A 53,390-nucleotide genomic window follows, 5' to 3' on the forward strand; every position below is an offset into this window, starting at 1 on the left:
TAACATGAATGTGAGGTAGTCAGAATAGAACTATCAAACAATAGTAATTAATCCTCTGCCAAATACAAATTTTAAATTATTTTATCTTTATCCAATTGCATGCAAGAAATGGAAATAAGGGCTGTTGACACTCAACAGCAGCATGCAAGCACCGTCACTTTGACTGCCAGAAGAGAGCAGCACACTACGCCCGTCACTTTGACTGCCAGAAGAGAAGAAGGACCTTCTTTGATACCATAACCTTCAAGAAGACGGAGAAACTATACGGCGGTCAGATTTCTTCACAGCATTCTAACAATCGGAAATGGCGAGGACTGATATGCAGCAGTACATGGACCAGCAGCACATCCCCCATAACATCAGAGCCACTAATTTGCGTTGGTTTTGATTGTTGCTTGTTTTTTACTATTATTAGCAATATTTCGTTTATTTATCGGAAGTGTTAAAATTTTTAGTAAAATGAAGATAAATCTGGAAGGTTGCTGAAAAATGTGAGTGTGTGTAGTTTAATCTTTGTTGAATCCTAATCAAATCATCATCCTGAATTTATTAATCTATCCCAACCTATATAACAACAGTTGTGAGTTGTGATACCGGGCCACCATAAGTGGTTTCACTACATCTCTTAGTATGTAAATTTTTATTGGTGGATTACTGATTATTCCACTTTTAGTCTATCTCTATGATCTAGGGTGTAAGGATACTATTTACACGAGATGATGATAGTATGTCATGGTGGTTAGGAAATATTGGTAGTCAGTAATGATAGTCAGCAAACAATGGTCACTTCCGAGACTAATTTTTTACAAATTAGATTGTGGAGATACTACTGATTGTAAGAATATTGATGAGAATCGCTTGCAGCAGCACATGGACTAGCGGCACATCTCCCAACCAATACAGCAAGCTCTGGATCACAACTCGATGGCTGTTATGGATGAAGATGAGCATGAGACACAAGAGACTATTTGAGATATTATACCTGCATATGTTTTTACCGTAAATGAATCTATTAGCTTTTTGTATATGTGTTTGTGTTTTCATTTTATGTACTAACAAATAGTAAATTTCTATTTGATAGCTTGATGCAATATTTGTCGCGATTGGATTTGGTTTGGATCTTTTAGGGTTCTTCATGGGTGGAGCATCAGTGCATCAGAAGTTTTACATCAATATTTACTAACAAATAGTCAATTTCTATTTGATAGCTTGATGCAATATTTGTCGCGATTGGATTTGGCTTGGATCTTTTAGGGTTCTTCATGGCTGGAGCATCAGTGCATCAGAAGTTTTACATCAATATTTTCGGCAATGATTTTAATATTTTTTTGGCACTTGAAACTGTGGCTTTTAGCTGCAGCGACACATGGTTGAAGGGAATTATATGGGCCCAACGTGGTAATTGTGCCTAGTTCTACCTGAAGCACAAGGCATACATACCAATTTCACCCTTAGTCGAGTGTGGTATCACTTTATTTGTTGCATTAGCATTTGCCGATTCAGCATTTAGTATGATGCATTTGAATCAGAATATGCTTATGGTTTGGCTTAAAGTGACACCGTTAATTTTTTCGTTAAAACTAAAAGTCAATAGTAAAAAGTCAAAGTCAAACTAATAAATTGACAAATTCACTCTATCGTTACTTTTTTTCTTTTTCTTTTTTCTTTTCTCTCTCTCTCTCTCTCTCTCTCTCTAGGAAGAGAAGAGATAATTTTGAAAACCTATACTTTAGTTTACAAAATCTTAATTTTCTCAAACTACAAAGAAGGTGGAAGGAAAATAAAAAATAAATAGATAAGAAACAAAAAAGATGGACTGGGAAATATAAAACAAATAAGTAAGAAACAAAAAATACCTAATCTTTTTTTACTTCAAATATCATTATAGGTTTTTAAACCAAGCCTATAATGGTATTTTCTTGATCTTATTTATCTATTTTTTATTTCAATTTATTCATTTTTATGTTCGGAGGAAAAAATAAAGAAATAATGAATGGATAAATTTATCAATTTATTAGTTTGATTTTGATTTTTTATTATTGACCGTTAGTTTTAACTAACAGTCACATATTAACCTAAAATATGAAAGGATTATGTTGTATATAGTTTTTTAAATCATGAGGGTTACGTGGTAAAACACAAAATTATATAGAGATTTTAGAAAGTCTAAGACTTTTTAAAGGCATTCGAATAAAATGCATGTTACAGTTCATCATCACATTCAACATCACAATGCACCGATCAGAATCTAGGAAAAGTAAGAAAAGCTACAAACTTAGCCATCTTGGTTTGCTTAGTTTCATAGGTTTTCTTCAATTTGCTTTCTAACAGTTAGAATCAGACGATGGCGACAGTTGATATATCCAGTCTGGAGATGAAGGTTAGTTCGGCAGCAAGAAATCTTGGCAATTCCATAACCTTTTTTTCTCCCTCAAACCTCCAGAACTTGTTGACTCTAAGGATGTGGCTTTGTTTGGTCATTGCTTTCATCAATCACCAAATTCATTTTGTGCAACTTCTAATTCCAAGTTTCTAATCCAAAGCAGGGGAGAGAAAAGGGGGGAAAGGTTGTGCGAGCACCATAGAAGGAAGAGGAGGACCAAATTCTAAGAGCTTCAAGTGTTTGACGCTAGATTTCTTGAATATGGAAGTTATCTCCTATTTTTGTCTTTTGTTTAGTACCTTGAGAAACCAAAAAGTTATATACCATTACATTATTGGTTTGGAGAGTGGGTGAAAGTTGCAGAATCCTCCAATCTAATTTTTGTTAATAAACACAGAATTTTGCTTTTATTTGCAGAATAAAGGAAATTTAAACAAAAAGTATAGTATTTTTTGGTTTAATTCCTCTACCAATATAATGTACTAAGAAGGTTTTAGGAGTACTACTTGTCATTTTTTATGTCAATAGGTTACTGACAGATATATAAAGGTTACATGTGACTTTAGAATAGTGGATATTGATCTGAGACTCAACAGTACCCTTATATTCATAATTCCAATGATTGATTATTTTTCAACTTTACCTCCATAATAACTTGCGATGGACAATTTATAAGTTACCACAGGATAATGTGTCGCTACATCTTATTCTTTTGGTACTTTAGCTATTACCTTTGTTTGGTTAGTTCGTTCTATTTATACTTTTGAGTACATCTCTACATGTTAATTCAATTTCAAACTGCCACAATTGAACTAGAGTAGGGCTTTATACATATGTTGGTTTGATTTGCAGAGTAAATAAAAAAAAAGAGTATAATTATTTTGTTTTTGCAGTACGTGTATTTTGATTTATTTGTAGAATCCTTCTTTCTGATTTCTTAGACTACGTTATTTTGTTTATATCATTTTTTTCATTTTTTCTTAAAGCGACATAAATGTGAATAACAGTGTCAAATGTAAAAGCTTTTTACATTTCCATGCTTAAAAGTTCAAAATCTTTTTTATCCAATTACAAATACTAAACAAAATTAACACCCATTGCAAAGAAACTTCCTTCGTACATATCAGATATTTAACATCGGCCAGTTAAAAGGCTTATAGCATGCCCCTTCTGCCACCCATAACATCAGAGCCACTAATTTGTGTTGGTTTTGATTGTTGCTTGTTTTTTACTATTATTAGCAATATTTCGTTTATTTATCGGAAGTGTTAAAATTTTTAGTAAAATGAAGATAAATCTGGAAGGTTGCTGAAAAATGTGAGTGTGTGTAGTTTAATCTTTGTTGAATCCTAATCAAATCATCATCCTGAATTTATTAATCTATCCCAACCTATATAACAACAGTTGTGAGTTGTTATACCGGACCACCATAAGTGGTTTCACTACATCTCTTAGTATGTAAATTTTTATTGGTGGATTACTGATTATTCCACTTTTAGTCTATCTCTATGATCTAGGGTGTAAGGATACTATTTACACGAGATGATGATAGTATGTCATGGTGGTCAGGAAATATTGGTAGTCAGTAATGATAGTCAGCAAACAATGGTCACTTCCGAGACTAATTTTTTATAAATTAGATTGTGGGGATACTACTGATTGTAAGAATATTGATAAGAATCGCTTGCAGCAGCACATGGACTAGCGGCACATCTCCCAACCAATACAGCAAGCTCTGGATCACAACTCGATGGCTGTTATGGATGAAGATGAGCATGAGACACAAGAGACTATTTGAGATATTATACCTGCATATGTTTTTACCGTAAATGAATCTATTAGCTTTTTGTATATGTGTTTGTGTTTTCATTTTATGTACTAACAAATAGTAAATTTCTATTTGATAGCTTGATGCAATATTTGTCGCGATTGGATTTGGTTTGGATCTTTTAGGGTTCTTCATGGGTGGAGCATCAGTGCATCAGAAGTTTTACATCAATATTTACTAACAAATAGTCAATTTCTATTTGATAGCTTGATGCAATATTTGTCGCGATTGGATTTGGCTTGGATCTTTTAGGGTTCTTCATGGCTGGAGCATCAGTGCATCAGAAGTTTTACATCAATATTTTCGGCAATGATTTTAATATTTTTTTGGCACTTGAAACTGTGGCTTTTAGCTGCAGCGACACATGGTTGAAGGGAATTATATGGGCCCAACGTGGTAATTGTGCCTAGTTCTACCTGAAGCACAAGGCATACATACCAATTTCACCCTTAGTCGAGTGTGGTATCACTTTATTTGTTGCATTAGCATTTGCCGATTCAGCATTTAGTATGATGCATTTGAATCAGAATATGCTTATGGTTTGGCTTAAAGTGACACCGTTAATTTTTTCGTTAAAACTAAAAGTCAATAGTAAAAAGTCAAAGTCAAACTAATAAATTGACAAATTCACTCTATCGTTACTTTTTTTCTTTTTCTTTTTTCTTTTCTCTCTCTCTCTCTCTCTCTCTCTCTCTCTCTCTCTCTCTGGGAAGAGAAGAGATAATTTTGAAAACCTATACTTTAGTTTACAAAATCTTAATTTTCTCAAACTACAAAGAAGATGGAAGGAAAATAAAAAATAAATAGATAAGAAACAAAAAAGATGGACTGGGAAATATAAAACAAATAAGTAAGAAACAAAAAATACCTAATCTTTTTTTACTTCAAATATCATTATAGGTTTTTAAACCAAGCCTATAATGGTATTTTCTTGATCTTATTTATCTATTTTTTATTTCAATTTATTCATTTTTATGTTCGGAGGAAAAAATAAACCCATTATACTTGCATTTGCCAAATGACATGCCATAAGTAAAAGAACAAAAAAGAAAAGAAAAGTAAAGTAGTATAAGAAATTATTCTTTTACCATAATAAACTGACAAGAAAGTTTATATTGTTTTACCACAACAAAAATCACATTATTCTTTTTATATTACATAGATATAATCATATAATAGAATCTATTTAACACTATTACAAGTTATTAAAGTAGAATAGCATAAAATATTTGTGCATAGATGGAATCAATTTAGGAAGTGTCAAAGCAAGACAAAATACACCTTTTTTTGGTAGCCAACATATTATATTTTGAAATAGGTTACATGGCATAACGCACAATATAATTGTTCCCTATCGAGATGAATAGAATTTTTTTTTTCATAGGAAAGATGTGGGATTTAAGATGTAGAGAAAGGAAAAGGGATTTGAACCAAAATTGATAAATCCTAAGGGTTCAACTTTAATCATTAGATTAACGTCTCCTCAGCTCGAGACGATAAGAATAATAAATTTCTAAACTTATAAGAAATTAGAAAGCAAGGGAATAATTTGTTATAACATATTTGGGGTCATGTACATATTTAATCCATTGATCATAGATTAAGAAATCATCATTTAACTGATCACTTTTTTGAATATAACAAATTTTACAATGACAGCTTTTATATCATTAATATGTTTTGGGTAAATTTTTATGCACCATCACATCATTAATTTCAAATTTGAAATTCAATTTTACATATATAGCATACATTTACAACTGTTAGTTTGAAAAAAAAAATTAATTTCAAATTTGAAATTTAATTTTTACATATATAGCATACATTTACAACTGTTAGTTTGAAAAAAAAAACTTTACACTGATAGCACATAAACATCTACAACTACTTGTTTAAAAAAGAAAAACTTTACAATGACAGTGTGTAAAAATTTAATCTACATATTTTGTGCCCAATATAAAATCACAATAATGTGGGATATATGGCAAGTGGTAAATTAGAGTATTTCTCTTACTCTTTCTTTCTTTCTTTCTTTTCTCTTAGAGAACCTCCAAACCTTACTAAAGAAATCGATAAAGACGTGGACTTGACCAGTTACCGCGACATACCCTGTTGTCCGACTAGTGGAATATCCCAAAAAATATTGGGGAGAAAACACCTTTAAACCAATAATTATCTTTCAAAAAATCGTCAATTATTCAACCAACTGGCTACGACTCACCCAAAAAAGCCCTTTTTAGCAAGCTTCACTATCAACATAAGCCCACTAGCCCAATCCCTATGCTGAACACCCCACCGGCCTCTGCAACACGACGACGTCTTCGCCACTGGCCTCTCCCTCCCCTGCCCTCCGCGCGATAACCTTCGCCTCTTTGCCGAAGGAAGCAATTCTTCTCAGTCTCTTTTCTCCCACCCAATTTGCTGTTGCTTTCTAGGGTTCCTGAGGAGACAGGTTTGGCCGAGAAACAGGTACGGAGATTGGTAATTTCTTGCTTTATCTTTTGGTGTATTTTTGTTACGTTGATTTGGTACAGTGGATTTTACTTGATTCATGTTCTTGTGGGATTTTCTTCGGGGGGGTTGTCATTGTATTTTTGTGAATTGTAGTAAAGCAGGAAAGCTTTTGTTTGATTTGGTCCTGTGCTGAAACCGGTCGACTCGGAGAATTCGGCGGCTTTTTTGGACTCTGTGACTCGACCCACCCTGAATTCTTCGAGTTTGGGGTATTTGCTACCGACTCCGAGTCGACGACCCCTACTGCGAAGAGTATTTGGACAATGGTTATTATTATTTTTTATGATGCTTTAATTAAAACTGTATTGTTCCCTTTTGAGCCCTAGGGGAAAAGGGGAAGATAAAAATTGGATTTTGGTATGTGGGTCGGTCACTAAGTTCATTGGGTGGATTGGGCTTAGGGTTTTTGTGTGCAACTGCTTGTAGTTGGTTTTGGTTAATTTGGGTTCCCAACATTTTTGGATGGAACTCGGTAATTCCTTTTGTTTATATTTAGTTTCTGTAATGTGGAATGCCGTAGAAATTTTGTATCAATGACTATAGCTTTGGTTTCTTGTGGATTTGTGTTGATGAACTTTTGCTATATTTTGAAGGATCGAGGCATTGTTTTCTGTGAATAGATAGAGAGAGACCGTTGTCTTTCTCTGTGTCCGGCTGAGAATAAAGAGGTAGTAATGGCTGGTTTGTTGCCTGGTGATCCTTCTCACCATGGGGTATATGAGGCTGGAATTTATAAAGGTTCACAGGACAAGCCAGAGGAAGGTGGTGGTAGGTGGTACTTTTCTAGGAAAGAAATTGAAGAAAATTCCCCATCAAGAAGAGATGGCATTGATTTGAAGAAAGAGACTTATTTACGCAAGTCATATTGTACATTCTTGCAGGATCTAGGCATGAGGCTTAAAGTGTAAGTCTTTGCTCTGAGGTTGGCCAATTTCCTATTTTTTACTTGTAGTCTGCCTGTAAAGTTTAGCAATTATCTGCATCTCCTCTTGACTATTTGGTAGTTGTCTGTTTATTTTCTTGAAGTATCAGATGTCAGAATTTTAATTTGATGATGTGACAGTCAACCGAAGTAGTATCTCTAGCAGTCATTATTTGACCATATGCTCTAAATTAATTAATCTTCTCAAGATATTGAAACCCTAAAATAACCATACTGGTGTGCTTTCTTATAGTTGGACTTGAATGCTTTTTTCTTTGGGAGCTTATGTTTTATTTTCACAATATCTAGTGGTCGAATCAGATGTAGATTCTCATTGCTTTACATGATTATTTCTTTTAGGTAAACATTATGACCATGTTAATTTGATGACCATATAAGAAATACATCGCTTTTGGTGCCTTATCTGAATAAGCTTGGCATGAATATGTAATGATAAATAGTAGGCTAAAGCATTATGAATAAAAATTCTTTTTAGTAATCAACTGCTGATTAAAGACTAACCACCTATTTGGTTGGGGGGTTTTGAGGGTAATCAATGGGTATGACCTTTAATGATAGTGATTGATAGTGTTTTGTACTCTACTATGGCAATGAATCTATCGTAATGGAAGACATAAAATTCTTCAATCACCATTTCCGAGTAAATTGGACACTTTGCCTCTCATTAACCACCCAACCAAAATAATAGGAAAGAAACACTCCAAGATTTGTCCCCGTCTCTCTATCTCTCTTTTTTCTACTCAGACTCCATCTCCATTACCCAACTCTCCTTGTTTTACCCACTAGCTTGCACTCTTGTCTTACTCATCTGCTCTCCCACCAAAGTGAATAAAGCAATGCGAGCTTGAGAGATGTTCTATTTATTTATTTATTTTTAGTTTGGTGGTTGTTGAGGGGATTCCGTAAGGGATTTTACAAAATTGGATTAAATTTGGAAAAGGTGTAGCTGGGATGTTGCATATCCATGGTGACTTGATATCTTGAGTGGCAGTTGGTGTTGATGGTGCTGGTTTTCATATTTACAGAACTTTGACCAATTTCAATTGAAAGTTTGGTTTTATTATGTTTGATGGAGGTGATTTGAAGAGTTTGAGAGAAATTCTTGAAGTTTGGGAAGTATGGGTATGTGATTTTACAGAATAGGTGGAGATTGGAGGTGATTTTGCAGGATCTCGATCTGGAAGCAAGGAAAAATTTGAAGGGAAAAAAAAAAGAAATGAATTTGTGGACTTAAAAAAATTAAAGAATACTTAGTTGATTCCCATTGCAATACAACTACCAAACAAGTGAAAAGGAATAGCCAAAACCTATTACCGTTGAGGACCTTTTGATATCCATTGCCATTGTCATTCTGGAGTATTTACCAAACAGGTGGTAAGTACCACCAATAGTGAATAGGTGGAACCTTTCCATGAAAGTTCTGCAGCATAGGCTAGTTTCTGAAGGAAAATTGTTTAGAAGCTTGTCTCGAGCATTAGTTGACCACAAGATTTCAAGAATCCTCCCTTCAGTAGTGATTTCCAGACCTTCTGAAGCTGACATGGAGAGGAATAGTTTCCCTTGTATATAAAACAAAGTGGAACAGTTTCCTTTAGTTGTATATAATACAAAGCTTGTACTTATAGGAAAGCATATGGTGGTGGTCAAACAAATTGGTTCATCATGTCAAGTTGGGTGACTTCTTTTTTCTTTTTATTTTTCCAATTACTAGTTTCTGTAATCAGGATGATCAGAAATTTGGTGTTTGATGAGTGATGCATCCTTGTGATACCTCAAAAACAAAGAAATTGTTGTTTTACTCCAATAATCTTCAATGTCTTGAGTGAAAGAAAGTTCTTAAGGTTGGATATGAAAACTTTAGAACGCTAATCCACTTTCATTAGGCAGAATATTGATGTATCTTGTTGCAGTAACTGTTATCATATTCCATCTCTGAATCAAAAGCGGTAAATGAGGGTGAAAATAGTAGCATCTTTAGTTAATATTTTGTTCCATGTGGTAATGCCATTATAGAGCACATTCTTGTATATGTACGATGTACATAAGGTTAAATAGTCTACACCACAAATGATTTGTAGTGTCAGTGGCATTTCTGACATTGTAGCGTAGAATTAATGTAACTTATATTGAAAATTTTTTTTGCCCTGAAGTGGATTGGACAGAAGTCCATATCTGATGTCAATTAGATGCATATACTGTATAAAAGTACAACAAGTTGAAGTTCAAGGATTGCATATTATGTTTTTGAATCCACTAATTGGTGCTACCATCATTCTTAACTTGCTTTGTCGCATGGGGAATAGGAATACACGTTTTTAAATTCTGTTTTATCTTCTCCAGTCATTTTGATTAATGGATGGTGTAGGTCTAGTTAAACAAGGACTTTTTAAGGAGTATTCAGACATGTATAGGGAAGACTATGAATCATGTGTGTGCTTTACCTACTAAAAGAAACTAGTGCTCTACCTACTTCTAGAAACTAGTGCGCATGGAAGTTTTATTGTTCCCCTTAGTATATATAGCAGTTGATTTTTGTATCTGGATTCCATGTTATATGCTTCAAGTTGTGAAATTCCACTGGCATTATGCATAGGTATGGCCCCTTACCAGAGAAATTTCTCGTCAAAATCAAAAAAGAAGAAAAATTGACGTGACCATAATCATGCTAGATACATATTCTTACTAATTTGTAGTCAACTCATGAAGAATTTTTATACATTATTATTTTTACTAAATTTTTTAACTTGTTTTGTTTTTGCCCATGTTTTTATATTTTGTTCTTGTTTTCTTCGCTATCTTTTGTAGTTAAAGATAGAATGATGAAAAGGTAAATAGGATAATTAATAGTTCTAAATTACTTAACCATGTCAGTTGCCGAAGTTAAAAAATATAAATCACGTCAACATCTTCAAGATCTTGCCTCTTGAAATCTGTTTTTGTAGAAGCATGATTAGCAACAGTTGCGTCAAGTCATCCTTAAGATGTTTATACTTGATGTAGCGATTGTCATGTAGCTTGCAAAGACATATCTTCTTTGGACACCTGAGACCAATAAGTTACTAGTTGACAAAATTTTTGTTTTAAAAAAAAGTGTTCTTGGCAGTCCTTTCTTGTTTTCTTCTATTTTTATTTTTATTTTTTTTAATGTTTGCTTTGTGATTTTGAGTTACATTGCTACGATAAATAGTAATTTTGTCAAATGCTGAAGTAGTTTGGACATTAGATGCTTGAATTCTTTCTATGCACAGTATGTTTACTTCTATAAATATCTTAAATTGAACGTTTACTTGCTTGTGTAATTTTGGTCCTCTTTTCCTTGACCTTTTGCTTGCTGTGTTGGATGTTTCTTTAGCTATTTAGTGTGTGTAATGCATAAGAGTTCTTAGCCTTCAAATCTACTTTTCTTTGCGTTTATTTGTCGTAGGATCATTATGGTGGTAGTTGGATTTACAAATTTGTTTTGAGTTGAATCAAGTTTGGAGAAGTAGTATATTCCTTCTTCCTTTTTTGCCATATTCTTCTATATTGATCAATGGGAGGAAAATATCACCATTTTTGTTCAATAAGATACCAAAGTGGATGGTTGACTCATTTTATACTAGAAATAATTGCAGGAAATCCTTTGATAACATGGATTCCTATTTCTCAATGATCTTCCGCGATCAAGACAATTGGCTGAATCCCATGAAACCATTTCATAGAAGTTCATTGATATCTTCTTTTTATAAAGCAAATCGACTTCGATTCTTGAATAATCCTCATCAATTCTGCTTTTATTGTAACACAAGATTCCCCCTTTCTGTGGAAAAGGCCTATATCAATAATTATGATTTTACGTATGGACAATTCCTCAATATTTTGTTCATTCGCAACAAAATATTTTCTTTGTGCATCGGTAAAAAAAAAAAATCCTTTTGGGGGGAGAGATACTATTTCACCAATTGAGTCACAGGTATCTATCATATTCATGAGCACAGTACGATGAAAGTTGTAAGCTGTCTTCGGGGGGGAGTTATTGTCTATCATTGGCCTCTATGGTAAAATCAGTCGGGAGGCCCGAGAGGCGGTGGACAGAGTGGAAGAAGGGAGGGGATTCTCGAACACAGAAAGGGGACCACCCCCTCTTTTTTATTTGATTCTGTTGGAATGTCAAGTGTTGCAGCTGAATATTGATACATTGCGATCTTTTGCATTGCAGGCCCCAAGTAACAATTGCTACTGCAATTATATTTTGCCATCGTTTCTTTCTCCGTCAATCGCATGCAAAGAATGACAGAAGGGTGAGTTGCTTTTTCTGCTCCAATCCTTTAGACTTCTATGCTTTATATTTTTTTTTAGAATTCAGCATCAAAACATTCCTTTGTGATTGTTGATTTTCTAGGTGATTTGGGAAATTACTAGATTGTACCTTGACATGCAACTTTTTGAGCTGTAATTAACTTATACTGGACCAATGAGTACTTGATTAATAATTCTAATTGTGCTCTAAGCTCAGCTGATAAGCATTTTTTGTTGCTATTCTGGGTTTTGTTTTAAAATGTTATTTGAAAATTGCATTTATATTTCTGTCAATACGTGCACAAATGTGATGCTTGTATGTTGGAGTTTTAACTATTTTAGCTGAAAACTGACTTGCTTAAGTTCGTACTTTCTTACGGCATGTTGTTTGATTTTCTTGTTATGATTTCTGATTAAAAAAGAATCGAAATTAGGTGAAGATAGTGCGGACTATGTGAATGTACATGTTGTAGAGACATAATTAGAGCATGGAATAGTTGCAATAGGGGCCATGTTGGACAATAACCCCAATGGGGAAAACGTTGTAGTTTCTTAATTATTAAATTCCTGTTGGACGTATAACTTTTCATCTTAATCTACAAGAAGATTTGAAATTTTGAAAAAAAAAATACAAAGAAAAATTAGAAAATTAAGAGAAGAGGATGGGTTTTTGTAAAATATTCTGTTTTCTTTGTTTTCCATTAAAAGAATCTGGTTGGACTTAAAGACCATATAAACCCTTGTATAAACTTACAGTTAATGTCTTCCCAATTCATCGTTGCGGAAGAACATATGCTTATCACAAATTTGCTGCTAATAGGTGCATGTTGTCGTATTAGTATATCTGTCATAGAAAGTGGTGATGGCTGCTTGAAATTTTCTGTTTTTATGCTGTTATTAGTATGTGTGCTAGTGGGGATTCAACTAACTGCTAGGATGTCTTGTAGGATTACTAACTTCTTTCTATGGGCTGGTTCTTGATGATGAAAATTTATTTTTCTTTTTGTCCAGATTCTCCCTCTCTATACTCTTTTATAATGCCTGAAGTTTTTTGTATGGGCTATATTGCCTGCAGTGTAGCTATTGTTGATTTCTGTATTGGTGCTGAAAGCAGATTCAACTATTTTAAAAGTACCAAAAGAATTTATCATCTGAATAATGCTTCCAATACATTAATCTGGAAGTTGATAAGAATTGTCTTCTACTTAAATTATTATCGTTTGCAAATAACTATTCAATCTAACTTACTACATGTACCTAATATATTGGGCCTCTATTAGACTGATTGGTTCTGGGTAGTAAGGGTAGGCGCAGTTTTCCATGAATATAAATATGTGATCAGTTGGGCATGCATGAATATGTGCACTGTTAAATCACTATCTTAGAGATTGTATTCTGATGCTGCCATCATGTTTGCATATATGTTCGAATTCCATATGAGCTTTTGGAAGTACAAACGATAATAGTTTAGTCAAAACAATGATTAATAGCTTGTTTGCTTGTTTTGGAGAGAGTAAATCAATGCTGAGAAGCGAAGTATGTATTGCACTGGTAAAAGCACTGCTTAGTTTTGTGGAAAAGGTCTCATGAAACGAAATATTTTTCTTTCTGTTCCTTAAACGTGTTTGATTAGATTCCATAAAATGGGGTATTCGAAATGGCTTGGTTTATTAGTTTCAAAATCCATCATATACAAATTATGGTTCCCAATTTTTCACTAATAAGAATCCTTTATTCATTTTACAAAAGTCTGCAAGAACATATGTAAAGTTTTGCTTGTAGCTGTCTTCAAAAGCCCATCCAGGTGCCTATTAATGTAGGCACAGACTTACTCAGAAAAAAGATACAAAACAATTTAGCATCATGTAAGGTGTAAAAAATTTGTTTCAATGTGACTGTCTATTCCTTTTGCATTTTGTTATGAATGGAGTTAAGCTCCTAAATGTTTAGTAGTATTATATAATTGTGCCTCTTAGGTCCCGCAGCTAAGCAGTCTCTTAATTTTTTCTCTGACTATAGCTCTTTTATATTAAAAAAATGATGTGCTAAGACATCTTCCAGCGTAGTGCTGTTTTTTAGCAGTCTAAAATCTGTGTCATATGGTTGTGCCTCTTAGATCCAGCAGCTAAGCAGGCTTTTAAGTTCTTTCTTCAATTATAACTTTTTTATCTTTAGAAAGAAGATACTGGCATCATCCTATTTTATTAGTCTAATGGCAGGTTTTTAGTTCCTGCACTACTGTTTTGCCCATAAAATACAGCTTGCATTATCCTTTTCTTATTTCTGAGACTTTTTTGCAAATTAGATGCCATCCTTGTTGCATAGCATGTGAACAATTTTAGTCTTAGAGTGAATTTCTTCCACAACTGCCCTATTGTTAATTTCTCAAAGGATTTTCAAGTGAACATTCCCTGTATGCCTTCTTTGCTTCCACTAGTGTTGGGACTGATACATTGGATCCAGCTATTGTGGGACAAATTTCTTGGTCTTATGATATTCCCATATGATAATCCCTTAACATTCTACAAGTGTCATGTTAAGTTCTTCCACAGCGTATCTTTCAGTATTTAGCATGTAGATGAGTATAATTCATGTAATATATGTCTAAACTACAGGTTAAAATCGCAAGTCCTTGTTAGTGAATCAGTATTGATCTAGATTAATTTGTTCATGTAGTAGTCGTGTCAGAACTGAGAAATATAAAATTGTTGCTGACTAAGTCAATCTTCATTATTATTTCTGTTTAAATTAAGACTCCATTTGAATGGAGGGAAAGTTGTTTGGGAAAGTAAAGTGTAAGAAAATGATGTAAAGGAAAATGAAAATTATTTTCCCATGCATGTTTGGCTATGAAGAAAAAATTTGAAAGAAAATGGGAAGTTAGTGGTAGTTGCTGGCAGTTATTAAAGTGTTCTGTGTTGAACTCTCCATTTTCCTTTCAAAATCCTACAAAATTTGCAGGAGATGGAATGCAGGAAGTGTAGGAAAGTGGAAGAAAATTTTTCAGCTTTCCTGCTAACCAAACATACATGAAGGAAAATATCACTTTTCGTCACTTTCCCACACTTTTCCTTGCAAACAAACACTACCTAAGTGGTTATAGTACAAATCTCCTGACTTTATCTAACCAAACAAATTACTTCCTTAAGTACTGATATGTTCGCCAAATTTTGTGAATCTATTTTATTTTCTTTTTTTTTTTTAAACAAATGCAAAAATATGATTGGTTCTGCTTTTAAAAGCTTTGACCTAAAGTGCTGTGAACTTTGGGGAATAGTAACTGGGTCCAATCTCTTACTCTAGTTTGAGAAATGTTGGAAAAAAGGGTAGGGCATGGCAGCTTCATGAGTTGCAAAATATAGGTTTGTAGCATGTGCTGTTCATGCATGTAGATAATTTATTCAGTTTTTGTGCAAACCTAGATGGGAATTTCAATTGTATAATGAGTTGGCAGAAGTTGTAAACCTGAAAAAAAGGGGAAAAATTTTGGGCTCTTGACAATTACCGGTTCATGCCAAAAAGAAAGCAGAAGCTGATAAATATAAATGGCTTATGAGAGTTTATATGATTCTAAATGAGTCATGACGTAGTGATAATGCAATTTGTGGCTAAGAATTGAGAGATACATCAAAGCATGACAGACATAACCACAACTAGGATTTAGACATGAAATGTATTTGACGCAATATGCCTTGATTACCGAACTCATAAGAAAAAGAACTAGCAGATAATAACTTTCAGTAGCAACTGAAGTGAGTTTTGTAGAGTGAAGAGAAGCAATGTGGCTTCAGCACTGTTTGTGGAATAAATGGAAAGTTTGATTAGTTATGTCTATTGAAGATGGTAAAATTTCCATTTGGGTGGTAATAGGTGGTCACTAGGAGAATTACCAGGCTTAAAGTTCTATAGATTGTTTATAGAGGGAGAAGCATAATGCAGAAGTTCTCCATTGAATTACGGTTTAGAATTTGTGCACTTTTTTGGCATCATGGAGCAACTTGTCTATTCTGCAAAGTTTTACCAATAGCTTGGGTTAAAAAAAAAACAATGGAATGATCAGAACTTTTTTAGGTGGAAGATCAGGGGTTATGTTATTTAACTGGTTTTGATTCGATATTCGATCCTGGTAAGTATAGTGCCGGCCAATTATTTGTTTGAGTAGCTGTTGGATTTATGAAAACCTTGGGATTTGGTATCTGTTGATGCGTTATTAGATCATAGTAATGAAATGAGATTCAACATAGAATAGGATTGGGTACTTGTTTGAAGGAATAAATATTGATACTTGACAGCGAAAAGATAATTCTCCTTAACCCTTTGTTGGATGCTAAGTGCAAAATTTACATTCACATTTGTCGGTCATCTATCTACTGGTCAAAGCTAAGAACTTTGGTGATTGCTTTAAAGATGAATGCCAAATTTATGGATGGAAATTAAGCCAACTGCCCAGAAAATTAGCTTGAATTTTGAATTTCCTAGAATCCTTTATTTTGTTTTTACTATTATTAGTTTTTTTTGCCTGATTTAGTGGGTTCCAAAGTGTTAAAATTTTTGGAAAAGTGAACCTAAATCTGGAAGGTTATTAAATGTGTGTGTGCAGTTTAGATGAAAAGTGTGTTTAAGGCATGGTTAGACAAATGTTTATTATTGTGGTTTTCCTTTGGGGAGATGAAAAGCTTTGTGCAGCAACAAGATTTTGAAGTTCATGGACATAAATCATTGTTTCTGGCTTGAATTTTCTTTTAATTTGCTATGTGATCTTTAAGATGCATAATTTTCTATTTATTAGCTTTACAAAGGAAAACGAAGGAAGGGGACAGAGCTTCCCTGGCCTACTCTTGTTTCATTGTTCTCTTTGTTCAAGCATATGACTGATTTAAGAAATAAGGGAACCAGTACCTTTGACAGTGTTAGCTTTTCATTCAATCATGAATATCATTTCTGAGTTATCCTGAATTCTTTTGTAGACTATAGCCACCGTTTGCATGTTTCTCGCGGGCAAGGTTGAGGAAACTCCACGGCCTTTGAAGGATGTTATACTTGTTTCTTATGAAATAATTCATAAAAAGGATCCTGCAGCCGTACAAAAGATAAAACAAAAGGTAATGTTGGTAGTGGTCTTTCATTGTAAGATTTTGCCTATCGATCTTTGAATGCTTGAAGTGTCAAGTCTCTCACGTCTTTTTTGCTAAAACATCCATCATGCAGGAGGTGTATGAACAACAGAAAGAACTAATTTTGCTGGGGGAAAGGGTGGTTCTTGCAACTCTTGGTTTTGATCTTAATGTGCTCCACCCTTATAAACCCCTTGTTGAGGCAATAAAGAAGTTCAAGGTTGCTCAAAATGCCCTAGCTCAAGTTGCATGGAATTTTGTGAATGATGGGTATGATGTATTTTATTTTTCATAATTTTCTGTGTAATGCCCCTCGGCCATTCTTCCTCCTTTTGACCCGGGAAAGCGGCATGCAGGCTTCGGACGTCTTTATGCTTGCAATTTAAGCCCCATCACATTGCAGCAGGTGCCATTTTCCTTGCTGCCAAGTTCCTAAAAGTAAAGCTCCCATCTGATGGTGAGAAGGTTTGGTGGCAGGAGTTTGATGTCACCCCACGCCAATTGGAGGGTCGGTGGCTTACCTTACTTTGAATAGAAGTGTTATAGGTCTGGTTTGTGATACTAAATAGTTAACCATCCTTGTTGTCAAGGATTAGCAAAACTGGTTAATAACCATCCTTGTTTTCAAGGATTAATTCACAACATCAAAACCCTGTAGATATTCCTAAGTTAAGCACCTTTCAAATTAAAATTAATATTCTGGTGGAGTTCAGAGTAATAAGGACGGGAAGCAGGATGGGGCAAAATAGAAAAAGAACAGGGTGGCATTACCTGACTGAGAAGAACACTATGCTTTTAACTTCTGTTTTATAATAAAACTGTCTTGTGATTATGGGAGCTTTGTTTATTGCAGAGGTTAGTAATCAAATGCTGGAACTCTATGAGCAAAATAGAGTGCCACCTTCTCAAGCTAGTGAAGCAGAAGGTAGTGGCGGAGGTACTCAAAGGCCTCCAGCAAAAGCTCCTGGTGCCAGTGAAGAGACTGTTGTGAACAACAGTCATTCTCAGGGTGGTGGTGCTACTTCAAAAGCAGGATCCTCAAAGTCAGCATCATCCAGGCTCATTGCTGATCAGTTGCATTCTGATAATCATGTTGGGCCTACAAGGTCTGCTCAGAATCGAAACAATGCTAATTCTGAAGCAAATTACCCTTCAGAACGAAAAGGAGATGGTGAGATCATTGACAATCAGCATCATGACAGAGAGTCGTTCCCTTACCCTGGGAATGCAGGAGAGTCGCACAATACAATGAGGTTTGGTTCTGAGGGACACAGTGACGAAGATCAAGATAGGAGCGAAGGAAGAACTGAAACTAGAGATGAAGGTGATTTGAAAGACAAATATCATGGTCGAATATCAGACTACAAGGATGGTGCAGTAGGCCAGTCACCTCAACAAGGCATAAAGTTAGACAAGAACAAGCTGAAAGCTGCACTGGAGAAACGGAGGAAGTCACGGCCAGAAGTATCTCGGAAAACCGATGTTATGGATGACGATGACCTGATAGAAAGAGAACTGGAAGATGGTATTGAATTAGCTGCTGAAAATGAGAAGAGCAAACAAAGTTGGTCCAAATCTTCGAGCAGGCTGGACCATGACAGCTCACATCAGTTTAAGCATCATGATGATGCTGGAGATGGACATTACCCAGTAATGAAAGGCCATGGAGATGATTTTGACAATGTGGAGGAAGGTGAGCTCGAACCATTTGATAATGCTGACCGTGGGTATCAGTCTCCAAAGGCAAGCAATCGGAAGAGGAAGGTTGGTAGTCCTGCTGACAAGCCAACAGAGGGTAAACAGCGGCATGATTACATGGGAACCCATAACCATAGTCACCACGACTTTCCAGAAGATAGAAGCAGGCTGGGGAGGCTCGGTTATTCGGAAAGGGACCACAAAAGGCATGTCCAAGAAAATCACGTTTAAATGCGTCATTGTGTGGATGAAATGCATTCTTGCGGTTATGGTATTTTCTTCTCTTCCTGGTTGAATTCCTTGGAGAATCTTGTGATGACTGGAGAACCTGCCAGCTTTTCTTCAAGATTAATCATGGTACTTGCACTGAGTTTGGGATGGTTTTGGATCAAGTCCTGTATGTCTTCTGTTTTCTCCAGTCATTTTGAGGAAAAAAAATTGTACAAGGATGGATCTAAGATGATAATTTAAGTATGGAGGGACTTGCATAAGGTCCATTTTTCTCCTTTTTACCTCCAATCCTAGTGGGAATTTTCGATCTATTCATAGATGAGGCGAAGATGACAATAAACAAGTGCAGAACACTGCAACTGAGGTGGCAAATGCTTAATTCATTCACTGAGTCTGGTGCTCTTATTGAAGATTGGCATCATGTTAGACTAATTTTTATGAGAACTTTGTATGATATTATCCCATCTGCTTCCATAATTTATAGTCTGAAGGCTAAACTATGCTGTATTATGTTTCGTTACAATCTCTGCAATGATGAATTTCGCATTTATACATTTATTTAGTTTTTGTACAATTCTGTGATGGCATAAGAGGCACATCATATGACTGATGATTTCGTTCTTCCGACCATTTAGTGCAAGTGGGAACTTTAAAAGGACCATTAGAAAAGAGGCACATCATATGACTGATGATTTCTTTCTTCTTACCATATAGTTTAAGTGAGAACTTAAAATGGCCATTCACCACGCCGGGGGCAAACGAACAAAAAACTCACCAACACGTTGTTGATCGAGTCTTGGAAGGTGCTGAGGCTTCTAAATATGTCCCTAAAAAGATAGTGTTTATGGCAACGATATTTGAGGAGAACTCAGTCGGAATGAGTTGGTAATCAAATACATTATTGTTGTTAGCCGGCCATTACTGTTTAATTATATTCTACCAGTCTTAATTGAATGTTCAGAAATAGAATTTCTCTGCCTCTATTTGAATATTTGAAACTTAATGGGGATCATTCGATGTTTTCATAATTTCATAATGTTATCTTTCAAAATAAATTCAAATTTATGTTTGTAAACTTGGTGATCAAAACCAGCTACAATGCTAAGTTACTCGTGTCTTGTGTTTTTAGCTCATTTTGATAAGATAAATGCAATGCTAACAAAAAAGACCCATTTATTTATTTACAAAAAGGACATAAATGGTATGAAATGATCATTTCCATTGTTCATTCTATCATAAGTTTTTTTATTGCTAATCCAAATTTTAAAAAAAAAATTATAGAAAAAAGTGTAGGAATACCTATCTTTTTACCTGAAGGACAACATGCCTCCCATCTTTTTACCAGAACCTTGCAAAAATCTCAGGACTAATGCAGACGAGCAAAGCATGAAAAATATGTGAATTTGAATATTATAAAACACACATAACTAGAAAATGTGCATTAAAATATTTTATTACTTCACACATTGTGATCACTAGGATATAGCCTTTTTTTTTTTTGGAAGCACTATGATATAAAACAAAAAAGACTAAAGCTAGCAGGTAATCAAAACTGCTGCTATACATATAGAATATTACTACTATTTAACTTGGACTGGGTTGGCTGGTTGGTTGAATCGGGGAACCAAGCAAGCATTTGATCCGAATTTATTTGAAAACACAGATGATAGCAACCTAATCAAAATCGGTTAAAAGTTGAAATCAATCTAGAATCCTTGTGATAATTAAACGAACAGAATAACGAATTAGAATTCTAAAGGAGTAGTTCAAGAAAGCCGACTACAAGCTCCTCCTTTTTTTTCCGTTTTCTTTGTCAGCCAATTGTGCTGCAAAACTGAAAACATAATAAAAGGTATTGACTTTATATAAAAACGGTTTATATCCAAAGAAAAAAAAAAGGAGAGAAAAGAAAACTGTTTAGAGATCCTTTGGCTGGTGAAGATTTTATACACCTATCATTCCCTTGCTTGCATTTCTCTTCTTAAGTTCTGCTACGTTTGCAGGAAAGTAAATGTAACGCACATACCTGTCTCTCTTGTCTTGCAGCGAAGGACAACATGCTTCCACTTTGTAGTGAATATCAAATTCTCTCCCACAGATTCAGCCATCTTTTTTACCAAAAAAAGAAAATCAAGTAAAGCAAACTTGAAGCTGATCAATTGAGATCACCAAAATCTTGCAAGAATCTTCAAAGTTGTAAAATATGTGAAATAAAATATCAGAAAACACACACACACAAGTAAATGTGTATAAAAGCAACCTCATTAGTCATTATCTCCTCCCTGCACTATGATCAGAAGGAAACAGCATTGGTACTACTAACAATAAACAAACAATGCTAAAGCTAGTAGGTAAAATTACAGCCGTTGATGCATAAATAGAAGATCAGTGTTACTTAATTAGGCCAGATTTGGTAATGAAAAGAAGAAAAAACAAATCTCCTTTTATTATTTAAGATGCTAATTTTGACACGAAGGAGGTAGGTGGAAAATTGGAGATATTGAACGTTTTCTAACTAAATCACGCCTTTTATGCTCCGACGCTAGAACTCTCGGCGTTTGGCAGCATTGAATATCACGCCTTAAAGTAGTGCCCCCCACAAAAAAAAGCATAAATTTGAACAACGGCATAGTAACACCTTCAACCACGAAGTGAACTTCTGTACACGAAGATGATCACCAAACAAAGATGCCATGCGCAAAAGTTTTCTGCACAGAAGATAAAATTACTGTCCTTTGGAATTTCAAACCAAAATTTCCCAAAACATAAGCTCCAATTCAAGATTTTCCTGGTTTTGTTGAAATTAATGGGAGAATGGATAGAGTAAATACCATTGGAAGCATAAAGTTTATGCTTGCTGTTGCTTAGGAGCGATTCACAGTTGACACATTGGTTTCATAAGTTAATAATATGCAGCTTCCATTTTGCCAACAAGAAGATTCAGCAAAATGTGCTCTCAGAAGAGGCTATAGATCAGCATTTTGCATTGTTCTGAATTTCTTCTTCTTTTTTCTTCAAGGCTGCTTCCATCTAAGACTGGAAATCCATGCAAATAGCGGATTCGTAATTCGTGTAATTTTTATCTTAAAATTAATATGCTGTGTCAAAATACCATTTATCCATGTCACCACACAGCAGTTCCTAAATTTCCTTGTGTACTCTCATGCTTTGTAGGTCCAAAAAAGACCACCACAGCTCCAGGTACATTTAGCTGTTGCATCAGGATCATGAAACAACTGTGCGCGTTAGAAATACCTCAAAAAGAAAACTGTGGACCAGATGCAGGAAGACTACACATGGAAAATTATAGAGGCCTTCCCACACGGTATATTTCAAGTTGGATTTTGTCAAAATCAAGTTCAGAAAAAGTTTGTATATGCTGTGACTGAAATATAAGTTGTTGGAATATCAGACCCAGGAAGATGACTCGTATCAAAATCTGTAACAGATGAGACGGTATCAGCTGCCTGTGCAATCATTTGTGCACAAAAAATCAACAGACATCTTGTTCCATGAATTTGTTCTGCAAAGAGCACTTTCTCATCTATAAACAAGCATTTTATCTGTATCTATAGTACAAAAGTACATGCTGCCACTTGTTCAAGTGGAGATTAGTTCAGTTATACTAAACATCTGATCACTTTTTTGGTCGTCAAGAAACTAGAACTAGCCTTACGGAACATTTGTCGCACTTGCTTCATGTACTCTTTTACATACTACATAAACCTCATTATCAGTTTTTTTTTTTAATCTTTTCTTCTGTCCTATATCTTCGTTAAATGTGAAAAAAAAACCATACTTATGACACATTTCCACGTGGCCGCTTACGGTAATCCTCCCTTGAAGTTCTTGCATCATACGCTGTTGATCCTGATATGATGGGAAGTTGTGATGAAGGCCGTTGGCATACATTCATGCCTGCTGAAGTAAATCCAGATTGTTGATGATGGTTTGACAGGTTATTGCAATTTCTCAACACTGAACACCCATGAATGCCAACTTGCTGAGAATTTGTAGCAGCATTGTGACTTCTGGCCGGGGAAATGAGCGATCTAAGAAAGCTGCTGGAGTTTTGACCTACCCTTTTCTTTCTCCCAGGATCCGACTGACCAATCACAGTGGTATCAACCAGAGACGCAAGCATGTCAACAGCTTCCAATGGCAATGAAATCCCAGACATACCATCATATGAAAGAATGCAGGCAATTGCATATATGGAGGCCCCAAGCATTTCTGGAAGGACTTTCCCAGGATTTGTCACCTATGCAATAAAGCCAAAAGATTAGACCAAGATCCCAATTCTACTAAAAGGCTAGTTTGGACATAGTTTGACATCCTAACATAGTTCTCTTATAGAAGACACGCAAGTTATTTATCCCCATCAGTTCATGTCAGAAAGAAATCAAGAGACAACCACACTTAGAGAGAGAGAGAGAGAGAGAGAGAGAGATTACCATGAATAAAATTGCAGCAGATAATCTCTCTCGTAAGCAGTAAATTTGAGCAACATCAAGAGCCTTGGACTCAAACGGAAGCCACCGGTCAACAATAACCTTGACTGTATTATCAGGAGAGGACATTATTCTCTCTCCTTGGTGAACATCTGACACACCATGATTTTCCGTCTCATCTTCATCAGCGTCATCATCCATATCTTCATAGTCACTTTCATCATTGTCATCCTCCTCATCTGCATTCTCATTTCCAGGTGCAACTACTATTTCTGTAGCTAACAATAACAATGGCAATGGCCCAACAATGCTGCAATTTCGTATGTGCAAGCCTAAATCTCCTCGAGTTATCTCGTCATAGGCTATTAGAGGCTGACTATTGAATTTCTTGAATGACAGCTTGAAGTTAGTCGAATGAGGGTGTAGGCGTACTTTATCACCACCTGCAGTTTCTATGGCAGATCTCTTTCCACATTTTGGAGGTGAAAGCAATCTCCCAACCATTGGATATAAACCAGCTACAAGAACAGCATGGAGTATTCCTGGGTCATGAGCATTTAAACTTAAACAAGAATCGTCTCCAGGTAGAAAACCATTTCGAAGTAATTCAGATTGAAGTTGCTTGCGCGTTCCTGATATCATATTCATGATGCTTGAAGAGACAAAATACTGAGAACAAAATCTTGATTCTTGACCTCTTTCTTTTGCACTCTTCCAGCAATCAAATGCAGCCACAACAGCTAATTGATCACTAAACCCACCATATAGTGAAGCAAGCTCAGATTTAGCAGCTGCAGCTCTCTTCTTATCATTAGGTAGCATTGGTAAAGTAAATGGTTCTCTATATTCAGAAACACAAGCTAGAGTCAATGCTGGATCAAGACAGTTCAATAATATGGCAACAAAAAGCATCTTGCTTGTCAGAGGATGAACAGGTATAGACCCCAGCTTCTTTCCAAGTTCTGTGAGTTGCTCATCAAGAGACAAGGCACCAATATCTTGGAGAACAATAATTGCATTTCTTATGGTCTCATAAATGGGCGGGTCCAGCATCTTTCGCAGAAAATCTTCTATTTTACAATTTGGATCTATAAGCTTCACCTGCCAGTAAGGACAACATTGAAGTTATTACAATCTCTACTATTAACATTGATCTGATGGTAATATCAGCTTAAATGCTATTCAGTTAAACATCTTTTGGTGGGAAAGCAGTTTTCTCCCATTAATTTACCAATATCAATCTGAGTACTGCTATAAAAAATGATGGTTCCACAGATTCTATGATGCATAGATTGGCTAATAATAGCACAATACATGAAACATAAGCAACTGGTTGGGATTGATCAAGATGAATGGGAACTCAGGCAATATAGCAATATATCCCAATGGATAACCATTTCCGATAATCACTTCAATCTCAGTTCAGGCATCATTGAATATGCCCATTAACTTTCTGCTTTCTTTTGCTTTTGTGAAAAAGTAAGTAAAACATATTCCTTCACCTTCTAGAAATTATTTCACCACAGCTTCATCCATCAAAGCCTTAATCTGGATTATTATTCTATCGGAGCAGCACAAGTACTCATATTATTCTTCATTTCCATTTAATTGCATGTTGAACTATAACAAAAAAAGCAAATGTAGGAACTATGAGCACAGCCATCAACTTAAGCTTCAGAGAAGTGAGTCATGATGCCTGTACAAATTAAGTTAGCCTTCAATGATTGTTACATCCCTCTATTTATGATTTGAAGCAAATATAGTACAACTGAGATTAAAATCATCCCTTCCTATAACCCTCTTTGTGTGATCTCCAGTTTAAGAGATATTGTAGAACATTTAAAGTAAGATATTGATTCTTTGGGCCAAATTAGCATACAATTTCAAATTCAACCATGCATGCTGACTCAATGATAGGATATTTCTTGGTTACATCCCTCTGCTTGTGATTTGAAATAAATATAGTACAACTGAGACTAAAATCATCTCTTCCTATAACCCTCTTTGTGTAATCTCCAATTTAAGAGATATTGTAGTACATTTAAAATAAGATACTATTCTTTGGGCCAAAAATTAACATACAATTTCAAATTCAACCATGCATGGTGACCCAATGATAGGATATTTCTTTGTGAGGAGCTCAATTTTGACTGATGAGAAATGACATTAACAATTTGAATCAAAATGGATAAACAAGAATTTAAAAATGGAGGGGAATCTATGTCTAAAAAAGTGAGTATTGTTATGATTTTTAAATGAACATATATTCAGTTTGGACTCAATCAAAAAATACAGCTGGCTCGAACTCAGGTAAAAATCAGGTTAGGGCGGCCATACTGCAAGCACAAGGCTTTAAAGGGTTCTTGGCAGCCTTGTCGACATGGCTACACATCAGGGGAAATATTGTTTCCCCGTGTTGGACCAATTATCTCCGAACTAATAGATGAACAAGTTTACAACTAACTAACATAACCCTTTGCAGTTCCTATGCTATATGAGTTTTACAATTTATACTGCCTTTGTCCCATTTATATAGCCACTTGCTAGTTTGGGCTGTCCCAGAGGTCAATAGTTTTAATATGATAATTCAATCACACCCTAAGTGAACACTTCAACAACAACTATTTGTCATGCTTTATTTTAGTCAATGATGGGGGACAACTTAACAGTACAAATTATAAGATTGGATTTCCTGAAAAAGTGTGTTCACTCCACGGTAAAAAATAAGAGTGAGTGGACTGATGGAGGGAGTATTTTATTTCACTATTTTCTTCAAATGAGTAAAAATTTTTTGAAAAACTTTTGGCATTTGACACAATTTATATTTGTATACTGAGTGCATTAATATACACACCTGCAAGCATAGTTCTTCAATTGGCATTCTCTTGATCTCAGGAACCTGGAAATCTGGCAAGGAGACTCCTCGAAGCTTGGAATAAAGATGATAACAGATCCCTGGTTGACAACGACCTGCACGTCCTTCTCGCTGTTTGGCACTAGCTTTTGATATCCAAGAAGACTGTAGAGTTGATACATTGTTATAAGGGTCATAACTCTTTTCTTTCATCCTTCCACTGTCTATAACATAAACAACATCATCAATGGTAAGAGCTGTCTCAGCTATGTTGGTTGACAGAACAATTTTTCGGCAACCTGGAGGGGGCCGTCTAAATACCTTCTTTTGCTCCACAGATGGAACCATGGAATGCAGAGGTATAATTACAAACTTAGAAGAGTCTCTAAAATAGGGACCAGAAAGTAATCTTTCACGTGTTCTATTTATATCATCCCATCCAGGAAGAAAAATAAGAATTGCTCCATCCTGTGAGTCATGACATATTCTTTTCAGAAGCTGCTCAATAAGGACATCATCAATCAGTTCAGGGTCAACACTGGACAAATATTTATCAAGTAAAAGTTGCTCCTCCTCAGAGTTAGAAAAGGATTTATCCATATGCTGCCTTATTATTTCAGAAGTTTCTCCCTGATTCTCACGTTCAGCCCAATCAAGAGCAGTCATTCCATCATTGGCCCGTAAGTGACAGTCAGCACCCAGAGAGAGAAGCATACAAATGTCACCTATACAGCCCTTCCCAGCAAAAACCATTAATGGTGTTACTCCAGAGGAAGACTGCTGGTAGTTGAAAATTTTCTGGCAACCTTCAGAAGAAATTAGATCTCGGAGGGTGTCTAACTCATCATTTGACAGAGCCAAAGTAATGGCATCGTCAAGTGCAATCCTGTATTCCTCTGCTAATGCAGATTCCCCAATTGTATTACTTTCTGAAGGAGTATTGAGGTGGTTATTCTCATTTGCCTTCACAATAGAAAGTACATCCTCCAGATAAAAAATTTTCACCTGAAACAAAAGTCTTAAAAAGTCACAGACAGCGCAAGACAATCTTCAGTAGCCAACAATCTAAAATACTAATCAAAGTATTTTACAGGATATGTAAACCCTGGAACTCGGATAATCGGACAGCCACCGAAATATTTTGAAAAACGGTCAGCATCAATTGTAGCACTCATCAGTACCTGTAAATGAGTGACTAAGCAATTTAGAGAGCTTGTGCAGCAGAAAGGTGGTAAAAGAATGAATTAAATTCAAGAAAAAGTGACACTAAGATGTGTACTGACCAGTCGTAGATTAGGGTGCAGAGGAAGCATATCTCTGCAGGTAAAAACAATTCAATTAATACAAATAATATTTCTAAGAAAAAATGATGATAACAAAACAAGAAAGAAAGATTTCTGCGCAGTTGGCAAAATAGCTGAGGAATTGGATCAGCCAATTGTCAAGCATTTTACGAAGAAATTCCCCTCAATCAGTATATAATATAACTCTGACTTGACCAAAACTAGTGCAAATAAAAAATCTTAGCTTCAATAAGGCACCTGAGAATTGCCAGCATGAAATCAGAATACCGATCCCTTTCATGAATCTCATCCTACAATGTTAAATCAACAATGTTACTGGGGCAGATTTTTAAGAGTGATAAAATAAAAAGAGCAATTCAAAAACACAAATAAACACATATCCTATAGATGCACTTTTTATAGATGCATCCTCCACTGATGCAACTATATCCTAGCGTAACGGTCCACTTTCTGATGTTCAATAAGTAAGAATAATTAATAAGAATCCCAACTATATTAACAATAAAGCGAATGGAAATCCTACTTTTGGCTGATGGAAGTAAATCTAATGGAATAGCTCCAGAGGTATATATTACTACCTGTCAGTCAACCGTCAATATAGATAGAGACCACACCAAGGAAATAACCATTAGAATCATAAACATAAATTAACATCAGTCATATGATTGTGCTTGCTGACCATACATGTTTACCATAACCCCACTAAAACCATTCCCTAACATTTGGTTTCAAACTTTGAGCCGACAAGCAGTTCACACAATAAAGTCCCAATGACAATGACTTGAAGGAACTAAGACGGAAGAAACCTAACAAACTCCTCCGCTTTAGCAGTTGGTAAAAATGGTATGTGATTTAAATCTTTTTCGACATTTATAGCGAACAGGATACACACCAGTCTAATTTACAAAAATTTTTGTGTACAACAACTATCCAAACAACATTAGTATGTAATCTGTAGCCAACAGCCCCTGGATTACAAATAATCTAATACAACATATAAAGATATGAAAGCAAACTTACAAATCCAACAGACTAAAAGGAACAGACAAAAATTGATATTCTTGCATGTGTTTACTTTAAAACTAGAAAGATTAACAATCAGCATAATGCAGAGGCTTCTTATACTAATTAAGTTTAAAACACAAGTAGTTACTTGTTAAACTGTCAAGTAACCTTAGCATTACAAAATAACCAACAACTTCCAATGTTAAATGGAGTAAAAAATATCATATAACTACCTCCAATGTGAACCAAAAAGCAAAGAATATTCCATTGTATCTGATGTAAAATCAATAGATGCATTGAGAAGGCAACATCCAACATTGCACTATATGTAAAGACAACAGAGCTAATCTCTGGGCCTAGGCCATAGTGCACTTTCAAATGTCCAGCCCCATTTAATGAGCAAATTTAGTTGAACATTAAATTCTATTTAATGAATCAATGCATGGCACTGGCGTGCAAAATTACTTCTTGCTACAAATGAATAAAGCTAGTTCAGATTCTGCCCACAGGCAAGGGCTTAGAAGTGTAACCAGTTAACTTGATTAACACCTTCTTGCTATAATGCCAGAGGTTCAACATCGTTTGTAACTTCATCAGAAACTATTGTCATATGCATATTTGTCCAAAGTTTTCATAGAAACAGATACACATTCAAAATAGATAGCAATTTCACATTTAGTGCTTCAAACATTAGCAGAATCATAATAGAAATCTATCTTTTCAATGATCAGTATGTACTCTTCACATTCTTTGTGGAAGCACTGCAAGTTTAGCACCATACAGTCGGAGCATGTGCTGATATAATTTCCTCAGGTTGTGCTTTGACGCATGTAGTCATTAACTTTTTGAAGTTAGTCAATTCATCATTGGAAAATTTTCAATTAAATTTCAACAGATCAAAGCACTCAATAATCACTAGATTTTTAAGTGCCCACTGGAGGAAAGAAATCTTAAAAAACTATGTAACCAATCCTCCTGAATTGGCAAACTTTTAAAAGATAAGAAACTATTAGTCACATTCCAACTTGAAAGACTAAATCGGGACACTTCGCTGGAGACTGTAGCTGAAAGGTAATTTCCAGTATGTTACACTGCAGAGGATTTACAAAATATTGAATGGCTAGCAAAGCCCAATTTGTTAGTTGCCCATAGTGCATTATAGTGCCCATTGGGTTTAATGTGCAAGATCTGTATTATTTCTACAGAGAAATTCTGCAACAAAAAGCAATATATTCTTGTCTAAAAATATAGAGTAATCAATGTTCTAGATCATAAAAGCAGACAAAAAATAAGACAGACACACAAATAAATACCACACAAGTCAAATAAATATAGAATCCCTTGAGTTTTTTTTTTGGAGATATAGAGTCAATTCAAAGAAATTAAGATATGCACCCAGCATCTTATAATAGAGTACTAGTCACCTAATCCATCTTGTGTAAAGTCATCTTCAACTTTATCATAACTGGAATTATAACAATTAACTTCTTCATCTTCATTCTCTTCCGCTGCATCCTCATAAATGCAAATTATTCTTATTTGTCCATGAGGAGAACATTTGGTTTGAAGAAGAAAAGGAGAGACACAGCATGTGCCTAAGTTGAGGTTTGGGGAAAGAATTACGAGGGATGCTGGGAGAAAAGATTTGACAGATGCACTCTTTTATTCTTCAATTTGCTGCAGTGAATATCTTCTTTTTGTCTATATGGTAATTGTTCTAGGTCAATATAATGCAACATAATAGGTGATGTACAACCAGTTTATTACCCATTGGACTAAAAACTCGAAATAATTGAATGCGTAGATGAAACATCTCCAAAATTACAGAGTGCACCACTTTAGTGCTATGTGCTATGAATAGCTGACATGGTGCATGGAATGCAAAAGTATCTAAGCTATGCAGTGATTTTTAATAATAATTAAAAAAAACCTTCTTATGGGGCTATAGCAAACAAAACAACAATCATGACCAAAGCATCAAAAATAAGTTGCATAGCATCCAGCAAAAGTTTCAAACAAGATTTCCTCTAACATAGTTAGGAAATTGTACTCAATGTACTTTTCTATTGCACTTGATGATCAAAAACAAAAGAAAAGTTCACCAAGGCAAAATTTTCAAATTTGACAAGCTCTGGTGATAGCAGCTAAATGTAGATGATGCAACTATTAAGAAGACTGGTATACAGTTGACCATGACAAGAATGAAGGCATAAAAAGCTTTTGATATTTTCTTAGATTTCTCCAAACAGGTGTAAAAAAATTCTATTCTGATAAGTGACTTCAAGCAGCGCAGTGTAGCATGTAGTCTGGAAATAAGTTTGGAAAAGGACAAACCACGATTATGTGAGTTATATCAGATGCTTCATCCTTTGCAACTTTTTTGGAATCATTTTTGCTCATCCTATTGCTTCCTTCGGAAACTAAAACCCTCAATAATATGCCATTGGTGCAAAACAAAACTGATGAATGCCTTCCACCTTTGCTTTCCAGCCGTATCTAGCATTTTCCAGAAATGTACTTGATGTTAAAAGATGTACAGGGGACAAAAACATATAAAGTTGAAACAAGCGGAACATCTAAGTAACTATTAACATGCATTAAATATGCTGAGAAAAGCTGAACATCATCATTGCAGAAGTTAGTGTTAGCTTTTTATTTATACAATGAGTCTGATGACTAATTCAGTTGAACGATTTTTCTTTTTTAGGCCATTTATTCTGTGACTGAACAAAAGAAGGTTGAAAATGAATGAGAGCTGTTGCCCAAGTAGTCATCTTCAGCATGATATCCAGCATCATAAAACACAAGTTGCTATCAGAACATTAATCAACCTTTGTAAACCAAGCAACAGAGAAGCGAATGTTTCTTCAAACTTCATCTAGCCCTTTTTCAGTTCATAAACTGTGAGTAACTTGTCTCAAGTGACCTGGATTTAGCCTTTTGTCGGCTTGCTAGATTCAGCTTGTCCAATCTGCTGCTACCTGATTTAACAAGTTCAATTTTCAATTCGCCATTCTCCCAGGATATCTTCCTATATAAAAAGCATAAGGGGTGATTTTGGTGTTAAATTTTTCTCAGTTTTCGTTATTCCATCTTTACGCTTATATAGGTAAGGATTAGCGCTATATAACCACAACAAACAATAATTTTAGTAACTTCTAATAACTTCTATTATTTTGACGTACAATAACTTATTTTCAAAAAGAAAACCTAAAACTTCCAATAACTTCTGCTTTTTCTTTCCCCCTGTTGACCCATTAACTTCTACCATTTTTGTATTATATTATACAAAACTTCTAAGTTTTTATTACTTTGCATACCCAGTGTGCTTTTCCCACTACTTTACTTACAAGACCACTACACTAGCAGAACATCCAAGAGATATTAGCAAGGACATGAGCAACTCAAAAGTATGAAATGCAGGATTAATGTCAATAATTTTCATATTTTAGTTAGCCTGAATACAAAAAGAAAGTCAATTTCTCTGAATTTACTTCCACAGAACATGAATACAAGAAGTTTCCGTGATCACAACGGAAGATTATTGGATTATTCTAGTGTTCGTTCAAAAACCAAAAAAAGAATGGTAAAGAAATCTTCGGTAAATGATCTATGTTTTAATAAAAGTTCAAATTAAGAACTAAAATATTGTGGAAAAAGAAAAGAAGCAAGCAGAAGATATTTTTGGGCTTCTCTTGAGTAAGGGAGCTTGAAAATAACACCCTTTACATATTTATTTGGCAAGAAAAATAATAGAAGAAATGAGTTACTGGTCATCACCACGTGTTTGTATATCACCAACTTTTTCATAAGAACACAATGAAAGTAACTGTTCCTCATCAACCTCCATTTTCCTGTAAACTATACACTACCAATGGAAAGATTAAAAACTATAATCCTCTAAGCATATCAAGCCCTCACATCAAGTGTAGACAAAAGCAGCAGAGCAACTAGATTTTGACCCTATATTTTGGGATCAGTAAATAACTAGAGCTGGACCTTCATATGTGAGAATCCATATTGCCTTAAATCACTTGATAAAACTCTAAAGTGGTTTGGACTTCAAAAGGTTAATGTAATTGTTACAAGTTTGTCTCAAGTTTTGTCTCAAGTTTATTACCTGAGTTGTCTAGTCCACCAGATTCCATAGCTCGATTATCTCGTCCTCATCTTCAAGTTTACTCTCGTCGTTCCATGGTTGAGAAAGTTCCTGATATGCCACGCACTTCACCAATTAACTCTCAATCTTCAAATCCAGGTATGACGCCCTCCTCTGAGTTAGATCTTCCTATTGCTTTACGCAAAGGTAAGAGACATTGTACTTCCCATCCTATTTCTAATTTTGTTTCTTATTCTCAGGTATCTTAAAAATGCTCCTGGAAAAGGGTTGCTGTATCAAAATCATGGACACAATGATATTGAAGGATATAGTGATGCAGATTGGGCTGGTTCTGCCTCAGATCGAAGATCGACTACAGGATATTGTGTGTTTGTTGGTGGTAATTTAGTGTCGTGGAAGAGTAAGAAGCAAACAGTTGTATCCAGATCAAGTGCAGAATCTGAATACCGCGCTATGGCTCACACTGTGTGTGAGTTGGTTTGGGTGAAGAGCATGTTACTGGAACTTGGGTTTGAACATAAACAGCCTATGAATTTAGTGTGTGATAATCAGGCGGCTGTTCATATTGCGTCTAATCCAGTGTTTCATGAAAGGACAAAACATATTGAAGTTGATTGTCATTTCATTCGAGAGAAATTGCTTGACGGGGTCATCAAGACATCTCATGTACCGTCTGTAGATCAATTGGCTGATGTATTTACTAAGAGTTTAGGGGGCTCTAGGGTGAAATATATTTGTAACAAGTTGGGTGCTTATGATATATATGCTCCAACTTGAGGGGGAGTGTTAGGAGAATATTAGTATTCTTATAGATAATAAATTAGTAAGGGTATTCTTGTAAATAGTCTGTTAGGTTTGTACTCCTATAAATACTAGTTGGTCACTCATAATAGTGTGACTAGATGTTTTCCTCCCAAGATACCTGTTGACAGTAATTTACAATGGCTGCACAAGCACCTTTTGGCTGTGCATCAAATTTAAAGAAGGTAGAAAGCCACTCTTGCAATTTGTTTCCACCCATACAAATTTCCATCCAAATTCTCAATTATAAAAATGATATCCTGAAAAAATAAGCCCCAGCGAGAGGATGATTGCTTTTTTAAACAAAATCAACTTGAATAGAGTAGATTTTGATTGAAATAAAAAAATCAAAATCTTTCAACACAATGAACTTCATCTATTTAATATGGAAATCATCAAAGAGTAGCAAAATAACAACACACTGAAGAAATTGTGGTAACACTCAGAAAGAATAGAGCTCATGAGGTTTGGCTATTATATACCACTGGAAACAACAAAGAGTTCTTGAATTCTGGCCAATATTGTTAAGTTTTAATCCCGTCATCATTACTAGACATGCAACAGATTTTCAATCAGTAGGGCAAAGCATCATTTCAGGTTTTGGCATTAAATTCTAAGCACACCTAGTTTTGAGCATCCCATCCAGATTTCTCCAGTAGTTATAGTTTGTTTTATTTGCGGTGGAGTATTTTCCTGTACTCTTGAAACTTCTATGTGGTGTGTTCACCTTAGATGTCACCCACGAGGCATACTAACATTTTTTTTTTCAATACAAAAGATAAAAGAGAGAGACAAATGCAGAAGCAGTGACGTGAAAGGGAATTGATAATGTGAAATAGTGTCTTCAGTCACATTCTTTCAAATTCCAAGGAAAGAGGTGAGAATAGAACCATGAAACTAGGATTCCCCAGCATGTAACACCACTTTCCTAGTTTAGGGAAATAAAATCCATTTCCTGAATCAAAATACCCTCACAGTGGAATATACAAATCAGAAATCATCTCTGACTCTCAAGGTCAGAACCCTTGCAGACCAGATGAGGCCATCGAGAAAAACTATATGAAGTTATAGTTGATTAAGCATAAGAATGTATACAATAGTTGGGGCATTCAAAAGCTTAAAAGTAAAGTTTATTGCTTTAGTGGATAAAATTACAAGGAAAACTTAGAAGTAGTCAATTGGAAAAACAATCAAAATCATATAGTTTAGATTGCAGGTGTTAAGAGTGTGCATAAATTCTTTTTCCTCTCTTTAGAGATCAGAACACAAGATTTAGTAACATCAAATCCTAGCCAGCCTGAAATAATACTAATAAAAACATTGTCGCAATATGACACTAAGACTTCTTTTGAGAAATTAAAGAACCTTATGTTCTATCAAATTTTCTAAGACATCAGTCCTAAAGCTTTCCTCTACAATTCAAAGTGCCCCCACCACCTTCCACGAAAAGGGAAAGTCCATTAACCCTTTACAATAGCTCACCACTTCTTTCATCCTAATACCACTGTAGAATAAGCTAAACTTGTGAAGAAAACAATCAAAAGCCACAGAATTTCGGCTTACACAAAATTATCCAATTTAGATATATGTGTGGAGAATTATTAGCTTTTTCAAATAATTTAAGCACTAGGAACAAAACTAAACAATCTATATCTTCCATTATACAAGCAAGGATCAGAGTACTTAATTCAAAGTGGAAATTATACAAAAAATAGGAGTCATTTGGTCCTAAAACAGTGTACTTTAGTACTAACCTTATACATATATGCCTTATTACAAAAGGATGCATCTCATATTTTATTGTATTACTTATACCTTGTCGTATTTGTATACATTTGCACTCCTACATATGTAGGTAGAATAGGCATATAAGCAATCCATAAGATTTTAACCTTAAAGTTGTTTGATCAGAACAAGATATCAATTTAGTCAAATAAAATCCAACTTGTATTGAAATCAGGACAGTCATAAATTTCGCACCAAAGTGCATCAGATACTTCTGTTTGGATCATTCTCGATTACAAGTTTCCATGGTACAGATGAAAACAATTTTTCTATATTTCAGGACATCAGTTCTGAACTAAATTCTGTGGAATCACATTCTGCAGAGAATGAACTGGCCATCAATCAACATTAGCTCATTCAGATTGCAAGGAGCAAGGAATACAAGTAGTACCTTGTAGCCAACAGTATCTCCAACATTTTCACCTCTTTCAGCAGAAATTCTCTCAGCAACTACATACAAAAAATGCACTCATTCATGTCCAGTGGAGAAAGAATGAACTTCAAAATAGTTTGTTCAGTACAAGTTACCATATGCAAAAAAAAAAAAACACATCTCTTACCTGATGTAGCAGAAATTCGTCGTGGCTGTGTACAGACTATTTTACATGTCTCCCCTTTACTCCACGTATGATCCAAAAGAAACTGGGGGACCTATACCATATTTGGGAAAGCAAAGAATGAGATTCTACATCAGGCAAATCATCTGAATCATAATATGACGAGAAGTGATCCACCAAAAGCATGTCCCAGTAAAACTGACATAAAAGTGGTACTGCAAGCATATAATACCATATACCAGACTATGGAAGCTACTCAGCTTCATCAGATCTAGTGACTTGGGAACTCTGGATGAGAATGCTTAATTTAGATTTATGCTACAAATTATTTTCTGTCATCAAAAATCAGGAAGAGAAAATGAGGAATGCAACAAGTTATCATCTAAAATATACTCAACAATCCTTATTGTTCTCACATGTAACAAGAAAAGACATATGGTGACTGGTGAAGTCTAATTCTGGTACATCAAAAGATGTTGTTTCCCTAAAAGTCACTGTTGTGTGCTAAAATAAATATGTTTACATTTAGAGGCCCTAATAGATCTTCGTGTATTGTTTTTCCCTGCTCCTGCATTCCAACCTCCAAATCCAACCAAGAGACGAAAAGAAAGACATCTGACAAACCAATGCACATAAAGAAAGATAAAGGCCCATGCTGTACTCTTGAATTATGTTCAAGTCAGTGAGGATAGCCTTCAGTCTGCTTAATAGAGAACAATATGCTTTAGAAAAGATGAAAGATCATTCTCCAACCCTTGTGTTTCCATGAGGCATAATTTTTTTGAGAAGAAAGGTTGTGAGTAAAGAACTTGAACACATTGATGCTGAAAACAGTGTGCACACAGAAAATATAGAATCACACATGAAGATTTTCATCCCATTCTGCCTTGGGAAAGAATGCAGGCAGTAAATACAGACAGGAACATTCAGTAACCTGAGTAGTTTTTCCACATCCAGTTTCACCAGAGATAAGAACCACCTGCTTTTGAAACATGCAAAAAAGACTCCTTAGAAAGAGATGTAGACATAATACTGCACTTACTGAATCACAAAATAACAGCATCTGAATCATATATATACATATATATAATACATATATATATATATATAAACGTGTGTGTATTGTATGTACACGTGTGTGTGTGTGTGTATATATATATGTATATATATTGATAATTGCACATTGGACAGAAGAAAACCTGATGAGATTCTACAGTGGATTTAATGATATCTGCAAATGATGCAATTGGAAGCTTGGCCCTTCCTTCAGTTATCTGAGAGCATTCATCAGAATAAAGCATAAGATGTAGAAGTTTTATCAGGACCAAACCTTGCAAGTTCATTTGTATTACAATCAAGATAACAAGTATGTAAGGGAATCATAAACAAATAATCAAGAACCTGTCTTAGGTTTTGGTTCTTTTCTGCCCGGGAATTAAGTGCTTCAACCCTTTTGGCAATCTCCGACTTGCTTAGCAAAGGTTTACTAAAAATGTCATCTTTTTTCCCTCGTACCTTATCAGCTTTCTCATTATGCATTCCAGAAATATATTGGCTCATCTCATCATCATCTGGAGGATAACGCACAAACATATCCTGTAATATATCTTTAGCCTCTTCTGAAAATGTGAAAGAGGTAAGGTTTTCGTTTGTGCTATCCACTTTCTTCTTAGTCTTATAAACAGAAACTCGCCTCTGATCCCCACGCCTGCACTATGTAAGTTCATTGATGTAAAAACCTTTCAATCAGGAAGAGTTAACTGAACCAATAAGCAAAATATTCAATGGAAGTGTGAATTATCAACTATTGTAGTCTACAATAATAAGAGATCAGCAAAATCATAACTAGGAGTAAATGACTAATACTGACCCAGAACTTTTGGACTTCACACCCATTTTCCTACATAATGTATGCACTGCAGCACGCTCACGGTTTGTCAGGTTGGCATCAAATGTGTACACTGCACAATTCAAACATAGAAAATGGAATTTCATTTCATATGTGAATATTCAGATCAACAAGGTGCACATAGCTTTGAGCTTAACTTAACTTAAAACAACTAGGAAAAAAAAAGGGGGAATGGAAGCCACTGCCCCAAGTTTCCACTCCTAATGAACTCAAAATTTACAACTCTACTTTTTACTCAATCAACTTCATACCCAGACCTGACAATCAAATGAAAAATCATTGCTGATGTTAAAAGATTATTATATATCAAAGCAATGTTTTTTGAGTTCAGACACAGCCTGACAAACCAAGTATATTTAGACTATCACAAGGTCATGCACAGACTACTCATAAATTGATAGATGTTTTCCTTGCTTCCTTCTCTATGATTGGTACAAAGTTATCTGCTCCTTTCGCTCCAGAGTCAGAAACAGCATATTTAAAAAATAAAAAAGCTAAAAAAATAACAAATAAAAAAATATTTAAAAAATAAAGGAAGATAGACTTTCTCATTTAATCTAGGATTGACAGCGACACCATTTTCTAGCAGTAGGAAAATGTTGAGTAAATTATAAATCTCGAAATTTAGTGAAATTTAGTTCCTCAATCTGCAAAGGACAAACCAGCTATAGTGGATAGAAAGGTGTCCAGTTCACAGTGGGGCTTTATACTAACAGACAAGAAGGTTTGAGATATTCATAACTAGAAAGGTGTCCAGTTCACAGTTTACAATAACACACTAGTGGGGCGCCCATTTCTTGCTTTAAAGAACATGCTCATCCTTGATGCAGTGCCTAGATTTGACCTAGCACATTCTGGTTGTGATCATTGGCATGCAAAACAGTCAATTCACTTTTATTTACTGATTACAGGAGCATGAGATGCTCATCCCTTGGCCAATGAATCATTATTTTGTGTAATACGTGCACGCACGTGCGTGTGTGTGACATTTACTTTCAAGTAGCAATATGTTATCAAAATACCGCATAGCTTAGCTTACATACATAAAGTAACTGCATTAATTGTCTTAGCATTTTGACATCATCCTAGAACTTGGTAATTTTTCCTAAAACAACTTAGTTGAACTCTCAATTCGTGGCATATATTTATGTGATCTTCTGGATCCTTTAGTAAAGCATCTATGAGACAACAGTTTTAAGTATTCAATATGCTTGGTGCTCTTGTTTTCCCCGCACTTGACTAAACAACTAATGGATCATCAAATTATTTCTCTGAATGGCACTACACAAAATGGGAACATGGGAAGCATATGCAAATGGCAGAGACATATGTCTAGTCATCTACCATTTATGATGAAACTGTTCACAAGCAAATATTCTTTCCACAATATGTTCTTCAAATCTGTTTTTACTTTTGAAACATAAAATCAAGTGCTTCCTTAAAAATCATCAATTACATAGAGAAAAAGCTATGCATCTATCATCTGAGAACTTAAATGAGTAAATCTTTCTCCACGCATATGCAGTACAAACCTAGCTTAACTCAAATGTAGTTGATGCTAGATCTTCAGTTCTCCTATTTGACAGAGTAACTGAAAACATTGCACAGTGGTAAGCTTTATCCTGCTATAGGTGCTTATTCTTACTGACAACAAACAAATATACCAAGTGAAAACCATACATTACATTTTGATGCAGTAGCTCAAGGATCATAAAGTAACTCTCAATATTATTATGCACCACATTCCTCAAGTTCAAATTGTTGAAACATAAGATGGAACAATAAAATCTTGCTCTAATCTAGGAAAAATTAGTGAAAGGGCACAATCTACTACAACATGCGTGCACAAAAATAGTGTACATGCCATACATAAATCAGAGCAGATGCTCTTTAAAATACATGTAACATTTGTGCCCTTTTTATTTAAAAAAAAAAAAAGACACAAGTATGCCATTTATAGGATTTCCTTTTATTCTAATTAGCAAATACCACGTGATTAGAAATTAAAAAACAGATAGAAGTGAGTCAACATGATTAGCCCTTGATTTACATCAATGGAGAGGGCACAATCTACTATATGTTTGTGAAAAAAAAAAAGTACATTGCGTACACAAGTCAGTACACATGGCCCTTAAAATATAAACCCAGAAATTGTGCCCCATTTGTTACAAAAAATAAAATAAAATAAAAGACCAAGTGTGCCGTTTCCATAATTTTCCCTTCAATCTAGTTAGGAAATAGTTGGTAATTAACAAACTAAAAAAAAAGGTCAACTGACCATGATTAGGCCTTGATTTACATCAATGTGCACTTCACGACTTTATTAATTGAGAGGACACAAAAAACTACTGCATGTGCGCCAAAAACGAAAAAAAAAAAAAGAAACTCGGCATTTCGTACACAAATCAGTAAAAATGCCTTTTAAAATAGGGAAAATCATTCAAAACGTCCCTCACATTTTACAAGATGACTTTTTTCATCCCTCACTTTTAAAAGTGTAATTTTACGTCCCTTATAAATTCACATTGACCAAATTTGGTCCCTACCTAGGTTTTTGACTAGATTTTTGCCGGAATCCACCATGTGATTTGCATGTGATCATTTTTTAAGGGGCAAAATTGTCAAATCAAATTTTTACATAATCTGATTCATAGTCTCTCACATTTCATAAAATGAATTTTTTCGTCCCTAACATTTTACAAAATGAATTATTTTGTTCCTTATATTTCAAAAAAAATGAATTTTTTCATCCTTCACATTTTTCAAAATGAATTTTGTCATCCCTCATTGATCATGTGTATGAATATCTTTTTTTCTATAAACCCACGTATATGTCTATTTGATTTTATCTGAACAGTACAAATAACATGTACTTTATCTCTATTAAATTTCATCTAAACATGCTAATCGTAGTTATACACATGTTATTCAATAAATATATATAGGGGTTTAAAACTAATAATTTTGTTTGAAACCCATGTATATATTTATATGATTTCACCATTTGAACCTATTCAATATTTGTGACATATCTCTTTTGGTAATAATTTATTTATTGAATTATATAATAAGATCATCTAATTAATAGGTCCTAACTTGAATTCTATAATTGTGTTAACAAATTTCAGTTTAAATATGAAATTTCTACTCAACACTTTTAAGACCAACAGTTAAAATTACTTGCCTTGTGATTGTCTTAAAATTTGAAAATGTTAATCACTTATTTCTTTTTGTCATACTTTTCTTTTGTTTATTTTTTCTGTCCAAATTTAATTGGATATAAACACTCGATAATATTTAGGATTAAATGTCTTCTTTATTTTCAAATTTTGAGTAAAAGAAAATGAATATAAATGAAAAACTAACAATTTTTTTAAATCCATGTATATATCTATTTGATTTCACTTGAGCAGTACGAATAGGATGTAATATATCTCTATTTGATTTCCCATACTATTCGTACTATTCAGGTGAAATCAAATAAATATATAAATGGATTTAAAAAAAATTATTCACACACATGATCAATAAAAAATGAAAAAATTCATTTTGAAAAATGTGAAGGATGAAAAAATTCATTTTGTGAAATGTAAGGGACGAAAACATTTATTTTATAAAATATGAAGGATTATGAATCGAATTATATAAAATTTGATTTGATAATTTTGCCTTTAAAATATGATCACGTGCAAGGCACGTGGTGAATCCGACCAAATACTAGTCGGAAATCTAAGTAGAGACCAAATTTGATCAATGTGAATTTGTAAGGGACGTAAAATTACATTTTAAAAGTGAGGGATGAAAAAAGTTATTTTGCAAAATGTAAGTGACGTTTTGAACGATTTTCTCTTTAAAATATATACTCGAAAATTGTACCCTTTTGATTAAATACAACTCCAAGAACACAATTGTACAATTTTCCAGTTAATCTAGCAAATACTACGTAATAAGAGCTTCAAAGGAAAAATAACATGATTAGGCCTTGATTCACATCAATGTGCTAAATTTTCAGGCTATTTGTTACAAAAGAGCAGTTGTTCTAATTTCTGTTTCTGGTACCGAAGATACTAAACAGTCTAGAATTTCACCCTTTTTATAAATTAGGGCTCCAACTGCACCTTTCTCACTAATTTTCCATCGTATAATCAACTCAAACCATTCAAAAACACCCATTTTCATACGATATTTCCTCCTACAGGAAGACCTTACTCCATTTCAATTGGGTTAATCATCAAGCAGAAGCAAAAGCAAAGAAGTCATAAGGTCTTAACAATACTAATCCACCAAAACCTAGGAAGTTGCAAAAAATTAAAAAGCCAATCCTTTTCATCTTACCTAGCTCGTTGGAAGAGCGAAACTGTTCGAGAATTTGCGAGATGTTAATCCGACTAGCTTCGGAGACATTTATGTTCTCTTGTGGCTGTCGGCCTTTCCGCTGTTTTTTCTTGCCGGAAAATGTCGCCGGCGTAGCTGCCCCGCTCGTTGCCATGAATTTCAAATTTGTCTGTTTCTTTGCCTTTCTTTTTCTTTTTTTTTCTTGGGTTTAAGTTTAAGATTTAATTGGGGGAGAAAAGTAAATGGGCTAGAAATACAAATGGGCTGCAGCTGGCCTTCGACATTTTAGAAATGGGACCTGTTCGATAGTAGTACCCTACATGGAAATTTTAGGGAAGTTTGGGTAATTTTTTTTTCTTTTTTTTTTCCGGGAAACGTTAGGAGAGGGAAGTTTGGGTATTGGTAATAGGAAAAATTGGTATTCATAGGAAGGGCACAAGTTTGAAGAAATTTGAGATTGGGGAATGGAGTATTGTTCAACCCCTTAAAATATTAGTATTCTCTACCTTATGGAATTACCCAAACACACATAACTATTAATCAGGCTTAAATTACTTCCTATTTGTAAGAAAATTACTTCTAATTGCAAGAAAAGTACTTTACAATTGTCAAAGATTTACGACAAAACGGGGTAAAGATAATTGGAAATTGTATTAAATTTTAGATAATCAACCTTAAATTGATTGACAATCATAAAAATATTACTCCAAAATTGTATAAAGTCCACTACTAAATATAAAAAAAGTTCACAAAATTGTATGAGATTCTAGTCAAAGATTGAGCCACACCGACATCTCTTATCCACTCCATCACCTCGATTTTCATCCCCCCCCCCCTCCCCCCCAATATTTCACATTTTGTGGAGTATGAGATTGTATGGATGTCAATTTGGTGCGCAGTTGAGAGTTGGCTAGTGTAGTTACTAGCAAAAAATGGTATGTCAGTAGTCTGGATTAGCTGTTTTGGAGGTGTTTTTGAAAAATTTTACCCTCTTCAACAACCGCAAATAACATACACACCCAGCCCATAAGCAAAACCCATAAGCGAAAAATTTTACTGTAGCAGAGTTTTTATAGTATATTTTTCAAAATATTTTGGAATATTTAAGAGTATAAGAGTTTTCAGAATATATTTTGGGATAAAATATTAGACTACTTTTTTGAGTACTTTTTGATGTAGTACTTTTTAAAAATAATATTTGAAAAACTAGTTTTTGAAAAACTCTTGAGTCCAAATAAAGTAGGTGTTACTAAAGAAAAACAAGACCACCAACACAAATGAAGGTTTTTCCTTTTCTGTTGAATCGGTGGAGCAATTGGTCATTTTGTCTACAAAATATTTTTCTCCAGGTTGATGAATAGTTACATATGCCCTACTTACAAATCTTCACTATACTAAAAGTGCGAGTTGGAGTTGCTACAGTGCTCATGGACCGGTTATCCGGTAATTTTGAGCAACTTCGGTGGCATTTTCATAGACAGATAGACTGGTTAAGCTGTAAATTTCGACAATTCCAGTGGCATTTCATAGACATTTGTTTGGGCTTGCCCTCTTGCTCCAGAGTTCAGACACTAGAATTCTTTCCCCTCTCCCTTCGGTGGCAATTTTTAGGAAGCAAATATGTGCCATACATAAAGCTCGATGCCCTTTACGGTGTTGCATTGTTAGTTCTTTCTTCTTCTTTTTAATTTTTGTTTGCCTTTATTACAAAGGATAAAATGGATTTATTCTGTAACAAAATAATAAAACAACAATTTTACTATAAATTCGAATCTTCCCGTATTTTTACGTTTAATTTCTCCATGTTTATCTACTATATTTGACACACATTTCTTCAATTTTTTTTAATTAACATCACCCAAATTAAGCCCATGCACTTGTCTCGCCTATAATACTTCACTTTTATTATTACAAATATTTTTATTCTAATTAGTTATATACACATCTGAGTGTGCCTTAATCACTATTATGTATAACAAGAAAAGATTTATTGAACATGTTTGAACTAATTCTTGATAAGAAATTTCAAAAAAGTAATGTACTACCTAACCTTTAGCTTTAGATACTTTTATTCGTATTTTCTTCATTCAGAGTTTTAGCTCTCTTGCCTATGTAATCTTGAGAGAAAGCCATCTGAAAAGCAACATATTGGATGTGTTTCTTTCTCCAATTGAAGACCTGGATTTGGCGGTTTTACAAGGTGAAGTTTTTATACTCTCACCTAGCTTATTTTGTTTAAACTTATTTCATTCTTGATTAGATACAAATAGTGTGTGCATAATTTTAAAAGTAATCAGCGTCACCATATCTATGATATTTGTATTTACTTGTACGTTTTAAATGAATGCATCATTTATTTATAGTATCAAGAATTCACAAAGATCTTAAGCCAAAGACTGACTATCTAAGAGAAAATTACAAATCAAATGAGTAAATGAGTAACAGCAATATTAAATTTACCTAAAGTCAAATTCTCCACATTTATTAACACCTATCATGTATTAAATATATAACCATTTTACATTAATCCACTTGCTTTCATTTGATCTTGATTAACATAGACCAACTAAAAGGGATAAAATAAAACATTGAGGGAAAAAGGCAATTTGATAGAAAGAAAGGACAACACCAGTAAAGAAACATTAACAGTTTTCATTTGAAGGAAATACAAATTCACATTAAAACAAGATATCAATCCTTTCGGTAAATACACCAAAAGAGGAAGAAGACTCAATTTACTCAAATAATACAAGAACTACTGCAAGGGAAAAATAAAAATCTAATTAATAATAAAGATCCCTCTTGATTAATCTTGAACATGGGATTAATCTTCATGGGGATAAACCAAAAAGAAGGGGTGCACGAAACAGGAAAATTCCCCTGCAGCTACAATGGTTCAATTCTATGTTGCCCAAATAATAAATCAAAATCCAGCCATAAGAGGAATGGAAAAGTCTGAATTTCCAGCATCGCCACTCAGGAAATCTCCAAACTGCAAAAGTTCTGCCATGGGATCATCCATTTCAATGTCTGTTTCCAAAGGAATTTGTGGAAATTCATACCCTGTACGGAGGGGGTTTTCATAACTGGAACCAATTGGATCGCTGTTCTGCAATTGGGGCAGCATATCAAAATCAGAGTCAATTGGGAATTGGCGCCTCACCTCAAAATCAGTAGAAACTTCAGCCCCTTCACCAGAATCACCGGAAAATTTCTCCCAATCAGTGCAGAGTTGGTCCCAATCACTAAAATCAGTGGAAGACTCCTCCCAATCAGAAAACCCACTTCCAAGAAATCTTCTTTTCTGCGAAATTTCCTCCTGATGAGGCGACTGAATCAAAGTAGAAGTTTTTTCATCCTGATCAGGGTCAAGATCAACAAAATCCAGAACCTTTCCAGGGTTTTCAGTTTCTTCGTGATCGAGAAAATCAATAGCATCAAGATACTCTGCAGTAGAAGTTTTTTCATCCTGATCAGGGTCAAGATCAACAAAATCAAGAACCTTTCCAGGGTTTTCAGTTTCTTCTTGATCGAGAAAATCAATCGCATCAAGATACTCTGCAGCATTGTCAACTTCATACTGATCAAAGTCGAAAAGATCAACAGCATTATCCATCTTATCAATTTCAGCAACATTTATTGCCGCTGCACCATCCTTAACCATCCTTTCCTCAATCTTGTTCTTGATTGCTTCAATTTTACTGTCCAATATCTTAACCAACTCGACAGGATCAATTTCTCCATCTGTTGACTTCTCCAGAGGGTGCTCTCTGTTCTCGGCTGACAGTGATCGAGCTTGTTCTTTTTCAGAATACTTGTCAATAACAGATTGAACATCATTGTGGTTCTCAGGCCAGGTTTGGATTTTGCCACTAGGCTCAATGATCACCACACAAACTGGTATATCACACAGCAATGCGAGCTCCATTGCCTTCTTCTTGATTCCAGCAACCCTGTTCTTGCAGACTTTGAAGGATACCTTAGAATTCAGGGATTGCTTAGACTTCGAACTCTTCAGTGCCTTCTTCTCCATGGTTGCATACGAGAATTGAAGCAGGCGTGAGTTTTACGGAGAAGAATTGAAGCAACGGCCAGTTGAGTTTAAGTACGACAATTCGGAAAGAATAAGAATTTGGAAAGTAGGAATTAGAAAGCGGTATGTTATGTAAAATATTGTCCCAAGACTGTTTGTAAACTAATATTTGTTTATTTATTTATTTATTTCTTCCCTATGGGAGAATTGGCAATGAACTTATTTAAAATAGTTTGAACTTATTTTAAGCATTTTTTTTAGTTAAGAAATTTTAACTTAAAAAATCTTGATGATTTTACCTTTGTAATTTTATTTGGTTGGTGGTTTTGCAAATTCCATAATTTTATACATAAAAGTTTACTTTTCTTTAATGTAACGAAATTAAATTGTCTAAACAATAGATATGATGATAAAGTACGAATGCAAGAGATAAAGGTATAAACAACCAAGGGATGGAACTCAATAAATCACACAACGCAAAATAAATAGAAAATCTCTTACAAAATGACAATGCATATATTCTATCATGGTTATAAAAAATATCTTACTTGCTGCTATAGGTTAGATTGAGTGTGGGTTTTTAAAATATGCAACAAAGTTAAAATGGATTGAGTTTAAGAAAAATTAAGCTTAACCCAATGTAAGCCCCCGTGCGCGCACACACACTTATATATAATCTTTTTCCAATAATTGAGGAATACTCAAAAGGTTTTGATCAATTTCTGGAACACATAAAACATCAAAAATTAATTTCAAACCTGTGTACCCTTCAATTGCCGGTGTTCCTATGCCTTTTATAGCAAGATAAGCCCCATTTCCAATCCGGACTCTAGTAATAGCAGTTTTATCAAGCTTTTTGAAAAGCTCTTGATCATAAGTCATGTGTTTTGTAGAACCACTATCTATAAGCCAGCTTTCCACAGAGCTATTAGTGGCGAAACATGAACCTGCAAGCAATTGCTCCTCCTGCGGTTAATTCTCTGCAGCCTTGGCTTCTCCTTGTTGCTGTTGAGACTTGCATATCTTTTTCACATGCCCTAACTGACCACATTTGTGACATCTTACATCTAGGTTCCACCAACACCTTTTTTGTGGATGATTGGTTTTTTTACAATAAGGGCAAAGTGGAAATACTTGAGATTTGTTGTTTCCAGGCACTTTTTTGTTGTTCTTCATGTTCTTGCCCCTGTTGTTGTTTGTGATATGGCTTGAAAGGCACCTTCCACTGATTCTTCTTGCCTCATCAGCCTTCTTTGTTCTTGTGCCTGTAGTGCATTTAACAATTCTGCCAAGGTGATACATGACAGATCTTTTGAGTTTTCCAAGGCCATGGTTGTAGGCTCAAACTTTTCAGGAATTGTAACTAGAATTTTTTGAACTATTCTAGAATCAGAAAAATTAGTACCAAGAAGTCTTACTTTATTGACTATGTCAAGGAGTCTATTAGAATAGTCCTTGATAATTTCTGATCCTTTCATCTTCTGCATCTCAAATTCTCGAATCAAGTTCAACACTTGCATCCCTTTGCTTTTTTCATCTCCTTCATATTCATTCTTCAAGAAATTCCAGATCTCATGCGCCGTTTTCAATGTCACGATTCTTGAAAAGATTGTGAATGTGACAATTGCATATAGACTTGCTTTGACTTTCAATCTCCTTTGTCTCCTCTCATTATGGTGTTTCATTTGAGCAATTGTTGGATTGTTTAGAAGAGGAAGTACTTCATAATCATCTTCTATAGGCTCCCACAAATCATTTCTACCAAGACAGGCTTCCATTCTAACAGCCTACATTTGATAATTTGTTCCATCGAATATGGGAGGTCCAAGTTGATGAGTAGAGGAAACCTCTGGATTCATTGTAATAAGGGTAAATGTTTTAAAGAAGGTGTTTAAACTCTCAATCCTCATAAATCCCTCAAGATGAAAGCTCTGGTGCCACTCTGTTAGATTATTAGAGTAGAGAAAGTAGAACAAGAATGAAACCCTTTGTATTGCAGAAGTCACATTTTATTGAGTTATAAGCCATGCTTTTATATAGCATAAAGAAAACAAAATTAGAGAAAAACTCTAGAAAAAGATCTGCTAGGGATAAGATCGTAGAATCATAATCATAACAAATATTTTTACTTATCTATTGCTTAAAAAATAGCAAAGTGAATAACTAATTATTGCAATCTGTTAGCAGTTCCACAAATCATGCTATTCAACAGTTTTTCTTAAACATTTTGCAATCTATTCATTGATTCTGATTGAATTGCTCATGCTTGCAATTTACATCTATGTTTTAAAATTCAAACTAGACCGGCTAGTCCGACTAGGAACCGGCTAGGCATCTAGTTTTATTAAAGTTACATCCACATCTTGAATTTCACATGTTCCGGTTTACATTTCACAAGTTTTTTTTTCAATATTTTATCAATCTATATATTTTGCTTTTTTCTCTCTGTTTCTCTCTCTTTTCTTTTCATGGTTTTGTTTAGTTAAGTTGCTATATAACATTATTGAGATTTAATCTAGTTTTATTAATTCTTTAATGGAATACCCTCCTCTTATTATTAACTGACACGTAAAATCTTTTCTTTACTTTACTTTAATTTTAACGAATAGACATGAATCCCTTTTTTATAAATATTGGATAATATTTTAATGGTTTGTCTCCTTTTATTATCCAAAAAAAAAAAAAAGGAATAGCCATGGATAGTGAGGAGTTGTCATTTGATTATTTTACTTTACTTTAGATTTTGAAATTAAGCAAATATATTTGTTAATGTTCTTAGTTACTTTTGCATATGTCTAGGTTTTCAATAACTGAAAGATAAGAAAATACAAAATATACCTAGAGTGACTTTGGTAGATTTTCATTAATCAACATTTTGAAGAATCTACACTAATTAAGAACAATCCCATTACTTTGTATTATGTTAAATCTAATTTTGGATAGTAGATTAACCATGATACTATGATTGTTGTTAACTTCATGTTCTAATTTAATTGAAGCAAAATAATCTTTTTATACATTATCCGGATTCGTCGAAAGAAAAAACATGAAAAAGAATGAGAATGTTAGATATTTTTCAGGATCACAAAAATTAAGAATTTTTGCAATTCATAATTCATGATCACAAATTTTTTTTTTTTAAAAAAAAAACCTTTTCGCAATTTATAGGAAGAAAGCAAATGTTTATCATGTGTATTGAACTTGGGTTATAAAATGAAAACATGTTGAAGTTGGTTACAAACTTGTAAACACGTCAACTTTGCATGCAAAAACGCTATGAGTTTACATGTATTATATATGTGTTCTATCCTCTAAACCTCTCAATTGCGAGACGGAGTAGGTAAACAAAAAAATTGAATTTTTTGAGATTTAATTGGTAAAACATACACAAAAGCATTTCATTTTGTCTGGTAGGTCAAAACTTTTATGGAGAAAATTTTCACCATTAAACAATTTCGATGAGAGTCATACATATAAATAAAGTAAAATATATTCAGAGTACTTCTACGTCATTCATGTGTCAGAAATTACTTATTTTCCTATAAACCAACACACCGTGTGAAACTAGTCAACCGTTCAATTCCTGTAAGTCAACACACCATGACACACGGATACGGTGGTGGGCATAAAAATGAAGGAATGGTGGCTGGTTATAGATCGTATAGATATATGCTTGGTCAATGTTGTAGGGATAACCCTAATTAGATTGGTAATAAGCAATGCAAACTGTCTCTTCCTTTTCGGTAGATTACAGAGGATTTCTTTTACGGGTGTTGAAAAAATAACCGCTGCTATGCTCAAATATGGGACCAAACTAAAATTTTATTGTCCATGGACGTTTGAACATTCTTAGAACTACTAGAAATAGTTTTGAAAAGTAATTGAAAGTACCATCAGAAGAGATAATGAAGAAGTGGTTAGTTTACTGCATAATTTCTTATATTCTCTTTTTTCCAATAAAAATGAGGACCTACAGTACTTTCTAAATTGAACTTAAGAAATATGAGAAGAAGTTACATTATCATCCAATCTTACATTAAACCATGAAGAGATCCCTTCTACCAATCGACACTCAAAACCTGTTTGCGTTTTAAGGACATCCATGTATAAAGCAACTGAATCATGAATTATAAGTAGAATGGAGCTAAGAAAGAGCAAAGCATGATAGGCAAGGGCTAGTACTTGAGCATGATTGGTGAAGTTAGGTCCTATTCGATAATCCAATTCAGCACTTAAATTTAATGGATTCAAATCTTTTTATATTCAAACCGTTTGATAGCTAAAAATTGAATATCTGAATTAATTAAGTGGCACTGAAATTTTTAGGCAAAACTTACTCCCAAAAAATTAGGTGATAAGTTATTCACTGAATGTGATATGCACTCAAATATATTAGATTTAATATTTAACAGTTCAATAAATTAATGGATTCATACTTTAATTTTATCAAGCGCACCCTAGTCTCAGCTAAAATAGTTATATAAATGAAAGATGCTTCTAATATCTTAGATTGTAATGTGAGGGTATCAAATAAAATTGAAGCTAATAATGCATTTTTTACCTAGCCCCATCTAAGTTTTGTATGGGGCCTTCTAGACTTCTAGTGAGTAATCTTGGCCGTGACTATTGACTTGTTACAAGTTCATTTGTTGTTATCGCCACATCTGCTACCTTAGCTAGGGTTCGATAAACAAAATTATGAATTCACCTAGGAATGGCAACGGGGCGGGGGACCCCTCCCCCGTCCCCCGCCCCATTGCCTATTAGTTCCCCCCGTCCCCCGCCCCCGTCCCGCTTCCCCCGCGGGGGCACCCGCGGGGTTAATATAATTTTATTATATAATTTTATTATAATTAAATTTTAATAAATAATCAAGTACTAAAATATCAACACATCACCAAATTATTATTCATTGTAATTTTACAATTGAAACTCATAAAAACAATCAAACAGAAGTTATTTGAATACAATCCAATATGATGAAATAAATATAACTAAAATAGTCAAGTTTTCACTTTTAGTACAAATGCAATCACTAATTCATTATTGTGTTTGGGGTTTTTTTTGAGAAAAAAGTGTTATTCTATTAAGTGTAATTAGAAATTTAGTATAAATGTATTAGTAAATTTAGTATAACTAATTAATAAATTATATTAGTAGACATGTATAATTATTCATAATATTAGTAGACATGTATCAATTATATTACATAAACTAATATACATTATATAATACATCTAACTAATAATATCATTATCATAAGTTTATAACTAATTAACTTACATATTATATATATATTTATATATTTTTTTATTTTGCGGGTGGCGGGGCGGGGGTATACTCCCCCGCCCCGTTTCTAAGCGGGGGGAAAAAATTCCCCCCCGCCCCCGCCCCACCCCCCTCCCAACCCCCGCCCCGAGAGCCCCCCGCGGGGACCCGCCCCCATTGCCATCCCTAAATTCACCCAAAATTATACAACTGATTGTGTCAAAAAAAACCAAAAAAGCCAGGCCATCTTGGATGGCATGTTTTTCCTTAGGCCCCAATCTTCAACTTATGAAAGCCAAAAAATAAATCTATAAAATTAGGTGATAAAAACCAAAAAAAATAACTATATAATAAGGAGACGAAAAACATATTGGTTGAGGTGCACAAAATCTATTGTGTTAGTGAACGTATAAATATCAAAATATCATCAATTTTTAAATGGTGATAGAAAAGCTTGAAGAGTTGCTTTTATCTTCGAGGAGGGAAAATCAATTGAGTTGCTTTTATCTTCGATGAGGGTATTGAAAATGCAGTTTGTTCTTGAGCGCAAAATTGATGATTGTCTACCAACGTAAAAACCAATAAAAAAAAGATACTGAGGTTAAACTAAATTGAAGGTAGGGTGTGAAAAATTAAAAGAACGGAAATTACCTGTTAAAAATGCAAATCAATAGGTAGATGCAACTGGCAAATTCACGGTGTGGGACCTAATGACAACCAATCAGATCACACAGAGATCAAATACAAGTGAAGACGGAAATTACCCATGAGTTTTTAAGTTTCTTTCAAAGATTAAAAATTGTCATTGTCAAAGTCAAACTAACAAATTGATAAATTTATCCTTTCATTACTTTTTTTTCCCCTCTAAAGATGAAAAAGAAGAAATTGAAATAAAAATAGATAAATAAGAACATGAGAATACCATTAAAGATTTGGTTTAAAAATCTATATTGATATTTGTAGTAAAAAAAGGTCTAATGTTTTTATTTTTTATTTGTTTGTTTTATATTTCCCTTCCATCTTTTTTCTTATTTATTTATTTATTTATTTATTTCCCTTCCATCTCTTTTATATGTGGAGAAAATTAATAGGTTAGGATGCATGACATATAACATACATTCAAATTTGAATTTCTCCATTTGCATATTTACTATGCATCCAAACCTACTAATATAAAAAAAAATTGTTATACTAACAAAATATTAAGGCAATTGTTTATAGCACTCCATTTTTGTATAACGGTTCTCCAACTATCTTCTTTATTATATAGCCTTTTATTATGAAAAATAGGATAGTGAGACTGTTATTATAAAAAAAGCAGAGTATTATTCATATTTTGCAACATTCGTCCTATTTTAAATGGTCAGTGTTTGAAATATTTGTGGCATATCTCTTAGTTAATTGAAGTGTAAGAAGATAATTAGGAACTTGTAAGCCCTGCCAACTTTATAGTGTATCATATGAAATTGAGAGCACATTATAAATTAAGAGTCCATTTGGATTGCATTTTTTAAAAAAAATTTTGGGAGTTTTTGTAGAAAAATAATGTTATGATACTTTTTTGAAATGTGGATTATGTATGGTATTAAGGTAACTGGAAACTGTATTGAGAATAATTCTAAAAAAAAATCAATCTTAAATGGATAAACTATAATATTCCCAATCAAAGTGCTATAGAAGTAATTACACCGTAAAACCATTTATGTAGATTTAGTGATTCTTTTTTTTTTAAGAGACTTCAACCCTCGTAGGAATAGGAATGAAGGGAAAAGACGGCGGCTTGAGAGTCGAAAAAGATTAAGGGGCATCACATTGACCCCACCAGGCTAATAACCATGAAAACTTTAGATTTGAAGGGAAAACAATCTTTTTTTTTTTTTTGAGAACTAAATGTCTTGCTTTTGATTATGCCCAACTTGTTTTCCCATGTTTCTTCTTGATTAATGTCTCCATTTGCTTCAGATGTTATGCTTTACCAA

At 34.3% G+C, this 53,390-nt stretch overlaps 3 protein-coding genes across 7 annotated transcripts; 1 reads left to right on the plus strand and 2 right to left on the minus strand.

Annotated features, from left to right (window-relative positions):
* The first annotated feature begins 6,418 nt into the window (after nt 1–6,418).
* Nucleotides 6,419–19,543, plus strand: LOC113690311 (cyclin-T1-3). 2 transcript variants are annotated; one of them, XM_027208155.2, is made up of 7 exons: nt 6,419–6,680; nt 7,319–7,629; nt 11,867–11,948; nt 16,914–17,048; nt 17,155–17,330; nt 17,417–17,568; nt 17,914–19,543. In XM_027208155.2, the coding sequence occupies exons 2-7, from the start codon at nt 7,400–7,402 to the stop codon at nt 18,987–18,989; spliced, it is 1,851 nt and encodes a 616-aa protein (XP_027063956.2). In that variant the 5' UTR covers nt 6,419–6,680; nt 7,319–7,399; the 3' UTR covers nt 18,990–19,543. The 2 variants fall into 2 exon arrangements, with proteins under 2 accessions (XP_027063956.2, XP_027063957.2); XM_027208156.2 differs by lacking the exon at nt 6,419–6,680 and having other exon boundaries at nt 7,603–7,647.
* Nucleotides 19,544–22,506: 2,963 nt separating this feature from the next.
* LOC113690770 (DExH-box ATP-dependent RNA helicase DExH6) lies at nt 22,507–42,482 on the minus strand. Of its 4 annotated transcripts, none has more exons than XM_027208825.2 (14): nt 42,111–42,482; nt 37,737–37,827; nt 37,268–37,574; nt 37,066–37,140; nt 36,801–36,845; nt 35,870–35,960; nt 35,701–35,759; nt 30,938–31,099; nt 27,836–27,888; nt 27,578–27,611; nt 27,386–27,475; nt 26,295–27,299; nt 23,444–24,541; nt 22,507–23,250 (listed from the first exon to the last, which is right to left on the minus strand). In XM_027208825.2, exons 1-14 carry the CDS (start codon nt 42,262–42,264, stop codon nt 22,789–22,791), a joined length of 3,726 nt encoding a protein of 1,241 aa, XP_027064626.2. In that variant the 5' UTR covers nt 42,265–42,482; the 3' UTR covers nt 22,507–22,788. The 4 variants fall into 4 exon arrangements, with proteins under 4 accessions (XP_027064626.2, XP_027064625.2, XP_071906535.1 ...); XM_027208824.2 differs by having other exon boundaries at nt 36,801–36,848; nt 42,111–42,466; XM_072050434.1 differs by lacking the exon at nt 30,938–31,099 and having other exon boundaries at nt 36,801–36,848; nt 42,111–42,466.
* A 4,833-nt stretch (nt 42,483–47,315) lies between these two features.
* LOC140007156 (uncharacterized) lies at nt 47,316–47,921 on the minus strand. Its single transcript, XM_072049840.1, has one exon. It carries the CDS (start codon nt 47,919–47,921, stop codon nt 47,316–47,318), a length of 606 nt encoding a protein of 201 aa, XP_071905941.1.
* Nucleotides 47,922–53,390: the final 5,469 nt, after the last annotated feature.

Source organism: Coffea arabica, chromosome 5c (genome assembly GCF_036785885.1).
Source record: "Coffea arabica cultivar ET-39 chromosome 5c, Coffea Arabica ET-39 HiFi, whole genome shotgun sequence".
NCBI lineage: Eukaryota > Viridiplantae > Streptophyta > Magnoliopsida > Gentianales > Rubiaceae > Coffea > Coffea arabica.

What these genes read in the sequence shown, in the direction of transcription:
- LOC113690311 (XM_027208155.2), top strand. Translation starts at nt 7,400, where the DNA reads ATGGCTGGTTTGTTGCCTGGTGATCCTTCTCACCATGGGGTATATGAG. An exon ending in CTAGGCATGAGGCTTAAAGT is followed by an intron (nt 7,630 to 11,866) that starts GTAAGTCTTTGC and finishes TTTGCATTGCAG; the next exon opens with GCCCCAAGTAACAATTGCTA. An exon ending in ATGCAAAGAATGACAGAAGG is followed by an intron (nt 11,949 to 16,913) that starts GTGAGTTGCTTT and finishes ATTCTTTTGTAG; the next exon opens with ACTATAGCCACCGTTTGCAT.
- LOC113690770 (XM_027208824.2), bottom strand. Translation starts at nt 42,264, where the DNA reads ATGGCAACGAGCGGGGCAGCTACGCCGGCGACATTTTCCGGCAAGAAA. An exon ending in GATGTGGAAAAACTACTCAG is followed by an intron (nt 35,961 to 36,800) that starts GTTACTGAATGT and finishes AATATGGTATAG; the next exon opens with GTCCCCCAGTTTCTTTTGGA. An exon ending in GAGATACTGTTGGCTACAAG is followed by an intron (nt 31,100 to 35,700) that starts GTACTACTTGTA and finishes GGAAAATGCTAG; the next exon opens with ATACGGCTGGAAAGCAAAGG.
- LOC140007156 (XM_072049840.1), bottom strand. Translation starts at nt 47,921, where the DNA reads ATGGAAGCCTGTCTTGGTAGAAATGATTTGTGGGAGCCTATAGAAGAT.